Source organism: Micromys minutus, assembly GCF_963924665.1.
Source record: "Micromys minutus genome assembly, chromosome: 14".
NCBI lineage: Eukaryota > Metazoa > Chordata > Mammalia > Rodentia > Muridae > Micromys > Micromys minutus.
This window is the reverse complement of record NC_137983.1, coordinates 143980-203327: the sequence shown is the minus strand read 5'-3', so window position 1 is coordinate 203327 and position 59348 is coordinate 143980. Positions and strand designations below refer to the sequence as shown.

The window sequence follows — 59348 nt, the reverse complement described above, 5'->3', positions numbered from 1 at the left end:
AACTTCTGAAACTGTGAGCCAGCCCCAATTCAATGCTTTCTTTTATAAGTATTGCCTTGGTCATGGCATCTCTTCAGAGAAATAGAACAGTGACTAAGACACTGGGTATGTGCCACAGCATACATATGTAGGTCAAGTCAGAGGACAGCTTGCAGGACCCACTGTCTTAAGCTAGAGGACTGAACTCATATTACCAGGCTTGGCAGCTGTACTGGCTGGTTTTGTGTCAACTTGAAACAAGCTGGAGTTATCACAGAGAAAGGAGCCTCAGTTGAGGAAATGCCTCCATGAGATCCAGCTGTAAGGCATTTTCTCAACTAGTGATCAAGGGGGGAGGGCCCAGCCCATTGTGGGTGCTGCCATCCCTGGGCTGGTAGACCTGGGTTCTATAAGAAAGCAGGCTGAGCAAGCCATGGGATGCAAGCCAGTAAGTCACATCCCTCCATGGCCCCTGCATCAGCTCCTGCTTCCTGACCTGCTTGGGTTCCAGTCCTGACTTCCTTTGGTGATGAACAGCAATGTGGAAGTGTCAGCTGAATAAACCCTTTCCTCCTCAACTTGCTTCTTGGTTATAATGTTTGTGCAGGAATAGAAACCCTGACTAAGACAGCAGCAAACACCTTTAACCCACTGAGCCATCTCAAAGGCCTTTAATCTATCTTTTGTTGTTGTTGTTGTTGTTGTTAGTTTGTTTCTTTGTTTGACAGGGTTTTTCAGTGTAGCCTTGGCTGTCCTGGAATTCTCCATGTAGTAGACCAGGTTGACCTTGAGCTCAGAACCTCCTGAGTTCTGAGGGTTAAAGATGTGAGCCATTGCCATGTGGCTCCTTTAATTTTTATAGTAGATTTTTGTTGTTGCTTTGAGACAGGTTCTAATTGTATAGCTCAGGATAGCCTGAAGCTCATGCTGATCCTCCTGCCTCAGTCTGTACAAGCATAAGCCATGGTGCCTAGCTTCAATTTTTTAAAATCATTTTCTTCTTCACAGCCACATTGAGAGAAAGTTCCAAGGGATTTGTGCCCCAGTCTTCCTGCTCCACACACAATCAGATTTCTCATAGCTCTTCTCCCTGAGCAGAGCAGGATTTGTGTAAACAGGAGTTCTGACTCAGCACTCAATCTGCACCCTGGGAAGAAGCTTTCTGGGGCAAGAACTTGGAGGCTAAGTTCGTTCTTTGTTGCTCAGTAACAAATTGTTGCAAGATCCATTCCACACCACTATGTTTTTATCTGGTTGTTCCTGTGGGTCAACAATTCCGCTCAGTGTCCCAGGGCCCTTTGTTCAGTATCGCACAGGATGTCAGCTCCTCCAGGTGCTCAGCTCAAGGCCAGATCTCAGTTCCCAGGGACTTGCTTGTCTTTGGGAGCTAGCCAGCAGGTCTGATGCTCTTTCTTCTGCCACTGACTGGAAGGCTAACCCTTCTGTCAGGCTTCTGAGGCCAGGCCTAACTGGTGGTATACACTCCTTCCTCCTCTTTGCTGGGGCTATAGCTTGGAAATGCTGTCGCCGTAGCCCAGGCTGGCCTCAAACTAATGATCCTCCTGCCTCAGCCATGCCCAGCTTCTCTGTCTCTGTCAGTCTTTGTCTTTCTGTCTCGTCTGTATGTTTAGTCTCATGTGCATGGGATCATATGCACACATGTGCATATTCACTTGGAGGCCACTGGTTAGCCTTAGGTGTCTACTTTGACCACTTTTTATCATATGTACCTCAGGGTCTCTTGCTGTCCTTGGGTTTCTATTGCTGTGATGAAACTCCAGACAGAAAGCAGCATGATGCATGTGTGTGTGTGTTTACCCCACCTCACAATTGCACATAACAACCCTTCACTTAGGGAAGTTGGGACAAAGTAGGATCTGAAACAGGCTATGGAGGGTGCTGCTTACAGGCTTGCTCCCTGTGGGCTTGCTCAGCCTGATTTCTTAAACTCAGCAGGACCAGCAGCCCAGGATTGGCAGCACCCACAGTGCGCTGGATCGTCCCACATCAACCATCTGTTAAAAAAAGACCCCTGCTAAAATTAATAGATGGATAGATAGAGAGATAGATAGATAGATAGATAGATAGATAGAAAGGAAGGGGGGGAGAGAGAGAGAGAGAGAGAGAGAGAGAGAGAGAGAGAGAGAGAGAGAGAAGGCCTCTGCAGATGGTTGATGTTCTCTCTTCCCAAATGACACAAAACTAACACTGTGGTTGCTTAACCTGACCAATGCAGCCATCCTAGCTAGCCAGCTTGCGCTATGATTCTGTCACCTCCGCTTAAATGCTGGTTACCATGCCTGCCAGAAAACCAGCTCTTCTGGGATCCTAAGCAATAAGCGTTTGTATAAAGCCCTGTTATTTTTGACATACTCAGTGATTGCTGGAGTTTGGATTTGGCTGGCATGTGCACATCCTCACCGTGTGAAGGCAGCAGGTGGAAGCTAAGGGGTGAGAGCTGATCAGGTTTATGTATATGTTCTTGTGTGCACGTAGGGGTGCATGTGTGTATGGATGCATGTGGGGGGCCAGAGGTACACATCAGGTAGTTTCTTCTATTGATTTCCTTCTTGTTTAAATTTAAAAGTTCTTTGTTTTATGACTGTATGATTGTCAGTTGGCGTGTATCTCGTGTTGTTCCTGGTACCCGCAGAGGTCAATGAAGACATCAGATCTCCTGAAACTGGAGTTATACGCAGTTGTGAGCCACCATGTAGGTGTTGGGAGCCGAGGATAGGTCCTCTGCAGGAGCAGCAAGTGCTTTTAACCAAGAATCACCCCCAGCCCTCTACCTCATTTTCAATTTTTAAGAGGGTGCCTCTTCCTGTCATAAGAATGACCAGATCACTTAGGTAGCTGACCAGTACTACCCCAGAATCCTTTTGCCTCCACCTCCCAAGTACTGGGCTTATGGGCATCATTACTGTGCCCAGCCATAAATATACTTATGAAAGGAAACATTTTTATATGAAAATAGAGGAAGGATTATGTATTTGATCAACCTCATCCACAAATAAATACAATATATTTTCTTTGTTTTGCATTTTAAAGATTAGTGGCTGGGACAAACTTCCTTGTTATGTCTGTGCTTTAAAATAACACTATCCTCATTGGCCTGTCTTTCCACAGGCCTATGAAAACTTTAAAAAAGGGGGGAAATCTGGAGTTGAGTATGGTGGCGCCTGTGAAGGCAGGAGGACCATAAGATTGCAAGTTGGAGAGTAACTTGATGAGGCCTCAGCTCAAAACATAAAGGGTCGGAAGTGTGGATCCTTAGAGGACTTGCTTAATGTGTGCAAGGCCCTGAGTCCTAGCCCTAGCTCCGCAAAAATAAAAATGAAGTCAGTCTAGAAGCAGAGGTTCATGGTCCAGGTTTGCACCCTTCCGTGAACAGAATCAAGGAATGGCACTGAGAGAGGAGTTAGTGGGTAGAGAGCTTGCTCTAAGAAAGCAGGAGGCACAGGACTAGGGGCGGTGACCCCAGCACTGCAGGGGTGTATCAAGCAGAAACAATGAGCTCCAGGTTCAGTAAGAGATCCTGCCCCCAAAACACAAGGACTGGGTATAAAGATTGTGTTTATCTCTGGTCTCTGTACACACATACAAGAGTGAGTTCACACACACACACACACACACACACACACACACACACTCACTCACTCACTCAGTGCAAGAACTCAGTCTGTATGGCTCTTGAATGGATGCTGGTCACCCACAGCCCATTTCAATATCAACCCCACAGAACAGAAGTTCAGAAACCTGTTACAGAAAGAACCAGATCCTTACAAATATCACTACTGAGGTCTTGAGTCAACACAGACATATAGACTTGTTTTCCCTCTATCTCTTGTTGAGACAAGGTCAACACCTAACTGTCAATTTTTAAAAAGACATAGTCTTAACTAGCACAGTTTCTGTTAGAATTCTCTGATCTTCTCAGACTACCTGGTACTGAGATCACAGGCGAACCTGCACACTGTAACGTGAATTTTACAAAATTAATTCGTTTATGAAATATTCAACTTTGCTTTACTTTTTTCTTCCTCCTCCAACAACAACAACAAAACAAAACAAAACAAAACAAAAAAAAAGCAAAAAACACTTTGGTCTTTCCCCGAGGCCACAGATCTCCAGGGCCCATAGGTTGAGAAGAACCGCTCTGCCTGACCAGCAAGGCCCTCCTGTGGACGCGCCCATCTTTGCCGTCACGAGTCTCCTCCCCTAGGGGGCGGGGCCCGCGCAAGCGCGACCCGGGCTCAGGAGGAGGCGGGGCAGACGCGGCTCTGACTTCCAACATGGCGCATGCAGGTGGCGGAGGCTCCGCGGGCCGGGGATTCGGTGGCTCCCGCTGGGGTCGTTCGGGCTCCGGGGGGCACGAGAAGCTGCCGGTACACGTGAGTGATAACACCAGCCTCCTCCTGGGGACCTGGACGCCCGCGGGATGGCGCCCCGCCGTGCGGCCCCGCCTCGGCCTCCCCTCTGCGCAGCCGGGGCCCGGGGACCCCACACCCCTTCCGTAGAATCCTTCGGTCTTCGCGGCGGCCTCTCGGTTTCCCCCTAACAACTCATTCCCACCGCTTCTCGGACTTCTCAGAGATGCGGCGGTCCTTCTCGACATCCCCCGGTCATTCCTGCGGTCCCTGTCATTCCCGGGACCCTACGGTGCGCCCCGAAAACCCGCGGTCCTCTCAGTTGGCCCTTACTTACCCTTACCGCCCCTCGGTCTTCTAAGGGATTTCGCGACATCCCCGAGACGCTTCGGTCTTTCCCGCCGATCCTCGGACCAACCCGGAACTCCTCGAGGCCCTTCGGGATTACCCGCTGGCTCTCAGTCCTCCCAGGCGGCCGTCGGTCCTCCCCGGAACACCGCAGTTATCCTTGGCGGCCCTCGGCTGCCCCTTGCCACCCCTTTCCTATCCCTGGCCTTCCATCCCTCAGTCTCCTCATCGCTCAACCCCTGACCCACCCATGGCCTTCTTGTTCCCTGCAGGTGGAGGACGCTCTCACCTACCTCGACCAGGTGAAGATCCGTTTTGGTAGTGACCCTGCCACCTACAATGGCTTCCTGGAGATCATGAAGGAGTTCAAAAGCCAAAGGTAATTAATCTGGAGGGCCTTGTATAGCCAGAAGCGGTGGGCTGAGTCCTCCAACCCCCAAACCAACTACACTGTGGTCCCTCAGCTGGTGATCTTGCACAGGATTGGAGGGCACTGGGAGCCTCTTCTAAAACAGTCACAAGATGAGGTAGTTCTGAGGAACTGATGGGAATTTCTGGGAGGGATGAAGGAATTAGGGAATTGAGGCCTAGACAGGGAGTGTTGGGTGTAGTTTTTATTTAAAATGTTGATTTGGGGGTAAGATGTCTCAGTGGGTAACAGTGCCTGCCACCAAATCTTACTACCGGAGTTCCAGCCCCAGAGAGAAGAGAACTCAGCTGTTGACCTACCTGCCCTTGAGATCTGTGGTACACCCCAAATGCAGAAAATAAGTAGGGTACAGATTTTGATTGTTTCGGGAAGCATTTTTGTTAATGCTGCAAGAAAACATTACTTATGAGGGGTATGCACAATCTCTTCTTAACTCTTGTCCCTAAGATGCTTTTCATAGCACTGATCTGGAACCAGTGTGGAACTGTTTGTACACACCGAGCAGTTAGGTGTCTTGGGTTGCCTCTGAGTTATGCCTATCTGTGTTTTCTAGAACCTTCTGGGAGGGGTGGCTTGGTTTAGGTAAGGGGCCCACTCTAGTGACAGGTGGGTGGAGCTAGGACCAAGGTTATCAGTCTGTCAGCTTCCCACAGATCTTGGTACTGACTTGCCTGTCTGCTCTCAGGAAGTGTGGAAGGCCTGGGCTGTTTTCTTGTGGATATTCAGGGTATTGAGGCCAGAAGAAGACCCTCATGCCATTCCAACTTTACCAGTCTCCCAACTTGAAGGCTCTGGTGTTCACATACTTCCTTTAGTAAAACAGAATGTATCCTCACCCTTCCCTAATTCATAAAATATGAGGGAATTTCTCACTTTGCTTGGAAAACTGTGTCTTCCTGTTGAGTCTCAGCCCAGCATACAACTCTTGGGACATTTTCAGAATTGGGCCCAGGTCTGGAAATACAGTTATGTAGTTATATACACACCCTCGCTCTTTCTCTCTCTCTCTCTCTCTCTCTCTCTCTCTCTCTCTCTCTCTATCTCTCTCTCTCTCACACACACACACACATACACCCACACACACAAGTATATATATATATATATAATTTATCTATATGTATATGACCTAGCCACAGATGGTCTCACATGGTGGGGCTCATTTTGTTAGTGGGACATGGTGGTTCATACCTTTAATTTCAGGCAGAGGCAGGCAGGCATATGGAGGCCAGCCAGGGCTACACAGAGAAATCCTGTCTGTAAGGGAAAAAAAACAAAACATCATGTTGGGCGGTGATCTGGGTGCATCTGGGCAGTTTACTCCCAGGATGCTTGCCCACTTGCATTTCTTTTTTTCCAGCATTGACACCCCTGGCGTGATCAGGCGTGTTTCCCAGCTCTTCCATGAGCACCCGGATCTCATCGTGGGGTTTAATGCTTTCCTTCCACTTGGATATCGTATTGACATTCCGAAAAATGGCAAGTTGAACATCCAGTCGCCTCTGAGCAGCCAGGTAGGCTTTGCTTGAGTGATGTGTACCTCAAGAGTCGCACAGGAGCACAAGTAGGCATTTGTGATGTTGCTGAAAGCCTTTATACAGCTTGTTCTTTTTCTAGGTTCTCTAGTGGCTGGCCAGACAGAAATACAGAGACAGGCTTTATGTCCCATCAAGTATAGTAGGTGGCATGTAGTTCATTGTGGGATAGTACACTTAACATGGGCAAAGTCTCCTGGGATTAGTCCCTAGCCCTTGGGGGTGGGCATGTAGGGATGAGATTTCAGGGTCATTGAATCACTAGTTGCTGAGATCTGGTCTTATGGCTTTCCCACTTAGTCTACCAGGCCAAGTATGCGCTGGTGTCTTAGAGCTTCTATTGATCTCAGGCCACCAGTAAAACTGAGGTGGCTGAGCTATATGCATGGGAATAGCTGTTTCTCTCACTGTGTCATCAGATTGCTAAAGGCTCTTTTCTCAGCTCAGGCTTGGGCTCAGCAGCCTGCTGTGTGTAGTTCTCCACTCTGCAACTCACACCGTAGCTTAGACAAGTCTGAACCTTATCCTCATGCCTCAGTCTTCAAGTTTTAGGATAATATGAGAGCTGTTAACACAGGCTTTCAGTGAGGTTGGAGGAGGGACTCAGGAAATATGGTGTGGCCCCACAGGCTCTCTAAGTGGCTCCTGTGTAAGTTCTGTCTGCTCTGCGCATCAGCAAGCTTAGTGAACCTCAGTCCAGCCTTTTCCAGTTCCCAGATGGAACTCCTATAAGTACATGTCACTTGAGTTTTCTGGGTCTTCCATTTCCCACCTGTACCTGGAACCCAGGAACTGTGATTATCTGTGCCTTCACAGAAGTAACTCTGGACTCTGTGGCTGTGATACAAGGTAGTATGAGCTGTGTCAAGAGCAAAGAGCCTGCCTAGGGCATGCATGATGTCAGAACCCCGTCGCCACTCACTAGAAAGCTGAGCTGCAGGGAAGCAAGCTTGCAGGAAGTGGAGTCTGAGTCATGGGAGTGTGCTGTTCCCTTCATAGGTGGCTTAGGTGACCAAGGGGCCCCTGTGACTTACAGAAAGGATGTGCAAAAAAGTTTTAGATCCATGAAGAGGGCACATCTACCTGTCCTAAGTCACATTCCCTCAGGGTACTCTGGAGCCCCTTAATCTTGGTGACGGTGAATGACCTGGTAGTGACCCAGGTGTTTCTTGCTTTCTAACTCAGGGACTCCAAATTTTACACGTTTTCACATGTCAACAACCTGCTGATTTCTAATCTCTCAACCATTTTTCTGTTTTTGCTGTTTTCCTTATTTGATACATGGTTTCCATAGCCCAGCCTGGCTCTGGAACTAGGAATTCTGCTTTAGCTTCCAGAGCGCTGGGATGATAGGCACCTATTGTCTCAGCACCCTAGCTTTAGTTTTTTGAAATGTAACACTCTTGCTCTCTCCTGTCATGCGCCCTCTCATCCTCTCTCCTTTCTCCTCTTTCCCTCCATCCCTCCTTCCCTTTCATAACATTAGTTAGGGTTGACAGCTACTTTTGAACACTGTTCCCCTATGTGCTGACAAAGGTGTTGAGCGAGTCCCCAGCTGTTGGGATGCCTATGGTGGGATTTCTGAGCCTCTCGTTCTTTCTTGTGAGGAGCTCTGTACTCTAGAACAGTGTAGTTCTAGTACTGTGTAGCACCCAGGGCCTCTGACCTTTCAATGCAGGGACACCTGTGCCCTTGCTGAAAGCCAGGTAACAAGCACCGGGCTCCCAGTTGACAATACAGAGGGTCAAGCAGAGCTGGGTGATTGGATTCAAGGTATCATTTCAGCACTTAGGAGATTTGCCATGAGTTCAAAGTTAAGCCTGGGCTATACCTTTTCTTACCTGCCCCCTGTGAAGGGAGGGGACAGATAACCTTGCTCTGCCGCAAGCAGGAAGCTTGGACCACATTTTACCTGCTGTTGCTGCTCCCCAGCAAGCATTCTGGGAGCTGTTGCCTCAGATTCCCCACTGGCACTCACAGGTGGGAGGAGTGTATATTCCTTGTGTTGGTGCTGCCCTCCTGACCAAGCTCTTCAGGGTCACTGAGCTGTGTTAGGGGAGGAGTAGGAAAACCAGCTGTCAGTAGGCAAATGACGGTGGGACACCTAGCTCCTGGGGATGGTCAGATGGTCACATAGGACCTTGGTCTTGCATACTTATAGGAAGTTGGCCCTTTACCACTCTCTTTGGGGAGACTTGGTCAGTTTTTGACAAGGACAAGAAGTGTTTTGGGCCTGATGAATTCCAAACCACCACATCCTTGGACACTGGTCCTCTGTTTAATTTGAGGTTTAGGCGTAGGACTCCCAACGTTGATAGCAGGGACATTGTGGGAGTTGGACCCAAGTAGGGAAGGACTTTGGCGGGGGATGGGGCCATTAGAAAGGTTGTGTGTAAAGTAGAGTAGGGCTGGAGGGAATCTGAGAGGTAGGCTTACAGGATACTGCATGCCAGGAATCAGCCAATCCAGAGACCCCTGAGAGGTCCCGGAGGACAGGACCCAGGAGGCGTTAGAGGGTAAGGTGTGCCAGTAGTTCAGACTGGCCCTTCTGGTAGAGGCAGAGGCCATGAGGCCCTGGCAGCTGGGGCTGGCTGTTTGCTCATTTAGGTTCTTGAATATCCAGGAGAGTCATGGTTCTGGGCAGATGTGAGGCAGAGTGTGTTAGGTATGTAAACAAGGCACCCTAAGTGCAGTCAGGGAAAAGGATGGAACTGTTCCAGCAGTGCCTATCTGATTCAGCTTATAAGCTGTATAGTAGTGGTTTTTATATTTCCTAAGATCACAACAGAAAATTGTATTATGTTGTACGAGCATCACCACTAATTCTAGAACATTCATCACCACTAATTCTGGAACATTCTGTCACCACTGGAACAGACTCTGCCAAGCACTCATCTATTTCTTGTCAGTATATTACCTCTTCTGTACATTTTATCAGTTACTCCCATCATAGTATGTGTCAGTGTTTCTTTTCTTGCCTGAATAATGTTCCACTGGATGGACTATGTTTCATTCGTCTGGGGATTTTTAAGTCCTTTCCACCTTTTGTTGGCTTTTATGAGGAGTTGAAGTGTTGACTGTTGGTGTATGAATCCTTTCCAGTTTTGAAGCTGATTATAGGATTACGGTTGTTGGACCATAGAAATTCTCTGTTGAATTATTGGTTACTGTGGCTGTTGCCATAGTAACTGTCCTTATTACCATCTAGTGCATTCTGCAGATTCCCTGGCTAGAGGGCTGGCTCTCTCTGTGCCATCCGGGTTTATTTGGGGAACCAGAGCGATCATACAGTGCTGGGGCATGTCCCTGAGTGGCTGGAGATGCCCTAGGCTTGCCAGGGGCAGACTCTGACCCTGTGACCTTGAGTGAGCAGGCAGGTTCCTCAGTCTTAGCCCACATTTGTTATTAGTGTTGGCTTCCAGCACTGTGTATGTCCACTGTTGTAGCTCAGTCCTGCCTTCTAGTTATGTGTGGAGGCCTGGTCCCAGTCCTTGAAAAGAATACTAGTTGGTCTTTCATCCTTGAGTTCTGCACCTACAGATTTGGCACAGATTGGACATTTAAGGGAATGTCCATGTGTGCTGAGCATACAGGGTGGCTTAGAGGACTGGTCAGGTCCTCTTAAGTCACCCTGCAAGCCAGAAGAGGGCACCAGATCTCATTATAAATGGTTGTGAGCCACCATGTAGTTGCTGGGAATTGAATTCAGGACCTCTGGAAGAACAGACAGTGCTCTTAACTGCTGAGCCATCTCTCCAGCCATATGTAGGTTGTTTTTTTTTTTTTTTTTTTGAGACAAGGTTTCTCTGTGTAACTCTGGCTGTTCTAGAACTTACTCTGTATGTAGACCAGGCTGCCTTGAACTCTGGTTCCCTAGTGCTGGGATTAGAGATATGGGTCACCACCATCTAGCTGCTGGCATTCTTTCAAGAAGTGGGTGCAATGCAAGCCTTCCTTTAGGAGTCTGAGCCCTTGCTGCTGGCACCTCGACTTCTGCTTCCAATCTCTTGAGGAAAATTACCTATAGTCCACGTGACCACTCAGGTGCCATGTGTGAACCTGTTGCCCAAAAGAGGGAGCTGCTAGGGAGAACAGGACAATCATTAAGTCACTAAAAGAAGATTCTGGAAGATCATGGTGAACATGGATGTCATGAGCTGAGGGGTAGTGACAGTGACCCACTGGAGAGTTGTGGGATGGTTCCTGTTGGGAAGTCCAGCTGCCATTCCCTTCAATCTCACAGGGCTCTATTCCCTCAGGGCTCCATTCCCACAGGGTTCTGTTCCCACCGGTTCTGTTCTCCTGCAGGGCTCCATTCCCTCAGGGCTCCATTCCTACAGGGTTCTGTTCCCTTTTGCAGGGCTCTGTTCCTCCCACAGGGCTCTGGCAAGCACTTTGACCTGGACTGCAGTTCCACCCTAGAGAGCCAGACACCAGGATGCTGGTGTCCTCCTTGCCAAGCAGGGTTCCATAGAGCTTGTGTCTACAGCTGGAGAAAAATTCGCATAGTATGCCCCGCTGACTGATGACTCTCACATGAGTTGTCTGGGGCTTAGTACCCAGAGGCCCTGTTGTGAGAGTCTTTTGAGCTAGCTGTGGCTAGATGCACATGCATACATACCCACTGTGATTCTCCCTTGAAGCTAGCAGACCCTGTTTCTACTTTAGAGCAGTCTTGCTAAGATGGGGACATTACCCACAACCCTGTATAAAGTTCCAATAAAGTTCAGCTTCCAGGATCTGTGACTCCCCTTGCATGCTAATCTCTCAAAGTGAAAAGGACTTGCTAGAGCAAACCTCTAGCCTGGGGAGGCTGAGGCAGGAAGTTGGTTAGAGTTGAAGCTAGCTAGGCCTCATAGACAGTCTCAGGAACACAGGGCTGGGCTTTGTTGAAACTGCAGTTCTAGCTGCAGTGCTTAGAGATCTAGGGAGACTCCAGAGGAAAGAAGTACTTGATTCCCAGGGGTACATAGGGCTTGCAGGAACACTACTTTTCAGCAGGTAGTAACAGTGCGTCATCTATCTCCTGGCTACCCCATGCCACTCACTGCCTGTTTTTCATAGGACAACTCTCATAACCATGGTGACTGTGGGGAGGACTTCAAGCAGATGTCCTACAAGGAGGACAGAGGCCAGGTGCCCCTGGAGTCTGACTCTGTGGAATTCAACAATGCTATCAGCTATGTGAACAAGATCAAGACCCGCTTTCTGGACCACCCTGAGATCTACAGATCCTTCCTGGAGATCTTACACACTTACCAGGTGAGGCCCAGCCAATGCCTTGCCACACCTGGGCATTGTTTGCCATTTCGGAGCCAAGAGTCCAGGACCTCACAAGCTAGCCATACACTTACTGCACACCACACTCCAGCCAGACTCTTTTGGGTAGATTTCCTCTGCCAGGTCACACCCCCAGTGTTCAGTATGGTTCTGGGGGATTCAGGAGTTGAGGTAGAAAAAAGGTGCATGTTGAGAGGTGTGTATGTAGGCTATCCACTGGTGCAGTAAGAATACTGACTAACAGGGAGAAAGAATGCTGGGCACAGCCCCTGAGGGGTCCAGGGGTCAAAGTACACAGCTCCGATTCTCGTATGGTAAACTTTCTGAGCTACTCAATAGCTAGCACTTAAAATGATAGGTTATGTTGCCAGTACCACACAATACATAAAGTTGCAAAGACAAAGAAGATTTTTTTCTTTTCTTTTTTGGCATACAAGTTCAACACCATAGAGCTAACCTAGGCTCTCTGAACTTATAGAACCCTAATAATGGTCCACATTTGACATCACAGCTCCATCACTGTGTGCCAGGGGAAGCAGCTTGTGTTATGTGGTTGTGGAAACCTGTGACATTGTGGCTCTCAGCTTAGCAGTACCTCTAGGGAGGGCACAGATGTGGGATACTTTTTGTGTTCTTGGGGGTATACCAGCCAGCTGGGTGCAGTTTGCTACCAGACTGTGTCTGACATAAGTCCTATCACAAGCAAACACCATAAACTCCTTAGCTGTCCTGTGTGGCAACCCTGCTGAGGCTGATATGCTGGCTGGTGGTGGCTTAAGGAAGCTTGGTGTATGCCCAGAGCACAGGCCACAACCGAGGTATATGCACTCTGCCAATTCCCATGGCAAGATCAGCTCAAGGTTCTTATATCTCTGTGCTAGAGTCTCAGCTTTGCCTGTCTCTGGGCATGGAGAGGTGGCCATCCCTTTTTGTTTTTAGGTCACTCTCCTCCCCCAAACAAGGTTTTTCTGTGAAGCCCTGGCTGTCCTGGAATTCACTCTATAGACCAGGCAGGTCTCAAACTCAGATCTGCCTGCCTCTGCCTCTTGAGTGCTAGGGTTAAACGTGAGTGCCACCACGAACCAGTCTTAAGTTGTGTTTTTTAAACAGTGGTTTGATGTTAGATATGGTGGCACATACCTTTATCCAGGATTCAGAATGCTGAGCCAGGAGGATTGCTGTTAAGTCCAAGGGCCTCCTGAACTACACAGTGAACCCAGCCAGGCTCTCCTGAGTCATGGTGAGATCCTTAAAACCAACCAAGTTTGTTGGGGATGTTCTGCTAATAGTCATGGATTCTCCACTGAGGAGCTGTTTTTAGTTCTGGCTCCTGTTTGGGAATATTAGGGTTAAGTTTCTTCTTTCCCTTCCCTTAGTAGGCTCTACAAACACTGAGCATTTTTCTTGGGAGCTAAGGGTATCATTTACAGGGTTAGTGAGCCTGTGTGAGTTCATTCCTAACATTATGTAGAAAACCAAAGATCAAACAATATAGCTTCCCTTCCTGAAGCAGACAGTGAGCTACAGTGGCTGCTGTCAAGTTGTGGCCATGTGGCTACTCTGTTCTCTTGACCGTGAGTGTATTGAGTGTAATACAGCATATTTCTACCAAAGTCCTTTTTTAAAAAAACATTTTTTTGTTTTTAAAGAATCATGTCTCAACCTATAATTCAGTGTAGCCTGGTATTGACAGTCCTGCTTCAGTCTTCTGAAATATTGAGTTCATAGGTGTGTTCTATGACACTGTTCTTAAAGTTCACCTGGATTCTGCATCCCTGTCCCCAGTCTTCAGCTCCAGGTTTGCCTGCCTCCTACACCTTGGCTCCCCTAACTTCTGTCTCGTCATGTCTAGAGCCATTCCCGGCTCCTCACCTGTTCCCTGATCCAGTAAGCATGGCTCCCTCTTTGAAAGGGTACCAGAATGTTCTACTTGGTGCCCCCATTGCTCTGAGGCCCATCGTACCCTCCCCATTGAGTATGGCAGGGCTCAGACCAGTGACAGCAGAACACACTTATAGTGTAGGTACAAGGCTGATGTCTGCAAAACTGCCCATGCCTGCCTTGCGGTCCTGCTCACTCTCTTTTATATTTTCTACATGCAGAAAGAACAGCTGCACACTAAGGGTCGTCCATTTCGTGGCATGTCTGAGGAAGAGGTCTTCACAGAGGTGGCCAATCTCTTCCGTGGTCAGGAGGATCTGCTGTCAGAGTTTGGACAGTTCCTCCCTGAGGCAAAGCGGTCTCTGGTGAGTGCCAAGTGTCCAGAATCCTGCCTGCAAGATGTGTGCAGAGCTAGAGTCTGCTGAGCCTGTCTTACATACTGTGACTACAGTATTGTTGGAGTACAGCTGTCTTTACACAGGGACGAGGACAGTGGTTCAGGCTTGCACAAGTGCCTGGGACCAAACTGCACTTGGCTCCCCACTTCCTCTCAATGGCCTGAGGCCTGCCAGAGATATCTTTTCTGTCTTTTTATGCATATTAGTCTTTTTTGAAAAGTAGAGATGAAATTCAAGAACCTTAAAGTACACCAAAAAATTCACTTTAAAAGTATTAGTACAGGTGGTAGTAGTGGTACAACCTTTAATCCCAACACTGGGAGAGGCAAAGCCAGCTAATTTCAGAGTTTGAGGCCAGCCTGGTTGACATAGCCAACTTCAGAGTACTCAGGACTAAATGAACCCATCTTAGAAAAATAGCACAGTTCATTGCCACGCAGTGTACTTAACAGTGAGCACAACTGTTACTTTCAGTCCTTACAGGTTACAGTCTATCAGCACTCACCCTGCCTGTCCCCCAGCCTCTGACCTGCTTCCTGTCTGGATTTGCCTGCTCTGGACATTTGTCACTGGGGTCTGTGTATTTATTAGCCTTTGCTAGTGTTCCCAAGTATGGGTTTTTCCATTTCGTTCACTTCGTTCACTTGTGTTGTGGACATGGAGTGGTTTGCTTTGAAGCCATTAGGAATGAACAAACTTATACAAGTAATTGTTTGGATGCCTGATCAGCTCTGGATCGGCCTCCCTGGGCTTCCCAGATTACGTGGTAGTTTCATTTAACTTTCTGAAGAACTTGTGCTTTCTGTGGCAGTGGCTCCATTTCCCGAGTCCTACCAATACTTGACTTTCCATTCTGTGTTCAGTTGTTTTACAGCTAACAGAGATGTGCATCAGCTTTGACTGCATTTCCCCAGTGCTGATTGATTTTGCTGACTGTCATGTTTGTGTACTGGCTGTGTTTTTTTTTTTTTTTTGTTTTTTTTGGTTTTTTTTTAGATTTTATGAATGCAAGCTTTATTAATAATGTACCTTCCATAGATATAAATTCCAACAGCCCCCTGTCCCAACAAGGAAGTTGAAAAGTCAGAAATCCTGTGACATGCCATCCCTGCTTTGGTATCCAGAAGACAGTGTGAGACTCCTTAAGGCTTCCAAAGCTTTGGGGAGTCCAGGGTCATTTTGAGAGGACTCCTTGGGGTTCTGTCTGGTGGTCCCTCTTGATGTACAGTTGTAACAGCATTTTTTTTCAATTCTTGTGGGTCTTACAGGTCTTAGACAACTGCTTGAGAATTATCTCACACGTCTTCTTGAAGAACCAATACCTGATCTGTCCTTTTGTCAGTTTAAGTATATCAGCCAAGGCCTCCAGAGTCTCCTGGTTAGGGTTGGGGTCTTTCTCAAAGAACGTTTTTAACTCCTGGAACAGGTTACATGTGAACTCAGAGCTGATATCCATGCAGGAAAATGTGGAGTTGTCTTCATCTCAGTTGCTTCCATCATGGCCACAGCTTGAGTTCCTTTCTTCAGTTTTTCTGTATTTTAAGATATGTTATTTATTACTATTTGTGTGTATGTTTTGTCAATGAGTTTGTGCACCACATGCATGCAGATGCCTATGGAGACCAGAAGAGGGCGTCAGACTACTGGAGCTGGCATTGACGGGTAGTTGTAAGCTGTCATGTGGATCCTGGGACCTGAATCCAGACCCTCTGCAAGAACAGCCAATGTTCCTAGCCATTGAACCACCTGTTGCTGCAGCTACAGCAGAGTCCTTGTTATGCTCCCACAGCTCCTTAAAATGTGTGACCTGCAGATTCTCACCTCTATCTCCTTTTACCTTTTTTCTACTTAAGTTCATGGTTTTGATGCACAAAATCTTTAGAATGTTTTTTAAAAAAGAATTATTTATTTTATATGTGTGGGTACACTAGCTCTTCAGATACACTAGAAGAGGGTATTAGATCCCATTAAAGATGGTTGTTATCCACCAAGTGGTTGCTGGGATTTGAACTCAGGATCTCTGGAAGAGCAGTCAGTGCTCTTAACCATCGAGCCATCTCTCCAACCTCCCCCTCCCCGTCCCCCATTGCTCTTAAATGTTAAACTTTAGGAGCTATTGCTGAGCAATTAGGTCATGAGATTTTCCTTATTTTATTAGTTTTAGCTCTTCAGCTGTATTTTGTCTATGGGCATGATCTACTTGTCTAGCACAGCAGTCGAGTCTGACATGCTGGGCTCCATCTTGACAATATTAGCATGCATGCTTTGCTTGTGGTGACTGTTGCCACCTATTGGTCTGTGTCTTCTCAGGCCTGCTATTGGCATTGCAGCTTATACAGCAAGTTGATGAGCAGGAAGCATTGTCCCCCACCTGCTCCTTGTTACTGTGCCAGCTTTCCAGCCTCTTGATAATTGCACATGGTTTGTTTATTTGTTTTCTCTTTGAGATTGGCTCTCCCTGTAGCTCAGGCTTCTGGTCAATTTTTTTCAATTACTATTACATATTTATGTGTGTGTATGACAGCCACAGCCGGATGGAAGTCAGAGAACAACTTGGGAAAGTAAGTTTTGCCCTTTCACCTATATGTCTTGGGGTCACACTCAGATCCTGACACTGTATCCCCTGAGCCACATTGTTGACCTTGGCCTGGTTTTGGTCCTGTCAGGTGTTTTGTCCTGCCATGTTCTCATTGTTTTGTCAGGCTTCTTTAGTCTCACCCAGGCTAGTGGCCAGTGAATAGCCTTGGACTGTGTCACCATGTCTTGAACACAGTGTCAGCCATGGGTACAATGAAACCTGAAAATACTACACCAGGGAAGCTTGTGTCATCTAGTCTAGAACTGTGGCTTCACTGTTTCTCCTGCCTGCTATCTAGTCACCTCCAGGGCCCAGATGGCCCAAGCAGAGCCCAAGGAGCCATGTGGCCCGCTGTGTCCTTCAGTCTCAGGTAGAGCCAGGCTGGGCCTTGCTTTCTCCTCAGAATTGTGGCTGTCTACTCAAGATCTTGCCTGGACTGCTGGTTGACTTCCAAGTGATGACTGGACTAGAGGCATGTTCCCTATCATCTCTCTGAATGTCCCCAGAGCTGCACAGACATACAGAGTGCATGGAGGGACACTAGGACCCTTCTGCACTTCTGCTCTGTCTCGAGTCCATCTGCTTGTTTGTTTCTGGAGTTAGGAAGTTCTAGTGAGGTTCTCTTTGAAATCATGGTTGTAGTCTTAGTGGTCTGTTTTGTTTTAAATGTCACTGTGACAGGCTTAATAGAAGAAGGGTTCATGTGGCTCATGGCTTTCTAGGTCTCTGCTGCTGCTGTTGGCTCCCAGGACTTTGAGACCCACAGGGGGACCGGGGGCCACTTCCCAGCAGACAGCAGACAATGGGCTTGGGAACCCCTCCCCTTCCCTCCAGACAGGTTCCCACCTCCTAGCTTCGAGGACCTCACAGAATATCACACCTAGCTGGACACAAAGCCATTAGTATATGATGTGCATACACTTCATCTGGATACTGTGGTACCCTATTTCTATCTAGAGAATATATATATATATATATACCCTGACTATCTTTGGGGACCATAACAGGATTATGTAGGAGAGAGGTGTCACCTTTAGGTTCCTGATGGCATGGCCACAGATTATCTGTCAGCTGCTACTTAAGCTAGGGTTGGTTATTTGGGTTGTCAGGTTTGGGTGCTGCATCTGAGCAGCATGGCTTTGTCCTAACACCCCTTGGAATTGAGAGCCTATGTCATCCTCCACTGCCCTTCCCTGAGCTATCCCTGATGGGGGTGGGATGACAGTGGGCTTGGAGTCCAAGGGAGTTCTGGGGTGCAGGAGCTTTCTTGTTTTCTGCAGTGGTGGACCTGGTGCTCTGAGGCCTTGTAGGCTGCACACACATCTCTGAAGTCCTGCTCTGTCCTAGCCCACGGGGGGGGGGGGGGGGAATAAAAACCAAGCAGGTTGTTTGCTGGGCCAGGGTGATGGTGCAAACCTTTTTAGTCCCTGTGCTTTGGAGGCAAAGGCAGGTGGATATCTGTGCATTCCAGGCTATCCTGGGCTAAATAATAAGACACTGTTTCAAATAAACCTGGGACAAATAGCTAACTGAGGTGTCTATTTAATGCATCAAAGCTGGTGCTGGCCACGAGTCTCAACTGGTGAGTATTGCCTGGTACAGAGGACTGGCTCTTCCCAGCACTTGTCAGTCTGCCCCTTCCCCTAACCCTCTTCCTCTCAGGGGCTGGGCTTCCACTTCTCTCCCTCAGCTTCTGATCCCAACATAAGGCAGCCATTTTGGCCACCTGATCTTTTGGTCTTGTGGCTCCTGGCTGCTCCACTCCTTTCTTGGTGAAGTCTTCCTCCCTCATGGGAGTTCAGCCTGGATCCTCCCAGGTGCCTTTTGCTGTGTGCTCTTATATGTGTAGTAAACTATCTCCTCGGCGTTACCTGGGAGTGGCCATGCCACTTACCAGGTGGAATGAAAAGACAGTGGCATGGCCGTGAGGCACAAGGGTATGAAGGGAGAGGGGGCAGGAGAGTACTTAGGAACCCACAGGCCAAGACAGCATTAGCATGGTGAGAAGTTCGGGAAGGAGCAGAACTCTGTCATGGGTAGTATTAGCCTTGCTGAGAGACTGGTGGTTAAATAGGTACCTCAGTGAGCTATTTTTGCTGGGTTTCGTTGAGATATAAGAATAGTAACAATCACATAGGCTGTTTGAGACCAGCCAAATCTACAGAGCAAGTTCCAGGACAGCCAGAGAAACCCTGTCTTGAAAACACACACACACACACACAGACACACACACACACCATCTCCTGAACCAGCATTCATACTATTCATGGAACTCACAGAAGAGCGGTGGCTTCCTTCCTTGCACTTGTCTTCAGTCACTGCTACTACTGAGGGTCTACAGTGCAAACAGCAGTCAGCGCAGTGTGAGCAAGCAGTGCTGTTCTGTGCATCTAAGCAGAGGGACTATCTATCTCATAAATTTTGGGATTCACAGTGTTTCCAGAGATATAAGCTGGCATCCTTACAAAGTCTACCTGTTGAACACCAGTTGGTTCTGAGTGTTTTCCTGAGCATTGGCTATGTGGCCATGAGACTCAACCCAGCTCAAGTAACTTGGAAATAGTTTATGTGATCTGAGGACAGGTTGGTTAATGGTCACAGCTGTGGGCCAGCTTTGCAGAACGAGTGGGTGTGGCTGTATGTCAATAAAACTTTGTTTTACAGAGTGGATGAATAGGTTTGGCTGTCATTAAAATTTCACAGAGTGAATGGGTTGCCTGCAAACTAATGAAACCTGATTTACAGAATGAATGGCTGTAGCCAAGTTGGTGATAGGCCCTGCTAAGTAATTGGTCAACTCAGCCCTGATTTGGAGTCTCTCTAGGTGAAGGACAGTAGACTGAGGGCTGTGAGCAGGGCCCATGCCAGTCTGCTCTGCTACCTGCCCCACCTACCACCTCAGAGTGTGTTCTGAATTGACAAAAAGAAGCCCAGTGAAGGCCTGGAACACTGCTTTACTTACTTGGTTCAAATCTTTGACTAACTGAGCTGTGTTTTTTTTTTTTTTTTTTTTTTGTTTTTTTGTTTTGTTTGTTTTGTTTTGTTTTTGAGACAGTTTCTTTCTTTGTAGCTTAGTCTAGTTTAAATTGGTGCTTCTCCTGCCTCAGCCTTCTGAGGGCTGAGATGACAACCATTTGCCACCATGCCTGGCTGTTGGATTAGGGGATCTGTCTTACCTGTGGCTTAAGGGTAGGCCTTTAGTGTTGAAGAAATATCTTACCTCATAGAGTAGGTTTTCCTCCAGAGATGACTCCTGAGAAGGCCTCAGAGCATTGCTGTGAGCTCCATTGCTTTTCTAGAGTGAAGCAGTAACACGTCCTGCTGATTCTGCCCTTTGGGTTTTTCTTGTTTTTTTTTTTTTTTTTTTGGTCTTTGTGTTCCTTTTCGTTCTGTGTATTGCACATACCTGCCACAAGAGCAGCACAGAGCCATCTGGTATACCATTTTGCTGTAATCAGTTCTGTCTGGATACAATCAGTTCTGTCTGGATACACCTTGACTTCATTTTGACCCCAGTCAGAGCTAAGAGCACATGGTATCTGTCTGTCTAGGCCCCATGGTGATGTGGAGTGGGGAGCAATGGATGCTGATATCCATTGAGGGTGTTAAGAGAGTCTCTTGACTCTCCTAGCTTTTAGGAGTACCACACCTGCCCTGTCTGTTTGTTAATCCTCTCTCTAACCACCCCTCCTTGCACTACACCACACTGTCATTCATGACACAAAACTTCAAAACCTGCTTCCAAGGCCCCCACCAGTGTGACCTGGATGACATTAGCTACTACTACTTGCTGCCAGGGCTTTGAACTGCTACCTACATCCTACCTAGAATGTTTTGTGTTGTCTGTAGACACACAATTTACCAGGATGAAGTTATCTCCTGAGCCCCTTGACTCCTTACCCTTGAGGCCACAGGGCAGGAGCCTCAAAACTGTGTACAACATTGATGTGTGCACACACTCTCTCCCCAGAAAATAGGACACGCTTTAGTCTGTTCTCACTACAGAGACCCTGGCCTATGGCACACAATGCCTTATAGGACTGTAGGCCAAACCAGAATGTAGTGCCTGTGTATAGGTGGCCATCTGCTTTTCTTCGTCTGTCTGTAGGGGTTTCTATGCTACGATGGAACACCATGTCAAAAGGCAAGTTGGGGAGAAAGGGTTTTATATAAGTATAAGCAACACTTATATGTTGCTGCTTATTATTAAAGGAAATCAGGGCAGGAACCTGGAGGCAGGAGCTGATTGCAGAACCGTGTAAGGGTGCTGCTTACTGGGTTGCGCTCCATGTTGTGTTCAGCCTGCTTTCATATAGAACCCAGGGATGGCACCACCCACAATAGGCTGGGCTCTTCCCTAATCAATCACTAATTAAGAAAATTCCTTAAAGCTGTATCTCAGAGGCATTTCCTTAACTGAGGCTCTTTCCTCTGATGACTCTTATCTTGTGCCAAGTTGACATACAGCCAGCCAATACAGCATCTGCCCACCTTCTGTGTTTGTGCCTTTAGTTTACAGGTAATGGGTCGTGCGAGATGAACAGTGTACAGAAGAATGAGGAGAAGAGTCTGGAACACAAGAAGCGCTCACGGCCTTCACTCCTGCGCCCTGTGTCTGCGCCAGCCAAGGTAACTGCATGGGTTCTCACTGCACATGACAGGAGTGGTGTGGAGGCCCAAGCAGCAGGGGAGCCTGAAGCCAGAGCCTAGTCTGGTAGGAAGTCTACTGACCTGGCCTTCACTCACCCGCTCTCCTGACTCAGCTTGCTGTGAGGAGGAAGGGGGAATTGGAAGGACGGGCATGGCACATTGCTCATTCTCCTTTTCACTGTCGTGACTCTTTTGTAGGTGAGGCTGCAGTTGAAATGTGCAGTTGTGTGGTTTGGTTACTGCACAGCTGAGGAGTGAAGGTGGCTGGCAACAGTTCCTGTCCCGCTCATCACCCATGATGGTGGATTTCTAGATCTGTCACTGTTTTCTAGTTGACTTTCTACAGTAATAAAGTGATTTGGCATTTTCGTTTATTTAGTTATGTGCAGCGGTGTCGACCTCAAGTCACACTTCACTACTGGTATCTTGACACCCAAACTGTCCTGGGCTGGCCAGTGGGACCTCTTTAGGATACGGTTGGATCTCCTACTGTGCTATCTTTTTCATCTTTACCTCACTTTTTGGGGATGGCTATGCAGCAGTGTGCTTCATACCATGAACCTGGGTCAAATGCAGGCCCAGGTCTGGCCTATTCATATGTATGTGTGATGTGTATGTATGAATGGGGCTTGTCTCCAAGATCAGAGAACGTCAGGATTCATTTGGAAATTAACATGGCTTTTTACACGCTGTCATTTTCCTGCCTCTTAAGTGCAGAGACAGTGTCTGCACACAGCCTTACACCTGGCTTCCTCAGGATGCTACCGGTGCTACCCCCTCCCTGCCTCCTAGTCACCCTTTGACCCACAGGATAAATAGAACTGGTTTCTGTGTCCCTGAGTTCCGGGATAAGGGCTGGGGAGCAGCTCACTGGCACAGTGCTATCTCGGGTCCCCAAGTTTAGCCCTAGCACCTGAGGTACCCCATCATCACTAACATGTACTGAGCATGTACCTGGCCAGGGTTTTCCCAGAGCACACTCCCAGGGTGTTTTCTTGGTGCTTGCACAGCCTTTCTCCACTCGGTGTAGGCCAGCCTCAGACAGGGCCTGGTTTAATGATTCCCAGTTAATATCTGAGCATGTGTGAGGCCCTGGCTTTCATTTTCCTAGTCCATTTCTACTGAGCATGTGCTAGGTCCTAGGTTCTATTTCACAAAGTTGTGGAATATGTGATGCGCTTGATTCTCTTGGTATCTTCTGAGCATTCCTGAAGTCCTGGGTTCCGTTTTCCCAGTCATTGTCTTTCCATTTGTGTGAAGTCTTTAGGTTTCATATCTATGGAGCATTCACCACATCTTGGTTCCATTTCCCCTTTAAGCACCTGCCCAGCCCCTGTGAGGCCTGAGCTCTTAATTCTGCAGAACTTACCGCACATGCATGTGAGACCCTGGGTTTGTTTCCCCAGCAGCTGTCAAATCATGCAGAGGCTGCAAGTCTTCCCTGGCTCTTGTGGAGCTTGGACCATTACTACATATGCACGTAGTCCACAGCCTTTCAAGTGTCCTCAGCACCAGACCCAAAGATCTGATAGAGTGCTGCTGTAGGCATTGCCTTTCCTCAGGTCCTTGGGGGCTCTGCCTCGAACAAGACCTAGGAGGGGCAGCAAGCCCCCTGATGCTGGGCAGCCAGATATACCTAGTGTGTCTGAGACAGTGTCCTAATGGTTACATTTGAAGCTTCCCTGGGTTCCATGCATCCTTGGTCCTTGTTGTGGGGATACACCATTAAGCCAAGGGTTTCTCTCTGCAGAAGAAGATGAAGCTCCGAGGTACCAAAGATCTGTCCATTGCTGCCGTGGGGAAATACGGCACACTGCAGGAATTCTCCTTCTTTGACAAGGTGAGCGAGGCCCTCTGAGGCCCTCTTCATCTGGACACAGCTGCTTTCTGGAAGCAGGGCCAGTGTGGTGTGTGGGAGAGGGCAGTGTAGGCTGCAGAGCCAGCCCAGACGGTTCAGGGTGATGCACGTGCCCCTCCACGCAGGCACATCTATGTGGTTTCTGCAGTGCCTGGTGCACACACCTTTTACAGCTGTGTCTCCAGTGTCAGTATCTTCTTACTCCCACAGGTGCGCAGGGTGCTGAAGAGCCAGGAGGTGTACGAGAACTTTCTGCGCTGCATTGCACTCTTTAATCAGGAGCTGGTGTCCGGGTCTGAGTTGCTGCAGCTTGTCAGTCCATTCCTGGGGTGAGTAGCTCCTTACTTCTAACTCCCAGGCTTCTTCCTATCCCAGCCAGACCCAGGGCAAGTGAGCCGCAAAGTTTGTTTATGTGATTTGTTCCTCTAAACAGTTTATTTCCTATGTGTACACAGGTATAGACCAGAGGACAAGTTCTTGGTTGGGTATAGGCTTAGAATATTTAAAACCTACTTTAATAAGGTGTCTTAAATGCTTCAACCTACCTTCTAGCCCACCACCCACCTGAGGCAGTAGAAAAGAAAGGCTAATAGAAAATGGGTTGTAGACCTGTTAGAAAAGTTTTTTGGGGCTATTCAGCAGTCACCATTCACAAATTAGCAACGGCAGATAGTTTGATCCAGAAGAAACTGTAAAGCTCCGCCAAAATCAGCAACTTGAAGCCAGGTGAACATGAAACTATTTCAGGTAGGTTCTCTCCCGTCATGTGTCTCAGGAAGCTAACTCAGGTTATCAAAATGGACAGCAAGCACCTTTACCCACTGACCCATCTTACCCATCTGTGGTTTTGGTTATTGCTGATAGGCTCACATTTGTAAAAGAATGACTTGGAGAGAGCATGACCCTGGTGCTAGTAGGTGACAGGAGTTGACTGTCCATGGGTTTAGAGTGACCCTGTATACCATGTGTGTGCAGCGCCCTTGATTTCCCATGGCTCAGATTATGACTTGATTTTATGACAGTGTGGGAGCTATAACTGTTGAGTAGACATTTTGCCTGCAATTTACAAGTTGTAGACATTGATATTTGGGAACTGGTGATGTACAGTTCCATCTTTTTATAGGATGCTGGCCAGGTTCCTGGCACCCCCTCCTGTTGTAAGAGGATGCAGCCTGAGCGTATGCTGTGTTGAGCTGCACATTTCTATTAATGATACTGTCTCTTTTTGTGTTTTTCACGTTTTCGCATGTATGTATTTGTATACTATGTTGTGCATATTCCCCATTATCCTCCTGCAGTTGACAGTCTGCTGACTTGCATGTCACATGTGCCTTCCCTGCACACATGGGATACAAACAGAAGGTATTACATTAAAAAAAAAAAGAACAGAAATTGAGGTGGCATTGGATGTCAGTTGCTGTAAAGTGTCCCATTGACATGCATTTCCATCCTGACTTCTGAGAATGAGCCCACAAGAAGCTTTGAGGGGAGAAGCTGCGCTCATGAAGGAGGGAAGCTTCACCCAGGAAGACAGCCCTGTTGGACACAGCTGTTCTTTGTTCTGTCCTCTAGAGCAGCCATGGACAGAAGTAAGAAAATAAGGCAGGACTGGGTGCCAACAAAGCTTTATTTGCAGAAACAGTCATGGCTGTAGTGTGTGGTACCTGGCCTAGATCAGGGGCAATGACCCAGAAGTCCTGGGCTTCTGACTTTGGAGTCCAGTTTCATCCTCCTTAAGCTGCAACAGCCACTGGAGTCACCAGAAAACAGTAGAAGGGAGACTGACCCAGCCTACCCCAGGACTTCAGTATAGGACCCATGGAACTTTGTGATGCCTATGACCTTCTGAGGGATAGCGAGGAGTAGCGGTGCTCTGCCCAAGCCTGGGTACAGCCAGTGCTTGGAGGTTTGGGCTCAGGGTCAAGGCTAGTGTCTGTCTGTGTTTTGAATAACTTAAAGGAGGTCATGTCTAGTTTAGAACTAGGTTCAATTCCAGACTGGCTTGGGTACAAATTGGCTATGAATAATTTTTGCTGACTGGCTGGTCACAGGGCTGTTGAGACACTTGAGTGTTTGTTTGTTTTTTGAGACATAGTCCTGCTGTGCTGGAACATTCTCTATAGACCAGGCTAGCCTAAAACTTACCAAGATCTACTTAGATCCGCCTCTTGAGTTCTGGGATGAAAGAGGTGTGCCACTCTACTTGCTTTGTTTTTTTTCTTTCCTTTTCTGATTTTTTAGTTGATTAATTATTTAATTTTTATTTTATGTGCATTTGTGTTTTGCCTTCATATATGCCTGTGTGAGTGTCAGATTCCATGGAATTAGAGTTACAGGCCGTTGTGAGCAACCATGTGGGTGCTGAGAATTGAACCCTGGTTCTCTGGAAGAGCAGCCAGTGCTCTTAACCACTGAGCCATCTCTCTAGCTCCCTCTTACTTTAAGCTAGGGGACAGAAAATCAAGGCAGTGAGACCCATAGAGGTTATTCCCAATGTGCTTTGTGGCTGTAATCTAGTGCAGCTGGCATGTTCTAGAGCTATAAGGCTCTGATTGGTGTTGGTGGGAGAGAACCCTCCTACCTTTCCTAACATTGAGTTTTCCTTTAGGCCATCCTTGAAGTTCTACATCTACAAGGCTATTGTCATGACTCCAGAATATTCTCCAAAGGCCTAGTGTTCACTTAAATTTCTGTCTGTCTTTGAAGGAAATTTCCAGAACTCTTTGCACAATTCAAGTCCTTCCTGGGAGTGAAAGAGCTGTCCTTTGCACCACCTATGAGTGACCGGTCTGGAGACGGCATAAGCAGAGAAATTGACTATGCATCTTGTAAACGAATAGGGTCCAGCTATCGGGCACTTCCCAAGACCTACCAGCAGCCCAAGTGCAGTGGAAGAACTGCCATCTGCAAGGAGGTAGCATCTTTGGGGTACAGGTCAGCCCTCTGTGGCTCACAGCTGTGGGCCAGGGTCCAGACTTCCTGATGGCATTTGATACCTGAGGCGTATCAGCAAAGGCCACCTGAGCTTCATGCCCTGTTGGATAGCAGTGCTTATAGCTCACACTGGAGTGGGAACTTGGTCATTTTTTTGGTCACTGGTCATTTTTGCCCTGTCCCAAAGTGTACTTAGTGACACCGTGTCCTCTGGTCCAGGTCCTGAATGATACGTGGGTCTCCTTCCCATCCTGGTCTGAAGACTCCACCTTCGTCAGTTCCAAGAAGACACCCTATGAAGAGCAGCTGCATCGCTGTGAGGATGAGAGATTTGAAGTAGGTGAAATACCTCTGGCTGGCTGTCCTGCTGTCCTCTGTCCTCCCAGCCCAGCACCTTCCTTGTACAGCCTAGTTCTGTAGTCTCTTCCCCTACCACAAAAGGGTGCCAATGGTGTGGAGCAGCTCCCCCTGGCTGCCAGCTCTGCCAGCTCTTGAGCTACAGCACAGCACTAACCCCTTCCTTTCAGCTTAAGACCACTGTTAGTTAGCTTAAACTCAGTTAACTTTATTTTTATTTTTTTGATTGTTCAAGACAGGGTTTCTCTGTGTGGTTCTCACTGTCCTGGAACTCACTCTGTAGACAGGTTGGCTTCAAACTCAGAGACTCTGATGCTTCTGCCTCCCAACTGCTGGGATTAAAGGTGTGCATCACCACTGACTGGCTAAGTTAGCTTCATTTCATATTGAAGTTGTAATTGAGCTCTTCAGACCCAACTAAGTGTTCCTGCTGGGGACAGACTAATAAAGTGCCTTTCATTTCATCCTGAATCCCTTTATGAGCTTATATTGCATGTCTTTTGAGATTTATTTTTATTTTATGTGTGTCAGTGTTTCTTTGGAACCTGAGTTAGGAACAGTTATGAGCCACCATGTGGGTGCTAGGAATGAAATTCCAGTTCTCTGGAAGGACAGCCAGAGTTCTTACCCCCTGAGCCAGCTCTGCAGCCCTTTTCTTTTTGAAATGTCTCTCTTTGTAGCCCAAGGACTTGTGCTAGGATGACTGACGAGTGTGTGCCCTCCACCATTTCCCCTGTGTGTGTGTGTGTGTATGTGTGTGTGTGTGTGTTTCTAGCTTCTGCTGTGACAAGACAGTTTATATGAACCAGAGTCTAGCAGCTGCTGGGAAGTGTAATTCAAAGGTGCCATATTTGGCAAAGCCTACTTACGGTGTACCCCATGGTGGTTGGGACACAAAGTTGTGGACACCTCCATTCCTAAACATTGCCAGCCAGCCATGAGGACAGTCTGTGGCTGGAGCACCAGGTCCTGTGCTCTGTTTGAGGTAAGGTTGTTTTAAAACGCAGTCTTCCTGCTCCTATTAATACTGTCATACCCACTGCTAAACTTCACTGTGGCATTGGGGCAGGTGATCAGACTGTTGGGGGTGGTGGTGGGAGAGAGGGGGGGATAGAGTGCTCATGATAGCTCCAGTACAAGTCTGTGTGTGTTAAGTGACTCCCAGTGGTGGCATGTGACAGACACTGCTGTCACTGGAATGCTGCCCCTCCCACACAGGTGTGCTCTGTAGACCCCACACTTACTGGCTTCTAACCACCCACCAGTCCCCAGTTCTGACTATGCCTGCCTTCTCCTTATAGTTGGATGTTGTCCTCGAGACCAACCTGGCCACCATCCGAGTGTTGGAGAGTGTTCAGAAGAAGTTGTCCCGGATGGCTCCTGAGGACCAGGAGAAGCTCCGCCTGGATGACTGCCTCGGCGGCACATCAGAGGTGATTCAACGCCGTGCCATATACCGCATCTATGGAGACAAGGCTTCAGAAGTCATTGAGAGCCTGAAGAGGAACCCTGCCACCGCTGTACCTGTCGTTCTGAAAAGGTATTCCCCTTTTCTGCTCCCCTCCCTGACTCGGGAGATATCAGGGTTCCTGACTGATGGAGTCACTTGACTCTGTCTTCAGGTCAGCCTCCAGCTGACCTGGTCCTGAGCAGAGTCTTTACAACCAGGCTCCTGGGCATCTCATGTGGTCTCATTCATCTCCAGGTATGGGCATGCAGTCTCACCTTTTGCTTACATAAAAATCTACACATGTGTACCTGTCCATTGACCTCTCGGTGACTTATAGCACCTGTGGTAATACATGTGCTCTGTGTCCTGTGGAGATGTAGCCTTCTCTTCAGTGCCCCACTTGGGTCTGGTTAAGACCTGGGATGCAAAGGGTGGGTTGTAACAGAAAACATAAGGATCCCTAGCCCACTGTCTACTGACATGCCATGGAGGCCTATGCTAGACCACAGGTTTGAGCTGTGATGCTCAGCGGGGTTAGTGACAACTGTGTGGGCTGTTGGGAATCTGGGAAGAGGTGGAGAACTAAATAACCAGTCACTGCTGGAGAGCTGGCTAGCATTTAGGAACATACTGCTCTTCCAGAGGAGCCTGTCTAGTTTCCAGCACCCACATGGCACATGGTGACTCACAGCTGTCTGTAACCCCAGGGTCACCGTATGCATGTGCACAGCACACACATGCACACAAAATAATAAGCTAAAAAATTTTTAAGTAGCCATGTTGGCTATGTAGAATCACTTCCCTTTCCCCCCTCTGTGTGGGAGGTGTTTACTTTGTTTGTTTTGGTGATAGGGTCTTATGTATCTCAGGCTGGCATTAGACTTACAATGTGCCTAAGGAGCCTTCTGACTCCAGATCCTCAAGTGACATTCTTGCACCATGGTGCCAGGCCCATTTTTGTTGTTTTTTTTGAGATGGGGCTTTCTCACTGTAACCCAGGCCAGCCAGAAGTGGACATCCTTCTGCCTTAGCCTCCCTCGTTTGGCTTGCTTTGTTCCCTACAGACCAAATGTGTACTTGTTATGAGGAAGCTGGGAGCTGGGCCCTTCTCCTGGGGTCACAGGAGGTTTGGGCATTAGGCACTGAGTCCCTCTCCCTACAGGCTGAAGGCCAAGGAGGAGGAGTGGCGGGAGGCCCAGCAGGGCTTCAATAAGATCTGGCGTGAGCAGTACGAGAAAGCATACCTCAAGTCCCTGGACCACCAGGCCGTGAACTTCAAGCAGAATGACACCAAGGCTCTGCGCTCTAAGAGCCTGCTCAATGAGATTGAAAGTGTCTATGACGAGGTGAGGCATACTGGGCAGGCACTACCAACCTCCTCACACCTGGACCCACAACCATACAGCCCTTGTTTGCCTTAGAGGTGGGAAAACTAAGGTGGGAAAGCTGCTGTTTGCTAGACTTTCTCTAGGCTTTCTTTCTGCTGTACAGATTGATTTTTTTGTTTGTCTATAAGTCACTCAGAGATCAGAAGTGTGTTAGCCCCTTGGAGCTAGAGATACAGGTGGCTGTGAGCAGCAAGCACCTTTAATTCCTGAGCCATCTCTGCAGCTCCCCTAGCCTGACCTTTGAAGGCAGAGGTGGTAGTGTAGGGTAGAGCACTTGCCTATTTTGAGGCCTGGGTTTGAAATTCAGGTAACCACATAAGAGAAAAGATCTTTTGAGGTGTCTATATGTTAGTAAATCGGTCTCCATTCCTATGACAAGCATATGAGAGAAACCATTCAACACGAAGAAGGTTGGTGTTGGCTCATGAGTTTAGAAATTTCAGCCTATAGCTGCCTAACTCCTCCATTGCTTAGGCTCTAGCAAGATGGGAACATGATGGTGAAGGGAGATCTCAGGTGAGGCACAGGCAGCCTGCCCAGCTTCCCAATAATACTTGTTAGGGAGCCACTCTTATGTCATTTGTCCATGAGCCCTCATGGTGTGATTGGCTCTACTGAGGAGGACCAAACCTTTGGGACACTTTGTATCAGAGTTCTAACAAACTCACTTTACTTCCTGCTGTGATAAGCTGTATGACCAAAGAAGGTAACATGGGAGGAAATGTTGATTCAGCCCTCAGGTTCATCTTCAGGGCTATCAGGGCAGGAACTTGAGGCAGGAGCTGAGAAGTGCCCCATGGACCACCCTGATGCAAGGCAGTCCCTCCATGGCTACTCTTCCCAAATGGCCCAGCTGACAAAGCACAGTGGCCTGAACTAAACAAGGGTTTTGGAAGGCTAGAGAAGCCCTAGCCTGTGTCGGGGCTCTGTAGTAGCTAGAACATTGGGTCAGGGCCATGGGTCTCCAAGTACTGAGTTGAGCTTCCTGGCCTTGAGTTAGTAAGTGCAAACCAGCAAACTGGATCCTGCCAGAGATGGTGTTTGAGGGATCCCTTAGAAGTTCACCATGCACTGACCACTGAGAGCTAAGAAGAAACTCAGTTCTATCTAAAGACATAGTGCTTGGAGTTGGTGCTGCCGCCAATCAAAAGGCTGAGTGCAGAGTTGAGGGAGGAGCAGGTAGTGGTTACCTTTGGATTTGGAAATGCCATTATCCAGATCAACGTTAAGGGGTAGTGATGGGAAAGAGGTTCACCTGAACAATGAGCAGCCAGCATGCTCAAAGGCCTTGTACATAGCAGGAAGGAGCCTGGCCTAAGAGATTACTACAGACAGCAGGCCAAGGGCTAAGGTCTCTAAGAGCCTGGGGGAGATCTCCCCCATCCCCCATCTCTTATTGGTTAAGGAACTGGGCAGGTAACACTATTTTAATGGAGTGGGGAGGGGCTGAGCCCTGTGAATAGTGGAGCTGAGTGTTTGACTGACAGATGGTTGGAGGCTCCTGAGCCACTCTGAACTCTGAGCTTCACCCCACGGAGACCTTAGCCTTTGGCCAGGTCTGTGGGAAACCTCTCATTTCATTGTAGTCCTCTAGTGCTAACATTCACCTTCTGTGAGAGGGCCTTGGTTTGCCTAGTTGAGAGCTATAGGCCGGCTGGGGGCTGGGCCCTACCAGGGCAGATGTGACTGTGAGATGAGAAGAAGGTTGGATAAATGGCCCTTACTCCAGAGGTGAGTGCCAGGGTCACTCATCCTTTCTGAGGAGGCTGGCTGTTATGCTGGAGGCGGGGCTTGGGAGATTGGCAGGCCATGCCTGCTGACTGCCACCCTTTGCAGCACCAGGAGCAGCACTCAGAAGGCCGCAGTGCGCCTTCCAGTGAGCCGCACCTTATATTCGTGTACGAGGACCGGCAGATCCTAGAGGACGCGGCAGCACTCATCAGCTACTATGTGAAACGGCAGCCAGCCATTCAGAAAGAGGACCAGGGCACCATCCGCCAGCTGCTTCACCGCTTTCTGCCCAGCCTGTTCTTCTCGCAGCAGCGCCTTGGCACCTCTGATGACTCTGCTGATGAGCGTGACCAGGACAGCACTGAGCCAGAGCGCCGCCGGCCTACAGATGAGAAGTCCCCCGCAGATGGGCTGCCAGAGCTGCCCAAGGCCATGGACGATGTATACAGCCTGTTCTTCGCCAACAACAACTGGTACTTCTTCCTGCGACTGCACCAGACGCTGTGCGCTCGCCTGCTCAAGATCTACCGGCAGGCACAGAAGCAGCTGCTGGAGCATCGGCGGGAGCAGGAGAGGGAACAGCTGCTGTGCGAGGGCCGCCGTGAGAAGGCCGCAGACCCTGCCATGGAGCTGCGACTCAAGCAGCCCAGTGAGTGCCTGGGCCGAGGCTCTGGGCTAGCCTCTGTCCCTTTAGGCTACCTTAATGGAGGGTGGTGGTGGACCAGGGGTGGGGCCTCCTTAGCAAGGCTCCAGGGAGTTCTGGCTTCTGCTTTCTGCAAGAGAGTCAAGTGACCACCCTCCTTCCCCAGGTGAGGTGGAGCTGGAGGAGTACTACCCCGCCTTCCTGGACATGGTGCGAAGCCTGTTGGAGGGGAGCATCGATCCCACACAGTATGAGGACACTCTTCGAGAGATGTTCACCATCCATGCCTACATTGGCTTCACCATGGACAAACTGGTGCAAAACATTGCCCGCCAGGTAAGGCTGGCCAGGGGTCAGGCTCAGGGGAGCTCTCTTATCTGTCCTTGTCACCTTGGAAACTGGTCTTTTCAACACAGGGGTCTGCATAGCAAGTCTACACTTTTCAGTGAGTTGAAATTTCACACAGCAGAATTAACCCCTTAAAGTGCATCTGTAGTTGATAACATTTAGCACTATAACCATCTCTAAGGCAATACCCTATATCTCACCTGCTCCAGCAAGCAAAATGAGAGAGTCCTGGTGCAAAGCTGTGTCATCTGGAGAAGTCTTCCAAGCCCAGTTAGTTACAGGAAGTGCTTTACAAAGTTGTTTCTTCCTAAGGCTTAAAGGCCTTTTAATTATGTCTATTTATCCATTTATGTATGCGTAGATGTAGCAGCCATGCAGTTAGGACAGCTTCGGGACATGCTTCTCTCCTTTTTCTGTGTGGGTCCAGGGATGGAGCTCTCGGCTCAGGTGGTCAGACTTGCCTGCAAGTGCCTTTCCTTGCTGTGTTGGGCATGGAAACCAGGGCCTTGAGTGTGCTAGGCAAGTACTCTCTGCTGTGCCAAGCCCTGGCCCCCAAGGACTTCTGGTGTAAAGTACATAGACAGAAGGTACTTAGATCTCCAGAGGCCACTCAGTGGGTTTTCTCGAGCAAAACTTCCTCGCCCTGATTCTGCGTAGAGGTTCCAAGTTGTATGGAAGTAGCTGCATGCTGGCAGTGACCTCTCCTTCATTCCTACACCTGCTGGGTCACATCTGCAATGGGCTCTGACCTGCTATAAGGCAGTTGTGCCTCCTAGTGATAGGTGAGGTCATGTCCTGTTTGCTGACTGAGATTTGCTCAGGTTGCATTTCCCCCAATGGCTCATGGTCTGACCTCTTGTGACCACTGTAGGTCGTTTGGCTGTCCTGTCCTTGTGGGGAGCCAGAGAGCCTGTCTTGCAACCATGTTGCTCTCCAGCCCATCCTGCTGAGCACAGCCAGCAGTTGACATGTCCCCCCCCCCCATCCTTCTCTTTAAGCACCTCAACTTTATGATCCAGGAGTGAGTCTGCCTTCCTGCTCCTGCCCACAGCAGTGGCTGCTACAGCTGAGGAAGTAGAGCTTCTGTGCTGTACACATAATGTCAGGACAGTCAGGTGGGGGACAGCAGCCTCATTGTTAGCTTTAGGTGATTGGATCAGACTAGGTCTTTAGGCTAAGCCTCTAAAGTAACCTCTCCAGGCTGAGGAGACAGCTCACTGCATAGGAGTGCTTGCTGTGTTCAAGCATGAAGACCTAAATTCAAATCCCCAGCATGTCCCGAAGCTGTCCTAACTGCATGGCTGCTACATCTACGCATACATAAATGGATAAATAGACATAATTAAAAGGCCTTTAAGCCTTAGGAAGAAACAACTTTGTAAAGCACTTCCTGTAACTAACTGGGCTTGGAAGACTTCTCCAGATGACACAGCTTTGCACCAGGACTCTCTCATTTTGCTTGCTGGAACAGGTGGGATATAGGGTATTGATGAGAGGGAAGGTCCTGTAGGGAGTTGGGCACGGCAACCTACTTCTTGTCTTAGGCAATGAAACACCACGACCAAAGTAAGTTGACAAGAAAAGGTTTATTTCAGCTTAAAGTTCCATATAACAGTCCACTGCCACATGACAATTCATCATCAAAAGCAGTGAGGGTGGGAACTCAACACAGTGCAGGAACCTGGAGGCAGGAGGTGAAGCAGAACCATTGAAGGGTGCTGCTCACAGGCAGCTTTCTTACAGACCCCAGGACTAGCAATCCAGAGATGGTGCCACCCAAAATGGGCGGGGCCCTCCCTCATCAATAACTAATTAAGAAAATGTCCTGTAGGCTTGCCTGCAGCCAGATCTTATGGAGGCATTTTTTTTCGATTGGTGTTCCCTCCTCTCAGATGACTTTCACTTGTGTCAAATTGAGATAAAACTGTCCAACACACTTGTGTAACCCATGCTGTGGAGATAGAGACAGGAGGATGGCTGGGGCTTGCTGGACATAAGAATGGCTCTAAATCCAGTAGGGGACTCCATCCTTATTCTTCATGTCAAGGTAATAAGGAGACAGATGCAACAGGATACCCATTGTTCTCTGGCTTCCTTGGGTGAAAACACACATCCACACTCACCCATACACCTTCATCCTCACCCTGTCACAGACAGTAGAAACTATTTTAAGAAGATAAACTAATTTGAATAAGCAGGATAGGCCCCTTCTGTGGCTGCCCCAGACTCTTACTGTAGCCCCTACCCTTCTGGCCATGTAGACACCTTGTCCACTTTAAGGCTGAGCTCTGGGTCTGGCCTCTTATATCCCCAATCCTGTCCCTATGTCCTCCTCAATGTCCTCATGCAGAAATGATGAGAGGGAAGGTCCGTGCAGTCACCCTGAGGTGTGTTGATGATGGGGAAGGTCCGTGAAGTCACCCTGAGGTGTGTTGATGAGAGGGAAGGTCCGTGCAGTCACCCTGAGGTGTGTTGATGATGGGGAAGGTCCGTGAAGTCACCCTGAGGTGTGTTGATGATGGGGAAGGTCCGTGAAGTCACCCTGAGGCGTGTTGATGATGGGGAAGGTCCGTGCAGTCACCCTGAGGTGTGTTGATGATTAGGAAGGTCCGTGCAGTCACTCTGAGGTGTGTAGATGCCCAACAGCACCTAAGGCCTCCCAGCTTTTTGTAGCTCTCTTCATAAAAGTGGAAGGTCAGTGCTCTTGAGGATGGGTACATTTGTTTCTTCTGAACACCTTTTATACCCAGGCACCTGTGCTTCTCTGGTCTAGTTTGGTTTAGTCTGCCTATTAGAAAAAGGAATAAAAAAAAAGACTGTTACTCATACCACTTCATTTTCCCCTGACGACCCAGTCACAGACTTGTATCTTATGTGGGGCTGTTCAACATCTTCAGGGATGGCAGCTGTAGCCTTGTTCTCTCTCCCTGCCAGCTGCACCATCTGGTGAGTGATGACGTATGTCTGAAAGTGGTGGAGCTGTACCTGAGTGAGCAGCAGCGAGGGGCAGCGGGTGGGAACCTGTCCTCCAGATGTGTCCGCGCTGCACGGGAGAGCAGCTATCAGTGGAAGGCAGAGCGCTGCATGGCAGACGAGAACTGTTTCAAGGTGAGACATGTAGGGTAGCCTGGGGCTGAAGGCCAAGGCCGCTGGGAAAGGACTGAACAGGATGCCAGGGGCACTGTTATTATACCTGTGACTGGCTGTAGAATCTGCTGGGTCCCTCTGTCTTGCATGGCAGTGCCAGGGCTTTGAAGGATATGGGAGTGAGTCATGGCAGCTCAGACCATGGCCATCTCCCCAGGTAATGTTTCTGCAGCGCAGAGGCCAGGTGATTATGACCATAGAGCTCCTGGACACAGAAGAGGCGCAGGCTGAGGACCCTGTGGAGGTACAGGTGAGTCTGCTCCTGTCATCTGCCCTCAGCTTGCTGTTCTGTCCTTGACCCTGCTCACACCACATATCACAGAGGCACCAACCGTGCTGACAGCTAAAAGTATACCCATGTAAGTCCCAAAGTAGTCTCCGAGGACCCGGGCTTGCTTGTGTTCCCCCCCATCCACTCCCCTTCCCGGCGTCCTCTTGGTATCTTCTGTTTGCCTATTTCTCAGAATATCAGAATGCACAGTAACTTTCTGTGGCCTCCACAAGTGACCATAGATCAGGGTATTGCTAAAGCAGGGCCTGCCCTCTCACCCAGGAAGCCTGGGGGAAGGGGCACAGAGGTCCCAACCTTCAGAGATGCTGGGAGGCCACTCATGACCTCTGCCACTTCCGAGAGCTTGTAGTTCCATCACCCCACCTTTCTCTTTCTATGTGGCTCTGCTTTCTGAATAGTTCTGTGTCTTCTATTAGATGTGGCAACACAGTCCTGGGGTCCTTTCTTAAAAAATTTTTAAAAAAGATTTATTTATTTACTTATTATATATATAAGTACACTGTAGTTGTCTTCAGACACACCAGAAGAGGGCATCAGTTCTCATTACAGATGGTTGTGAGCCACCATGTGGTTCCTGGGAATTGAACTCAGGACCTCTGGAAGAGCAGTCAGTGCTCTTAACCACTGACCCATTTTTCCAGCCCCTTGAATGTTTTTTTTTTTTTTTTTTTTTTTTTTTTTTTAAAAAGCCTAGGGCTAGCTGGCATGCTTTTAATCCTAGGACTTGAAGCAAGTGGACCTCCAAGAGCAAATTCCTGGATAGCTAGGGCTACACAGAGAAACCCTGTGTTGAAAAACCAAAAGGAAATAATAAACAAACAAAAAAATAAATTCATAGCTAGCCTGGGGCTGTAGCTAGGTGGTAGACACTTGCCTGGCATGGAGTGGGCCCTGGGTTTTGTCCCCAGTGCTGCAAACTAGAATATAAAATGAGGACTGCCACACTGTACAGACCCGCCTTGATTGTCTGTGCCTTATTTGCAAATGAGGTCATACACTGGTCCCAAGTTCCTGGATGCCCAGAACTAGACACACACCAAGCCTCCTCTCCACCCTTTCTCTGAGCCAGGCTATTTCTAGCTAAATGGTACAGGAAATGCAAAGTGGCTTGGTGGATACGCCTTTCTGTCCTCTGCTGAACTGGCTAAGCACAGAGAGGTAGGAGTGAGGTAGCATAGGCTAGATCTGAGGGCACCTCTGGACACTCCTCTTGAAGAGGAAGACTCCACTCTTGTCAGCTGCAGCCAAAAGTCTCCTTCTCTATAATCTTAACCACAACACACACTCACTCTCCCATAAAGTCAACATTCAAAGGCAAGTGATGCCACACCCCCTGTCCTTTTCCTTTCCCAAGTGGTGAGAAAACATTTCATGGAGTTTATCTCGAGACAGTCATGGTTTGTCCCTGTTGCTGTGATAAGCAGGGTGGTACTGCCCACAGTAGGCTGGGGGCTCCATTAATTAGAAATCAAAACGGCTCACAGACATGTCCACACTATTCTGACGGAGGCAATTTCTCAGTTAAGGGTCCTTCCTAGGAGACTAGGAAAGGCTCTACCCTTGAGCCACTTGCCTAACCATTCACAGGGGGATTCTAGGTTGTCACTCTATGCGCAGACATACCCTTAGCCCCCTGGGGAAGTATGTTCTAGGTAGGAGATCTACTCCCCAGTCCCTCACTAGGGGGGTTCTAGGCAGATGTTCCACCCCTGAGCCACGCCCAAGCCTTTTATACTCTGATGTTCTGCACTGTCCAGCTTCCTGTACTAAGATTGTACCTCCCAAGTGAGAACACCATGTGGCTGCCTAGACTTACCCATAGAGGTATGACAAGCTGGTCCCAGACCTAAGTATCATCAGGATGTAGTGTCCTTTCACAGCAGAACCTTTGCTGGAAGCATCAGCTGGGGTTTTGTATGCACTGCATATCAGACTGTCCGTCATGGCTGGTTTCCTTACATTTGGGGTTAGAGTACAAATTCTCATGATCTTTAGATTTGGGGTCCAGGATAAGAGGTGGGCCACCTTATCCAAGGTTGTCTTTTTTTCATTACTAGCACCTGGCTTGCTATGTGGAGCAGTATGTGGGGACTGAGGGTGCATCCAACTCGCCTACTGAAGGCTTCCTGTTGAAGCCAGTGTTCCTGCAGAGGTGAGAGCAGGGCCCCATGCACACTGCTTGCCAGTGCCTGGTGTGCAGTGAGATATGACATGGGGGGGCTATGCAGAACATGTAGGGGGCAATCTCTGGGCAGTGTCCCTCCCCCCCAACCCAAGGAGCAGAGAGAGTAACCACTAGCTTTGCTGGAAGAAGCTTCCAGAAAGTGGGGTAGGATGATGACTTATGCTGGGCTCTGGGTGGGCCTCCATCACCATCTCCCTGGCCTTTGGAGCCTGTAAGTCCCCTCCCCGAGGCCACATCCCTGCAGGAACCTGAAGAAGTTCCGGCGCTGGCAGTGTGAGCAGGTACGTGCCATGCGTGGTGAAGCTAAAAGCTCCTGGAAACGGCTCATGGGTGTGGAGAGTGCTTGCGATGTGGACTGCCGTTTCCGCCTGGGCACGCACAAGATGGTGTTCATCGTCAACTCCGAGGACTATATGTACCGCCGTGGGACACTATATCGTGCCAAGCAGGTGCCACATCCACACCCAATTGCTCTAGCCCTGAACCCATGAGCCCCTCACCCTGAAACCCAGAGCTTGGGATACCCACACCCTGGCCCCAGGAATTCACAGACAACACCCTGCAGGTGCAGCCCCTGGTGTTGCTGCGCCACCACCGGCACTTCGAGGAGTGGCATGGTCGCTGGCTGGAGGACAATGTGACTGTGGCGGCGGCAGGGCTGGTGCAGGACTGGCTGATGGGTGAGGAAGAGGAGGACATGGTGCCCTGCAAGACACTCTGCGAGACTGCACATGTTCACGGGCTGCCTGTGACTCGCTACCGTGTGCAGTACAGCCGCCACCCTGCCTCACCCTGAGCATCTGGGAGGGGCCCCCCAGCACATACGCACCACACATCCTGCCCCCAAGAGGGTTTTTGTCACTTTGAGCCCGGGGCCACACCTTGACCTCAAACAAGCAGGAGCTATAGATTTTGGCAGTGCAAACTGGACCCCGGGCAACAACAGTAAGGCGGCCCCTTCCCGCAGTTTGAAGTGATGATCGCACATGTATTTATTCCTCCCTGCGCTCATAGTGGTCGTGAGTTTTGAAGCTCCCCTGGCTTCCCATGGGAGAGACCTCCCTGTGGGCCTGTGAACACCCGCTATCCCCACAGCTGCCCTATGCAGGGCCATGCCACTGTGCCAAATCCAAGGTTTTAGAGAGAGCACTTGTTCTCGAAGTTTCCTGAGCTGGGTTTTTTTTTTTTTTTTTCTTGGCACTGGGGAGCAGGTGTGCCTGCCCAGGCCTGTCTGTGTGCCTCTCAGAGGATCCATGGCACCTTGAGCACATCCTAATTTGCCGAGATGGGCATTGCACGTGGGGACCCCAAGCCTCCTAGGACCCTCTGGGCCTTCTTTCCCGGAGGGGAGCCTGGGCACCCTTGCATGCTTCCGGGGATCCGCTCCTTAATGTTTTTGAGCAATTTCTGTTCCAGCTTTGACCTCCCTTTGCAGCTGTTTTGAATATAGGTTTTTTTTTCTATTTATTTGCACATTAAAGTTAAATATTGATGCCAAGGCTCAGGGTCCTTCGTCATTTCCTACAAACAGGAAGGTCTTGCACACTGCTAAGTCTCAAGTGGCATCAGCAGCCCCTTTTGAGTCCTTTCTCAGGTAGAAACTGCCCAAAGTGACTTGGGAGTGCTTCCTAGAATATTCTTTTCCAATCATCTTATCACCTCCAGTAGAGGCATTATACAATCCAGTGTGGGGTGTGGGTAGTGACTAACGGGACTAACACTGTGAGTTTGGTCGCCAGGCTCCATGTGAGGGAAAGAGACAAGCAAGTCACATACTCTGGGCTTTACTCACAAAACTACTTTGGGCTTTAACAGATTTCTTTTTAAAAAATTATGCTGGGGCTGGGTGGTGGTGGCACAGGCCTTTAAGCCCCACCCTGGGGAGTGGGCTGAGGCAGGGGGATTACTGAGTTTGAGGCCAGCTTGGTTTACAGAGAGTTCCAGAATGGCTCGTGCTATCTAGAAAAGAAAAGAAAAAGAAAAAAGAAAGAAAGAAAACCAACCACCATCAACAACAGAAACTGTTAATAACGAGGAGCTAGTGAGATGGTTCAGTTCTGACTGCTCTTCCAGAGGTCCTGAGTTCAGTTCCCAGCACCCAAGTGGTGGCTCACAACCATCTGTAATGGGATCTGATGCCCTCTTCTGATGTGTCTGAAGTAAATGCCTTAGCTCACAACACTAAGCTCTCACAGTGTATATGGTGTATGCCTTCCCTTATTTAGGCTGGAACCAGGGACCATTCTGTCCTCAGCAAGCCCTGCCCTTGCATTTCTCAATACTGATTCTGATGGGTACCACTCCATACCTTCTTCTCCCTCCACCACACCCTGGATCCAAACAACATTCTTGTCCAGCCCCCCCCCCCCCCACTTCTGTGTGTGTGTGTGTGTGTGTGTGTGTGTGTGTGTATGTATCAGTATGCCACTAGCCTCAGCTCTAGAAACAAGCTTTTGGGTCACTTACACTTACCAATCCCCCTGCATTCCAAGCCTGTATCCTATAGGAGTGCTCGTTCACATCCTGCTTATGAGGCTGGAAATGGCTGTGTTGACCTCTTCCTCTCCATCCTAAATTGATTTCATGTTTCCAGACTTTGGCCACCAGAATCCAGCACACCCTCTGAAGCCAGCCTTTCCCCAAAAGGACACAGGGGTCCTTGAAAGCATACTTTTTTTTTTTTTTTTTTTTTTTTAAATTTACACTGCTGGGCATGAACCTGGGTTTTCAGCATGCAGTGTGGCACTGAGCGCCACTCCCTCAGATATGTGTGTACCTGCCTCCCTCCCCCCACTCCTTTTCGAAAAACTTGGTGTATGTGCATGCAGAGGGCAGGAGTCTAAGTGCTGTGTCTTCCACTAGCACTCACTGTGTGCTATGAGTGTTGACCAGTGAACCTCCAGGACTCCTGTCTCCTCTGGGTTTGCAGGTGTGCTCTGCGATGCTCAACTTTCTTACATGGGTGCTGGGGATTTGATCTCAGGTATTTATGCTCTCACAGTAACATCTCCATACCAACCCTCCCCTCTCCCCACAAGTTATTGTGGACTGTTTGTCGTCACACAGCCCAGGCTGCATTCAGATTTACAATCCTTCTGCCTCAGCCTCCAAATGCTGAGATGATAGACATGTCCCCTACCTCATCTGAATCAGGGTCTCCAACTGAGCACTGCCTGTGACAACTCCCTGAAGTGTCTAGGGCACCAAGGCAGCTCAGGGACCCTCTGCTGAGACCAGGCCACCTACCCTACAGATCACACCTGGAGCTTTGAGGGGCAGTGACTGGTACCTCCTAGGGTCCCCACACTCTTACTGCAGGCATTCAGTGTCAGGTCTGTGGAAGGGCATTGATCCCCTCAGCTTTCCCCAGATGACCCCAGGCTCACATAGAGGCCTCATTCCTGCATCTCACTTTACTCCTGACAAGAAGCTGGGACAAGAGTGGCATCCAAATGTTGGGATAGCCCCATCTTAGGGTTTTAATTGCTGCAACAAAACCCTGTGGTCAAAAGCAAGTTGAGAAGGAACAAGTTTATTTTGCTTATGCTTCCATATCACTGTTCATTATTGAAGGAAATCAGGACAGGAACTTACACAGGGCAGGAACCTGGAGATAGGAGCTGATGCAGAGGCCATGGAGGGTTGATGCTTTCTGGCTTGTTCCCTATGGCTTGCTCAGCCTGCTTTTTATAGAACCCAAAACCCCAGCCCGGGAATGACACCACCCACAGTGGACTGGGCCCTCCCCACTTGATCACTAGTTGAGAAAATGCCTTACAGCTGGATCTCATGGAGACACTTCCTCAGTGGAGGCTTCTTCTTTGAAGACTCCAGCATGTGTCAAGTTGATCCACAAAACCAGCCAGGACATCCCCCAAGAAGACTTAGGGTACTCTGGACAGCAACAATTGTTGATATGGCTTTAGCTTTCTGTTCCATCCATCCATCCATCCATCCATCCATCCATCCATCCATCCATCCATTCACCCACCCACCCACCCACCTACCTACTTATCTACTTATTTATTTAGAGGCAGGTCTCACTATGTAGTCCTGGCTGTTCTGGAACTTATTACATAGGCCAGGCTGTCTTTGAGCTCACAGAGATCTAACTTGGCTTCCTAGTATGCTTGGATTAAAGGCTCTGTCACCATGCCCACTCTAAATTATGTATATGTGTGCCTGTGAATGTGTTCAGATGCCAAAGATGTACATATGGAAGCCAGAGGACAGAGCCAGAGAGTGGGAGTTCACTCTGTCCCTCTAATATGTGGGCCCTGCATATGAACCAAGGCCATCAGGCTTGGTGACAAGCATCTTCTTCACCTGCTGGCATCTTGCTGGCTCTTGTTGGCATTCTTTGATAGAGCCAGGATGGGCTGTTGTCCTGCCAGCCACAGATAGGAAGTAGTGGGTGGTTTCTGGAAGGGCTAAGAACCCCACATGGTGGTGACTTGGAGGAAGGCTGGACTGTCATCTAAACAGGAGCTGTGTGACTAGCTGGCAGGAAGTGGCCACTTGATCCACAGATGTTTCCTGGGCTGGGTGGAGTGAGGCGGTGGGCAGGCCGGGGGAGGGGGGTGTTGTGAAGATTCGGTAGGGGGTAGGGTTAGAGCTGAAGCCCAGGACTTTTTTATTCCATCCTTGGCCCAGTTCTTTGTGGGGCATTTTGAAGAGACCTAGGCAGAATACCCAGACCTCTGGAATGCACACAAGGACCTTCCATGGACTCCAGGGTGAGCAAGCAGACTTGAGACTCTATAGGGGTGGGAGCTCTGCTGTAGAATTATCTCCCCAAAGGTACAGTTGCTGTCCGCCAGGACTCCGGAAGCTAGAGGTGGGGTTGACAGGGCAGGAAGTCCCAGGCTGTAGCCCAGAAAGCGTCTGATCCTGGCAGCATGGGCTGGTTGCTGCTGTATCCTCTGGTGCTGGGCCTCAGCATCGGCCTGGCAGAGGGCATCCAGACCCCCAGCATCTACGATGATGTAGAGAGTACCAGAGGAGGTCATGGTGAGTGACTGTGTCCTTTGAAGGGGTGGATCAGAAACGGAGCTACTGCTGAGCAGGCTTACCATTTTAGGTCCCTAAGCCCCCCCATGCCTTTGGGGCTGGGCTGTATCCTTCCATTCACTAGCCCAGGGTTCCTGAGTGATGGAGTATGGACACTGAGACACCCACAGGGCCTATGACTCAAGGTTAAGACTCCCTTCATCTTGTATCCCGAAGGGCAGGGCAGGGCAGGGGGTTGACTGATGTCCCTTCTCTCCTACAGAAGAAGGTCCCACAGTAGAACTCGAGGAGTCGAAGTCCCCAGACCAGCCTCATCCACGAGGCTTCCCTGGCAAGTTCTGTGCTAACGACAGTGACACGCTGGAGCTCCCAGCCAGTTCTCAAGCACTGCTGCTGGGTTGGGTCCCCACGAGGCTGGTACCTGCTCTCTATGGGCTGGTGATGACTGTGGGGCTGCCTGCCAATGGGCTGGCGCTGTGGGTGCTGGGAACAAGGGTGCCACGCCTACCATCCACCATTCTGCTCATGAACTTGGCAGTGGCTGACCTGCTGCTGGCCCTGGTGCTCCCACCACGATTGGTTTACCACCTGCGTGGCCAGCGCTGGCCATTTGGGGAGGCTGCCTGCCGAGTGGCCACAGCTGCCCTCTATGGCCACATGTATGGTTCAGTGTTGCTGCTGGCTGCAGTCAGCCTGGACAGATACCTGGCCCTGGTGCATCCTTTGCGGGCCCGTGCACTGCGTGGCCATCGCCTTGCTGCTGGACTCTGCTTGGTGGCCTGGCTCTCTGCAGCAACCCTGACCTTACCGCTCACTCTGCATCGGCAGACCTTCCGGTTGGCTGGCTCTGATCACATGCTGTGTCATGATGCCCTGCCCCTGTCCGAGCAGACCTCCCATTGGAGACCAGCCTTCACCTGCCTGGCTGTCCTGGGCTGCTTCGTGCCATTGCTGGCCATGGGCCTGTGCTATGGGGCCACTCTTCATGCACTGGCAGCTGGTGGCCAGCGCTACAACCATGCACTCAGACTGACAGCCCTGGTACTATTCTCAGCAGTGGCCTCTTTCGCACCTAGCAATGTGCTGTTGGTGCTGCACTATTCGAACCCAAGCCCGGAGGCCTGGGGCAATCTCTATGGAGCCTATGTGCCAAGCCTGGCACTCAGCACCCTCAACAGCTGCGTAGACCCTTTCATCTACTACTATGTGTCCCATGAGTTCAGGGAGAAGGTACTCGCTATGTGGTGTCACCAGCGGGAGGCCAGCAGCTCCTCTCAGGCCTCTAGGGAGGCAGGAAGCCGAGGAACTGCCATTTGTTCCTCTACACTTCTGTGACAGGTGGGTGAGGTGGGAAGGGGACATTCCTGCTTCAGTGGATCTCCCTTAAACTAAGTTTTTCCTGAGCCCTCAGGACATGACCTTATTTGGATTTTCAGTTGGTGTGACCATCATTAGCGGAGTTGAGGTTCAGTGGAAATTACTACACACCTGTCACTCCAGCACTAGGAGTGGAGAAGAGGATCCGGACCTCAGGATAATCTTTGACTATGCAGTGAATTGAGACCTAGGATGGGCTATGTGAGAGTCCTGAGGCAGAGAGGAGTTATGAGGTCACTAGCCAAGGGATGCTGAGAATCCAAAATTTAGGTTGGTTCCCCCTTAGAGCTTCTGACTATCCAGCCTTAGACACCCTGATTTTGTCCAGGTGCCTCTCAGAACCTCAAACCTTTGTGCTTTGCACATATCTGCACAGTGTAGGTGTGTCTGCATATGTATATTGCATGTGACTGCTTGGTGGAGGAGGGCAAGGGATGATGGGAGTCCACCTCAATTACTTCTCTACATTTAAATTGTTTTATAAAGATATTTTATGTGTGTTTGTTTTGTCTGCATGTGTTCTTAGTGTCCACGGAGGTTGTAAGAGGGTCAGATCTCTTTGCACCAGAGTTACAGCTGGTTGTGAGGTGTCATCTGGATACTGGAGACAGAACCCCAGTCCTCAACATGAACAGCTGATGCTCCTAACTGCTGAGTCATCTCAATGGGCCTTCACCTTAATTTCTGAGATTAGGTTTCTCAGTAGATCTGAAACTCACTGTTTGTGGCTAGGCAGCAAATTCCCTGCATCTTCTCTGTATGACGCCTGGCTTTTACATGGGTTCTGGTCCTCATGCATGCACAGCAGGTACTGCCCACTGAGCCATCTTCCAACTTCTATGCTTATTTTGTAAAGGCACATGGGTCTTTTACACCAGTCTACTATTTGTCCTAAATGATACAGGGGGTGAATGAGGAGGATTCCTAGGCTCACCTGGCTTCCCAGTTCTGCTCTGGGGGTCTCCACACTTAACAAGTCTCTCAGGGGCTGGCGAGATGGCTCAGTCAGTAAAGGCTAAGGACCTGAGTTTAATCCCTTGGCTTCACATAGTAGGAGAGAACCTACTGTAGCACCTTGACCAGTGACCTTTACACATGTGCTGTGGCTTGCATGACAGGTGCCTATTAGTATCTTGTCATCACTCAACCAAACAGTGAGCTGCAGGAGACTACTGGTGCCTCAGGGTGCAGGTCATGTGCCACTGTCACCTGTAGCCAGGTCCTGCTTGAGAATAAACTAGCCCTATATTCTGTTTGCAGAAGGCTGAAGACTGAGGGGGTGTGGGGATCAGCTTGTGCTTACTAGTGACCTAGCGATCTGTTCAGCTGTGGGCACAGGCCCTCTTCCTGGCTAGCAGGGCTGGGTTCTAGCTGTGTGGATGACAGATTTCCCAGGCTGAAGCAGTCTTGGGCTTTGGTCTTTCCAGTGTGTGGGGTCTATGAAGAGTGCCCTCACATCTTCGAGGACAGCATCCAGATGCCAGGAGAGATGGACTCGGGTGAGGGGTCTGCAAGTGTTTCAGCCCATAACATTAGGCTGTGGTGCAGTATGAGCAGGTTCTCCTGAGCAGACCATAGGCCAGCTTATTCTTGGCCCGGCACACAAAATGCAAGCACTATGACAGCTGTGGTCTAGCTTGGGCCAGACAAGAGGCAGTCAGCTACGTGGATATGGCAACCCTCAAACCCTCAGATTGAGACTAATCTGTAGTTTAAGTGTCAGAACTTGCTTTGAAGTTTGGAAGTCTTGAATATGTGCTTTAAGAAATTTTCGGGATCATTGTGTCCCTATCACAGATAGAAACTTGAACACAGTGGAAAGACCTGAACAAATCTGCCCAGACACCAAGCAATACTCTAACACCAGGGAGGACACCCAGCTCTGTTAGAAATAAACTGACTTTTACATTTATTTATGTGCAAGTTCAAGGCATTCACTCGTGCTCTGTTAGGATGCCTGAGGCAATCAGTGGTCAGGTCTGTCGTCCTGGGAGGGACTGTTGTCCCTGGGCGTATCGGGACTGAAGATTCCCTCGATGCTGGTGAGAGGGCTCTGTGCCTCTTCACATTCTTCCTCAGTGGTTAATGCTGCCTCCTTATAGATCTTGGAAATGCGTTCCACCATCTGGTGGATAATTCTGTGGACAGAGAAAGATAAAGGACAATTTTGCTTGTAGCCAAAACGCTAAAGGAGCCCCTAGACAAACAATTAAACAAAAACTGTGTGCATTAGTGTGTGGTGTACCAAACACAGTTTGCCTGAGAAGGAAAAAGCATGCTTACAGGAGTCTCTTTCATCGTCTATGTCAGTCCTGGGGACTGAACTCAAGATTTCAGGAGCTCTTTCATGAGCCATTTTACAACTTTGAGTGTGATTGGAGTTGAGTAAATGTTGTAAGGCTGGGTAGAATGTTTGAATTGTCCGCAAGCTTGGTGGGCATGTGTATGTATGTGTGCATGTGTATGTATGTATGTATGTATGTATGTATGTATGTATGTATGTATGTATATGTCCTCATGTGCTGTGTGTGTCCATGTTGCTGGAGGCAGACCAGGATGTCATGCCTACTCAGTAAGAACGCGAGGAAGCATCCTCATTCCAGAGGCTGACCCTGAACTGATGATCTTCCTGCCTCAGACTTCCAAGTAGCTGAAATGGCAGGCTTTTGTTGTCAGGCCTCATAAGCAAGAATTCTACATCTAGTCTCTCCAGAAAGCTAGCAGCAGCCAGCATCTAATGCATGCTGTTTTTCTGCCCCAGTTCCCTGAGTTTATGGAACCTCAGTGGCAAGCTTTCCACACCCTCGACACTGAGCAGAGTTTATGTGAGGAGGCCTTGTTGGAGCCTCAGCCCATCACATGGTTATGCTTTCTGTCTATTCCTTTATCCATGGCCAGGAGTCCACACGGACTTCAATGGGCTCTAGCTGACTGAGGACATGAGCCACAATGTGGATGTGGGGTGTATCTGCTTTACCGCTCAGGGTATGGACAGGGGGAACTTGCTGACCAGATAGTGGGAGAAAGACGATGACCCTGACTCCTGAGTTTATGTGAGTGATGGCTGACCTACCCTGTGGGACAGGGGTAAGTGGCATGCTTCAGAGGCCCTGCAGAGTTCTTTAGGCATCCATCTCTTTAAATGCATTTAGTATTGTGGGAGCAGACAGAGCAGGATTCTTTTGGGGTGGACAAAATGTCTCAAGGACTGAAGGTGTTGCCAAGCCTGCCTGCTGACCTCATTTTGACGCTGGGACCTCCTTTGCCCTCTACACTCATGTCATGTCATCACCATTGTGCCCAAATACCAAACATACACACACACTCTCTCCTCTCTCTATGTATTTCTCTCTCTCTCACAGGAGTAGGAAAGCAACAAAATTCCAACCCGCAATAGCTGGTCATGGCTGTGTATGCCTGGTGTTACAGAACTCTGCAGTTGAAGCAGGAGTTTTGCTATAAGTTCAAAACCAGACAAAACCAGCTTTCATTTAGATACCACCTGGGTGGGGTTCAATCCCCAGTGTTCCAACAGTAAAAAGAAAAGATGGAGGAGCATAATAAAGTAAATGGGGGGAGGGAGGCTAGAGAGGAAGGACAGTCCCATACCTGAAGATCTCCTGTTGTAACTTCAATACATGACTCAGAATATACAGATGACTAATCATTCTTCTGATGGACTCAGGCTCCCCAATCTCTCTCGCTCTGGTTCCTGCTTCACGAGGTCTGGCTCCAGTCTCCTGTGAACTGGGTTCAGTCTCCTGAGCAGTGACTCCTGGGAAGCAGGGCCAAGCTCAAGACCAGTGCAGGACCAGTGCAGAACCCTTCCCCCCAGTGCCTTTCAGTTGTGAGCTTAGCAGCCCAGGCACAGAATCTCTTACTCAGTTGCCCATGTTCTACCCACACTGGTGAGAACATGGGTTCTGATACCAAACCAGAGCGGAGGCACCCAGGATGTCACATGTGGTTTTCAGAGTTCCTTCCTGTCATCGAGATGCCTACCTGTTAGGTCCTTCCCACTTCCTTCCATGTGGCAAGCCTGTATGGGCAGCTCCTGTTGCAAGGTGTCTTGTATTCCTCCTTGAAGCACTCTAACACAGATTGAAAAGGGCTCAGCACCTCAGTCTGCAGGTGGAAGGGGACACTCTAAGCCATGCTGTGCTCACCCACACAAAAAGGAGCTATGTGTGAGATGGAGTAAGCCTTGCATATGCTAAGCCCTCTTCTGGCACTGCATGTCTCCAGTCTCATGGACCAGACTGTCCAGGCAACAGGATCCACTCTGACCTGCCCTGGATGGGATAGGGGTGCTGTGATAAGCACCTGAGTGGGAAGCACCTGGAATATCACACAAGTAAATAAAATTTGCTGTTAACGGACTCCATGATTCAGGAGTTTTTTTTTTTTTTTTTAAAGTGGCTTTGATGATCATTTCCCTTTCTCTCCTGAAGACCTGTCTTCCTCACAGCGCAGCCTCACTGGCTTTGAGGACATTTCCCAGCTCCTTGTAGCATGAAGTGCTTAACACCATAATCCAATGTTTCCAAAGCAAGCTGCACCTTCACAATGACACCTTCATCATGGCTGTCTCTTAGTGTAGACTTGGAATCTCACAGATGCAAAGCCAAAACAGTTGAACTATGTTCGCCTAGCCATTTCAAGAGTCAAATCTATTCCTCTCCTTGGTCGATGACACAAGACTCTTGTGCCTGACACATTAATTTTAACAATATCTACAGCAACCCCATTAAGACCTGCCCCACAATCTCTTCCACTAGCTCAAATTCACATCTGAGCATTCTTTCCTCACTCAGTCACAATCAGTTCTTCTATTTCTCTCCAACTGTTCTCTGAATAATTCACAGTAAGGGAGGATCCTGACTAATGACTGAAAGAACCTTCTATCTCTGAGGCTACTCTCTGACCTAGATGAGAATCCCCAGCCTAACACCATGGTGTACAGTCACAGCTCTGATGCTAGACTCTGCACTGCCCAGTATCCCTTGGATCTCTTTCGCTAATCCACTGTTAACTCATTCCTTTATTTTGGAAAAAAAAGTTGTTTATATTTTGAGACCCATTTTGTCTGATTAGCCCTGGCTGTTCTGACACTCTCTGTAGACTAGGCTGGCTTGGAAACCAGTGATCTGCCTGCCTCTGCTTTTTGAGAAGTTGGATTAAGGGTATATGCCAGCATGCTCATTTAAAAATTAACTAGTGGCTGGGTGTGGTGGCATATGCCTTTAATTCCAGAGACAGAGGCAGGTGAATCTTTGTGAGTTCAAGGCCAGCCTTGTCTACACAGAGAGTTGGAAAAACCTGGGCTACAAAGTAAGACTTTGTCTCAAAGATAACCAAGAAGATGATCATGTTTTTGTTTTTTTCATTGAGATAGGATTTTAGGTATGTGATTCAGGCTGTCCTTGACCTCTAGATCCTGCCAATTACAATAATGTGCTAAGCAGCAGGGTTAAGTCTTCACCTTCACTGAGCACAATTGGGTGCCACTAGTGTTAATCTCCAGGTGTTACACTAATTATTTTGTAACCCTGACTCTTTCTCATCAGTGTTACAAAACCTCTTTCAAGAAAGAAGGAAACCAGAATTTTAAGGAACAGTCAGAGCTCCAATACTTCCAAAGCTCACTCTAACATTTGTATCCTATGCTGCAGTAAAATGGTCACAGCTGGAGGTGGTAATGCCAGGACTCAGGAGGGAGGGGTTGGAGGATCCTGTATTAAAGGTTATTTATTTATTTATTTATTTATTTATTTATTTATTTATTTATTGCTGCATTCTGTGTAGCAAAACTACACATCAAGTTTGGGCTACAAGATACCCTGACCCACAACTATATTAGAACATGTCTAGCACAAAACAGAGGAGTGTGAGTATGCTCCAGATGGGAAATCTAGACACTTTCAGGCTAAGAAACCTACTGCCAGCACCAAATTCTATGCACAACCCACATTCAGAGGGGCTCATGGGACCCTAGCTCAGGAGCAAGAACAGAAGCCTTCCAGTTTGGGAGGGATTCAGGCAGTCACTATTTGGTTGCAAGTTCTTATCTGCTTGTTAGCACAGGATCTGTTCTTTGTCAAGGCTCAGGTACCCCTAAATTCCACCCAGTTGTGCACCAAACTCACCTTGCACCTCACTCTAAGGAATTCGCCATTCTCCACAGGAACCCCTGAGACAGAAAGCCCATATCAGAGCCCTTTAAATACTGCTGGGGAAGGGGCGTGACTAACAAAAAACCTGCCTCTCTCAGCTGTAGAACATTTGGCTCTGTAGTAGGCAATGCTGTGCACCATGGAACTTGAACAGTATCACAGCTTTGGCCTGTGAAGAGCGCTTGACATTCATACTTTCTAGGGTGACATTCCCAGAGGACAGAGTCACCACAAGGGCAACAACTGATGTTCACAACAGACAGGATTCCTACACCACCTGCTAATGCTGGGCCTAGGGCCTGGGCTTTCATGGTGACATGAGTGCTGAGCCCCAAAGTAGATGTATATCCAGGAGGTTGGGTGGTGACTGTCACCAAAGGTATCTATAAGGGCAGGTTATTTGGTCCTGGTACACATGGTTCTAAAATGATCTACAGGTATGTATGTCCTGTGCATGCCAAGTCAAAGCCAGCCAGCCAAAGCAAAAATATGTCTGTTACTCAAAGCAGAGCAGAGCAGAGCCTACAGAGCAAGCTCACATTCCACAAAAGCAGATAGCCTGCCCGCTTGATCTATAGAGTGAAAAGAAGTAGTAGGAGAAAGTAAATGACATGTCTCTTTGTTACAATGTTTCTAAGTTTTAAGGAACATTAAAAGGCTGGCTTGACTTTCAAACCAATCGCTAGTCTGCAGCCTCACACAAATAGGAACACCCCCCTATCCACCACACCAGCCCCAAGTAATCAGTTTTGTTTAAAATGAGAAAAGAAGCCAACACATTGGCCTCCTTCAATTATTTACTTATTTATTTATTTAACGTATCATTGTATTTAAAAACAAAACTCAGGCTGGAGAGATGGCTCAGCAGTTAAGAGCAATGACTGCTCTTCCAGAGGTCCTGAGTTCAATTTCCAGCAACCACATGGTGGCTCATGTCCGATGCCCCCTTCTGGTATGCATGAAGAAATCAACAGTGTACATGTAACATACTAAATAAATAAATAAATGAATGAATAAATGAATAAATAAACAAATAAGTCTTAAAAAATAAGATAAAATAAAATAGCTTAAAAAAAACAAACAAACCAAAACTCCCTCTGCTAGAGGAAAATTAAAAGAGGGGAAAAAGGGCTGGAGAGATGGTTAAGAGAACCAATTGTCTGCTCACAAACATCTGCAGTGGGATCTTGATGCCCTCTTCTGGTGTGTCTGAGGACAGCTGCAGCGTACTTACACATTAAATAAACAAATAGATGAATAGACAAATAAATGAATAGATAAATAGATGGATAAACAAATAGATGTATAAATAAATAGATAAATGAATGAATGAATAAATAAATAAATAAATAAATAAATAATGGTTCAAGAAAGTCGGTCGACAACCTTCAACAAATTTTTTTGTTCAATATTCAAAAAAGAAAGAAAGAAAAAGGAGCCAACCCAGTGCCCTCTACCTGTCAGCAACCTAAAGCATGTTAATTTTGCATCCAATAAAAGAAACAACTGGTCTACCTCATATTATCAGGACGTTTCACATGGGATAACTGGTCGACCTCTACTCTTTAACACACAGATGGGACCCCTGTGATGAAAAGTACAACTGGTCGACCCATCATATATATATATATATATATATATATTTTTTTTTTTTTTTTTTTTTTTTAAATAAAAAACAGACATCTGGTTGACTGCGGGCATCAGGGGAAGGCAAAAGAAAAAGACAAAATGCAGTCAGGAGTACTGGTCTACCCTGGCCCCCTGAAAAACAAAAGGGGAGAAGGGGGAAATGAAAAGTGGCAAGCGCTGGGCCCTTCCCCGCCTCAACCCAGAAGCCACCTACCCCAGTGGGACAGAGTGGGTGGACAGAAGCCCGGCGGGAGAGGGCACAACCCCAGCCATCAGAGATCCTCGCGATCCCAGATGGACCTGGGGCAGAGAGGGAGCTTAGCATAGGAAAGGAAGGGACATGTTGGGAGAGAAAATTGGAAGGAAGGGATCTATGAACTTCAGGGTGATGAGTGCTGCTCTGAGACACTGGTAAATGGAAGAGGTGGGGGTGAGTGCAAGAACAAAGCTGTAGGATGAGTGTGGCCTGTGTCTAAGGGCAAGTACAGTACATTAAAGGTTACAATAGTGACAAACAAACAAGAAAATAATTTTGCATTAAGGCACATGGGCATCGGTTTTGGGAACACTGACAGAATCTTCCAACTCAGTTCCGCTTGAATCGTCATGCAGGACAGGCTCATCTGAAGCAGGTGGAACAACTTCTTGTTTTGGTAGCACTCGACGTGTCAGACGTTCTGGGATCCAAATTGGGCTTTTTTCTTCCTGTGGAAAAACACAAATAGCTCCCCTGGATCGTATTAAGATAGGATCCGGGCCTTTCCAATTATCAGTGAGGACATCTTTCTATTTCACTAGCTCTTTAGGTGGTACAGGCCATTGTCCATGGCGCTTGGCAGCTGAATGGCCATGAGCATCCAAATTTAAAAAATTTAAAGTAAGAAGTATAGTAGAAATGGCCATTTTAGGCGTAGGGGGTACCTCTTTAATTCCCTGTTTTTGTTTGTTTAAATAAACCTTTAGGGTTCGATGAGCACATTCAATGATGCCTTGACCCTGAGGATTATAAGGCAATCCTGTCAGGAGTGAAACTCTCATGTGATGGCAAAATTGCTTGAATTTTGCTGAGGTAAATGCAGGAGCATTGTCCGTTTTTAACACTTTAGGAATGCCCCATGCACTCCATGCTTCAAGACAATGAGTAATAACATGAGAAGCCTTTTCTCCTGATAAAGGAGAAGCAAAAATAACTCTTGAAGAAGTATCAATGGACACATGTAAAAGATACTGAGATAATGGTTTAGAATAATTTGCAGATTTAGTAAAATTTTTATACTGAATAGTGGTCACACATAATCCTGAGAACTTTCATTGGCAGCGCAGCTGGGTGACCTGCCACAATATATCCATCCGTTTTTGAACCAGATCAATTTTCTAAGGTATTATTATAAACAGTTTATATATTAGAAGAAAAATTAAAGAGGCTATTAATTGCCCAATGTACTCCCCGAGATTGACAGCCAGTCTAAGGATGCAGGGCTGAATCTCTTTTTCCTGTACAGAAAGGTGACCACTTAGGTTGGGCTGGAATAAACAAATTACCCTTTGGCTGGAAAATAGGCCAGTGACTGGCAATCCAGGTGGCATTAGCCTATTTAGGTTTTTTGTATAATTAGCAGTAACTCTATAAGTTCGGACTGACTCTGCCAACTCTTTAACTTGCTTATGCTTGAGGCAGTGATCATCCTCAAACAAGGGAAACATTTGCCTGATGGTATGGCGTGTCTCTGGAGTACAAAAGAACTCGCACTTCTCTGGGTAAAGCGGAAGAGCAGAGGCGGCTGCTTTAAGAGCTTCCGGTTGTGCTACAGGAGTCCTCTGTCCGGGCTGAAACTGCTCTGCCTCACATTCTGCTGCCTGCTCCTCTAAATTTTCCTCCACAGATTCAAATAATTCATCCTCTAATTTTTCTTCTGCCAGCTCTAATGCCTTTTGTTCCTTTAGCGGATACAAAGCATTCTCTCCAGGAAACTTGTACTCTGTTTCCCCGGACGAGATCCTCTCTTTTTCCAGCGGTTTTTCCGCCATTTGCTCCTTTAGCGGATACAAAGAATTGGACTCTGGCACAGTCCTCTCTTTTCCAGGTGGTTCTTCCGCCTGGACCTCTCCGATTCTGACTTGTTTTGAACATGTCTCTCGGAGACCATCTCCTTTAATTTTCTCTGGCAACTCTCCGTTTCTGACTTGTTTTGAACATGTCTCTCGGAGACCATCTTCCTTGTCCTTTTCTTTACCACGTTCTGTTTCTGACCCACTCTCTAGGTGCTGCCTGCTAACTTTCCATCTAGATAACTTCCACAACAGTAATGTTATAACAATTACCACAAATGCAAGCAATATTCCTTCTACTGCCGGAGAAAATCCAAGAAGAGACATGCCTAAGTTTTTGGCATGTTCTTTAGGCACCCCGTAAAAACTAAAGAGTGACATGTCTCTCAGAACTTACCTCTAAACTTCTTCCGCAGTTCCGAATATAGTTCAGCGGCCTGAAGGTTTCCCTTGGCACTCCCAGGATTTCGGCATCCCTTGTCACGTGCCCACGCTTCCCGCTGCTAGGAACAGGCGTGCAACAAACAAACAGCTTCTTCTGCGGAATAACCTTTATTGAACAGCACTTTGAGCAGGGGGCTTCTTGAGCGGGAAACTTCTCTCTGGGCCGGGGACTCCCTACCGAGTTCTACTGTCTAATCGACCTCACACGCGCAGTCCCCCACGAGCGATCTCTCTGTCCAGTCTCTGTCCACGTGGAATCTCCCACAACCTCTCCTATCGGGCTTCTCTCCACGTGGTATCTCTCCGCCATCCCTCCACGTGGGGTCTCCCGCAATCTCGCCACTGTCTTCCTCTTCTCCTCACGTGGGGGAGAAAATGCACTGCTATATATGCCTAGGAGACTCGTGTTGCTACCTGATTGGTGCATCCTCCTGTAGCTCAATCACGTGCCCCGGGGGTGGGCTGTGACTATGTGGTTGCCAAGCAACACGAGGGGAAAGGTTTTTGTAGGCTGAACAATGGGCGGGAAGCTGGCGCCATCTATTGGCGCCAATGGCTTCCTACACAACACAGTGTCTAGAGCTAATTCCTGAAAAATAACAATATTTCCTATTTTTACTAATAGATTTTTTAGCCCTTTAGGATATAGAAAACCCCTACATTTAAAATAAGTGTAAAAATTGGCTACACACATTAATTTCTATTGTATATTATAAAAAGCCTCTGTCTCCTCATACAGAAACAAAAATTGGTGTCTGAATTTGTACACTCCTGACACAATCCCAACAGTTCTAAAATTATTTCTTCCTGACAGTTCAAGGTTCATGGGGACTCTTTAAATGTCATGGAGGAAAACATCAGGTTGAGGAGAGCAATGATTCCCACCCAGATATAGGAAACAGAAATGGATGTGGGCATGGTAAGCAGACAGATTTGTTCTTTACTTCTTTTAGGCTCAGAAACTATTTCTAGAATTCTTTTCTACAAAGAAGTTGTTCTAGGGTTTCCTTTAGAAATTGTTTTAGCAGGAGGCATGGAGTTCCTGCTTGTTTCAGCCCTCTTTCTGTGGAGGGCATTAAGGCATTTTTCTTAATTACTCAGCTGATTCAAGATCACATGATATTTCAGGGTGATCCTGTAAGCATCAATGTATTGGATTACCCCACGCCAAAACCTGCCTTGTGCAAGCTTTTTCTGACTCTCACAGACGAGGTACTTCGCTGCTTTTCTCATTTGCAAGAAGTCTAATGATCGATCTCTATCCAGTTGATTTCAGTAGACTTCATAGGAGAAGCTCTGTTTAACCAAGCTGAACCCACCAACCTTCCATGAGCAGTGGACAGCTGCTAACCTTGCAGGAGGAATAGACTCTCTGGAACCTGATTTCCACGTCATACCTTATATCGTAGAAACACAGTCAATAGTGTGAGAATTTTCTTGTACCAGGTCAAGATCCATGAGATAATTTCCATACACAAAGGGCTGTGATAATGAGTGAAAGGGGCATAATAACGACCATTTCTAATGCGTGAATTCCAAGATAGCGTGACTCGGGGACAAGCAAAGTGCACGTCTCACATCCCCCATGGGCTCATCCTTTGTGCACAGTCGTATTTCCCAACTCTTCAAAATCAGTTCTTTTCTGCAAAGAACATACTTGAATTAAAACCTGTTTTAAAAGAAAAGGAGGAGGAAGGGGATTGCCCTAACATAGTAACAGGACCACCTTCTAAACTGCAGATTAATATATTGGGTGAAAAGCAGACTCTAGTTGATGACAGTAGGGGTTTTTGTACCCAGTTCATGCTTGGATGTTCTTGTTGCAATGATTTCACAGAAATGGGATGACTCCATAGCCTCACATGCAAAGAGGTGAGCAAACTAATGTTCAGGGAGTTCTGAAGGGCAATATTCTGCAACTTCGGGTAAAAATTAAGAAACAGCTAGTTGCCTGCCTGTGTGTTTATTAAAATTCCACATTTATTCCAGGGACATAGAGTGACACAGGACATTCATTTCTACCCAAGAGGCTTTTAAACTCTGCTCCTATTTGGTTTTGAATGAAAATTGTATAATTACTAGTTAAATATAAAAAAATAACAAAAACAAAAAACAAACAAACAAAAAACCAAGATGTCAAATATGTATGGGCTTATAAAAAATTAGCTATTGGAAGTTTGCATGTAATAATAATAAAGATTGATCTCAGCTTAATCTATTGAGGGTGAATTGAATAGCTCCAGAGTAAATTGACAGTTTTGAAAAATAAATGATTTACTGAGTTTCTCTTTGTTTTCATATTAACTACTGACTTTGCAATGTATATACTTGTCAATATCTTCAAACTAATACAGGTTAAGAAAAAATGAAAACTGTTCATTTTAGAGGCGTAAAATAATGTCTGAGACACCAAAGGCATCCATCCAGAATGGCTTACTCTACATAAAATATTTGAAGTGAACAATTTAGAATCAGTACATACTCAGGAGCATTTTCCGTACATTCATGTTTCATTGGTGTGACAGAGCAGAGGCTTGTTATTCTGAATTCTATAGGTGACATAGTAACTGCTCCAGAGAAAGGTAGCCAGCTGTGTGTCTGCAACAGCTGATTGAGGCATTGAACAAAACATGGGGCTCCTCAAGTCATTTTCGTTCTGATCCTCAAAACGCCTCTTCTGTGTTTTTCTTTTACTCCCTTGCCTCAGGTTAGCCACCTAAGTCCATCCATTAGTCATATAATATACACCAGAAACTCATATATACAGCACTGTTGAAGTATCACTTAGAGGTGGAAGATCATCCTTGTGAACTGGGATAACATGTTCTCTTAGCACCCTGAGAACCCAGTAAAAGTAAAATCCTCTCCCTCCTCCCTATGATTATTACATGGTCTCTGGGGTCACCTCAGTTTTCTTGAATGTGATTTTTTTCATAATATAATTCCCTGAAAGTAAAAGTTTCCCCTAAAGTTCACATCTCAAATGTCAGTAAAGAATACAAGGTTCTAGTGTAAATATGCAGGAGATGCTTCTTTACCCGCTAGCTGTCCGCTGAAGCAGTATCTGGAGTTCAGAGAGTCTGCCCCCAGTACTCAGTCTGTTAACTCCCTAGAATATAGCACGCCTTCCTCACTGGGGTAATCTTTAATGTGGTTTACTTAGCACTGATACGTGTTTTCTTTTATGTCCTTCACTTACAGCTAAAATAAATTTGATATAACATCAGCAGTCTTGTGGTTGAAGGCTGGAACGGAACCATTATTTGGGGTTGACTAACAAGAGTAGTGACTTGAAGAAGAAATGAATGGGTTGGGAAGGGAGCGGTGTTTAGCCTAAGTTTTAAGAGAATGGGGGAGAGAAGTTATATTGCCTCTTTAGTCATTATGTCTTAAAACTCACGTAAACTTTACTTCTGGGTGTTTAGGGTTACCTACCAGAAAGGTTACTTGGTCAATGAAGGAAAAGAGAAATTTTCTACCAGTGGGAAGTTTATATAAAAATCTCAGGAAGATACCCTTTTATAAACCACATGTTGTAATGAAAGTAGAGACCAGGATATTGCTAGTTGGACAGCTTGTAAATAAGCCAGTGTTATCAGCTACATCCAAAGGGTTGGATCACTGTTCCGTTTTAGTAGGCAATTTAAAAATGTACAACTTTTGACTGTAGTGGAAAAGCTGTTCTTACTGCTGAGCATGACATAAAGTGTTTCTTATCAGTGTACTACAGAGCTGGTTCTATCCAATAAGCTTTGTAATGCACAGAAGGTAAGGGAGAGATTCTGAAGCCCAGATGTGAATTTTGTGTCTACTACTTGCTCCTGCTGCAACAAGAGCAAATCAAAGTCCTCAGTTTGCTCATGTGTTGATGGGAATGACCACCCCAGATGAGGTCAGTAAAGCTTCAGTGTACAGAGGAGCAGCACATACATAATACAGAAACAAAAGCTATGCTATCTGCAAGGCTGTCTATTCACTGTTACTGTCCAGTGCAGTTCCTCTTTCTCAGAAAGAGGGAGAACGGTACTCACTACCACCTCATCCTAGATTCTTTCAGGATGGAAGCTGGTCCTTGCTGCTCAGTGGCTACATCTCCTTTTGCCACTGTCAGGCACCTCTCTGGGCAACTATTATCCATTGCATTATTTGTTATAACTGACAGGATGTCACCTCACAGACAAAAGAAAATCAGGTGTCATTCTGAAAAATCACATCTGATCTATTATTTTTTTTTAAAAGAATGGCAGTAGATTAGATAGGTACTGCCGAGTGGGGAATAACTGACAGTTGACAGATATGTCTTGGTCCTTACAGAAAGTAAACTCAGGGGCTGGTGAGATGGCTTTCCTGTTGCTAACATGCTTTCCATACAAATGTAAGGACTTGAGAGTAATCGTCTACACAGTGATGGACAGATCTTAGTGATCTTCGCAGCATCACTGAGCTCCAAGAAGAGCAAGAGACTCTGACTCATAGATTTCTACAACAATATCTGTGGAAGATAAGATAACCGACATTGGTGTCTGACTGGCCTCCACACACGTGGACATACATAAGTGTACATACACACTTGCACGCATGAACACTTTAAGACATATGGTGATGGAACAACATATGTAGCATTGACCTGTGGCTTCTACGTGTAGACATGCACCCATATACAAACATATGATGGACCACCACTACACACACAGACACACACAACATACACAGTGTAAGCTCAGAAAAATGGGCACACTTCCGTGAACTTTATTTTAACCTCCCTTGTCCTATTTCTGTAGTGATAGCATTCCATAAAATACTCTTTGAGGCTAGCCCAAATGAGCACAGGTTGCTGGAATGTGTGGGATGGATCGGCAGGGACATCAGTGAGAGAAGGACACACTG

At 47.8% G+C, this 59348-nt stretch overlaps 4 protein-coding genes across 9 annotated transcripts; 2 read left to right on the top strand and 2 right to left on the bottom strand.

Moving 5' to 3' along the window:
- Positions 1-4255: 4255 nt before the first annotated feature.
- Positions 4256-39264, top strand: SIN3B (SIN3 transcription regulator family member B). Of its 2 annotated transcripts, XM_080929097.1 has the most exons (19): positions 4256-4373; positions 4970-5076; positions 6485-6638; positions 11724-11921; positions 14042-14185; positions 21309-21425; positions 23197-23286; positions 23515-23633; positions 26011-26218; positions 26458-26574; positions 27897-28135; positions 29208-29391; positions 31270-31813; positions 31974-32143; positions 35090-35263; positions 35460-35552; positions 37652-37746; positions 38024-38228; positions 38345-39264. In XM_080929097.1, the coding sequence occupies exons 1-19, from the start codon at positions 4275-4277 to the stop codon at positions 38573-38575; spliced, it is 3288 nt and encodes a 1095-aa protein (XP_080785223.1). In that variant the 5' UTR covers positions 4256-4274; the 3' UTR covers positions 38576-39264. The 2 variants fall into 2 exon arrangements, with proteins under 2 accessions (XP_080785223.1, XP_080785224.1); XM_080929098.1 differs by lacking the exons at positions 23197-23286; positions 23515-23633; positions 26011-26218; ... (8 more) ...; positions 38024-38228; positions 38345-39264 and adding an exon at positions 21645-21766.
- A 3413-nt stretch (positions 39265-42677) lies between these two features.
- On the top strand, positions 42678-44124 carry F2RL3 (F2R like thrombin or trypsin receptor 3; the record flags this gene model as incomplete). Its single annotated transcript, XM_080928513.1, has 2 exons — positions 42678-42789; positions 43052-44124. The coding sequence occupies 2 exons, from the start codon at positions 42678-42680 to the stop codon at positions 44122-44124; spliced, it is 1185 nt and encodes a 394-aa protein (XP_080784639.1).
- A 1967-nt stretch (positions 44125-46091) lies between these two features.
- LOC308429804 (HAUS augmin-like complex subunit 8) lies at positions 46092-52675 on the bottom strand. 5 transcript variants are annotated; one of them, XM_080928786.1, is made up of 5 exons: positions 52542-52671; positions 51855-51924; positions 48169-48257; positions 47776-47941; positions 46092-46304 (listed from the first exon to the last, which is right to left on the bottom strand). In XM_080928786.1, the coding sequence occupies exons 2-5, from the start codon at positions 51857-51859 to the stop codon at positions 46133-46135; spliced, it is 432 nt and encodes a 143-aa protein (XP_080784912.1). In that variant the 5' UTR covers positions 51860-51924; positions 52542-52671; the 3' UTR covers positions 46092-46132. The 5 variants fall into 5 exon arrangements, with proteins under 5 accessions (XP_080784912.1, XP_080784911.1, XP_080784915.1 ...); XM_080928785.1 differs by lacking the exon at positions 51855-51924 and having other exon boundaries at positions 52542-52675; XM_080928789.1 differs by lacking the exon at positions 51855-51924 and having other exon boundaries at positions 48169-48291; positions 52542-52668.
- On the bottom strand, positions 51933-54772 carry LOC308429803 (uncharacterized protein). Its single transcript, XM_080928784.1, has 2 exons — positions 54640-54772; positions 51933-54520 (listed from the first exon to the last, which is right to left on the bottom strand). Exon 2 carries the CDS (start codon positions 54396-54398, stop codon positions 53343-53345), a length of 1056 nt encoding a protein of 351 aa, XP_080784910.1. The 5' UTR covers positions 54399-54520; positions 54640-54772; the 3' UTR covers positions 51933-53342.
- Positions 54773-59348: the final 4576 nt, after the last annotated feature.

Excerpts from the sequence above, each read along its gene's own strand:
- SIN3B (XM_080929097.1), top strand. The coding sequence starts at position 4,275 with ATGGCGCATGCAGGTGGCGGAGGCTCCGCGGGCCGGGGATTCGGTGGC. Across the intron at positions 11,922-14,041 it reads AGATCTTACACACTTACCAG|AAAGAACAGCTGCACACTAA; the intron begins GTGAGGCCCAGC and ends TTCTACATGCAG. Across the intron at positions 38,229-38,344 it reads CACTATATCGTGCCAAGCAG|GTGCAGCCCCTGGTGTTGCT; the intron begins GTGCCACATCCA and ends AACACCCTGCAG.
- LOC308429804 (XM_080928785.1), bottom strand. The coding sequence starts at position 52,591 with ATGAGCCTGTCCTGCATGACGATTCAAGCGGAACTGAGTTGGAAGATT. Across the intron at positions 48,258-52,541 it reads GAACTGAGTTGGAAGATTCT|AGTGCTTCAAGGAGGAATAC; the intron begins GTCAGTGTTCCC and ends AATCTGTGTTAG. Across the intron at positions 46,305-47,775 it reads TTACAACAGGAGATCTTCAG|AATTATCCACCAGATGGTGG; the intron begins GTATGGGACTGT and ends CTCTGTCCACAG.
- LOC308429803 (XM_080928784.1), bottom strand. The coding sequence starts at position 54,398 with ATGTCACTCTTTAGTTTTTACGGGGTGCCTAAAGAACATGCCAAAAAC.